Source organism: Mesoplodon mirus (assembly GCF_964341445.2).
Source record: "Mesoplodon mirus genome assembly, chromosome: 20".
Lineage (NCBI taxonomy): Eukaryota > Metazoa > Chordata > Mammalia > Artiodactyla > Ziphiidae > Mesoplodon > Mesoplodon mirus.
In genome coordinates this window covers 20134684-20206772 of record NC_138996.1, presented here as the reverse complement: position 1 = coordinate 20206772, position 72089 = coordinate 20134684, and the positions used below count along the sequence as shown (strand labels likewise).

Genomic DNA, 72089 nt, shown 5'->3' with positions numbered 1-72089 from the left:
GGGGCACTATGTTACACCACAGATCTCTAGAACTCATTCCTCTTGTATGACTAACTTCTTACCTGTTGAACAACAACCCACCATTTCCCCCTCCCTCCCTCCCGAAGAAGCCACATGTGTAAGAGGGCAGGGCCTCTAGGAAGTTGGATCCCTGAATGACTGTGTGGAGCAGACCCGGCCCCACCCCCTCATCACTATCTTCCGACTCAATTTAGACTATTGTGTGAGGAAAGAAAAAACTTCCATTACGTTAACTGAAATGTTAGGGTTTATTTGCTTCAGCAGTTAATATCCTTGAACCAATATACACTTTCCTCCTTCTACACCCTTGCTTCTCAATTATTTCTGGATATATTTTCTGGATATAGTTGCTGGGTCCGGATAGACATAGAGTGACACAGAGCAGAGGATGAGGACGGCAAGCCATGGAAAAGTGGGTGGGAATTCTGCAGGTAGGAGGATGGTGCTTAGATGACCTCTCAAATCACCACCCTGAGGGTAGGGACACAAAGTCCCATTTTCTAGTTTGAGCAGCCCATGAAGGTTTTGAGTAATGCAGTAGGCACAGTTATGAAGTATCTTCTTTAAGTATCAAAAATACATAAATATATATACACACACATATATATAAAACTCTTGGAGTAATAAGAAAATAATGGCCTCCATTTACTGAGCACTTACTACGTGCCAGGTACTTTAGAGGGCTTCTGCTTCATGAAGTGAAGACTGAGGATGCGATGTGGTCAGGAATGCCTTGGTACATTTTATCAATGTGACTTTATCTTCACTGTTGGTAATGGGAACTCTGCCCTCATTCCGTGTGTGTTTCCTGCCAATCCTTGGTTTTTGGTGATTCAAGAGTTCTAATTTTTTAGTGTTGAAACAAGACATCTCTTGAAGTATGTGGCCCACTCCAGAGATGTGCTCCTTCCCCAGGACCCTCCTCTTTGGACTCCAGGGTCCATCAGCCGGGGAAGAACTAGATGGTTCAAATAAGATGGATCAAATAGGATGCCCCTCGAAAGACAATATCAACCTCTGAGGGTAAGACAGCAATCAATAATTTAGGAATGGGCTTCCCTGGTGGCGCAGTGGTTGAGAGTCCGCCTGCCGATGCAGGGGACACGGGTTCGTGCCCCAGTCCGGGAAGATCCCACATGCCGCAGAGCGGCTGGGCCCGTGAGCCATGGCCGCTGGGCCTGCGCGTCTGGAGCCTGTGCTCCGCAACGGGAGAGGCCACAACAGTGAGAGGCCCGCGTACCGCACAAAAAAAAATAATAATAATAATAATAATAATTTAGGAATATCTTTTCAGCCAGTGAAATGTTGTTTAGATTATCTTTATCATCTGATATTTAAATAACAGCAATAGTAATACATTACTTATGAATAATGTTGGACAGATTACAAATAGCTTTATTGTAAATTATCTCATTGGTCAAAAATCATTCACTATATATTCAGGAAAAATACAAGGAAAAACAAATTAAAGTGTACTGGCCTAGAAAAAAGTCAAAGAAAAAATTTAGATTCCTATAACAAAAGAAACCAATACTAATAGATGTATTTTGCATTTAGTCCACCTAAAAGGTACCCCTTAAAAATATAATTTCTGTTGTATTTTTAGGTTTAATTACATTTTTAGATGCAGTCGTGGGAAGTGCTCAAAGAGTTTCTTATGTATTCTCTCTCTGCTTCTACTCTTTCCCCTTCAACCCAGCCTCTATACTGCAGTCAGAGCGGTCTGTTTAAAATGTAAATAACACCAGGTCAATCCCCTGCTTAAAACCTCTCAGTGGCTTTCCTTTTACCTGAAGTAAAATCCAAATCTCTTTTATCTGATAATCAGGATGCTGGCTTCTCTCCAACTTCTTGTCATTCCACACTTTTCTCTGCTCCCAAGAATTTTTTTCAGCCACACCAGGCCTTCCTTCCGTTGCTCAAACACACTGAATTATTTCTGACCTCATAACCCTTTGCCCAGGCTGATCCCTCAACACTGAAGCCCTTCTCTGCCGACTTGAAATGGCCAAAGCCATCTCATGTTAACATCACCTCTCGGCGTCAGGCTTTCTGTGAGCTCCTGTAGGTAAATTCGGTGCCCACTGCCAGATTTTCAGTTACGGTGACATATTTTACACAGCACCGTGCCACATGGAAAGCATTACCTGGTCAGTAGACTATACTGTCCCACTAGACCAGGATGTGTGGGCAGTGACAGTATCTGTCTCACTTAGTGCCATGGCCACAGCACTGAGCACAGTGCAGGCCCACAGTAGATGCTCAATAATATACGTTTTTCAATTGTGGTAAAATACACCTAACATAACCTTTACCATCTTCACCACTTTTCAGTGTACAGTCGAGTGGCATTAAGTACATTCACAGTATTGTATTATCATCACCACCATCCATCCACGGAACTCTTTTCATCTTGCACATGTGCTCAGTAATGTTTATACAAAGAAGAGATGAGAGGTCCTTGGTCCCGTTTGTAAAGTGAAGAATCCTTTGCCATGGAAAATAATCTGTCTCCCAATTTAACCATTAGAGAAGTTCAGACTTTAAAATATTTGATTTTTATAAATAAGATAAGTGATGGACACAAAAGAGCTCTAGAAATACTTGAAGACATGGGCTTGGGAAAATGAAGTATTGAATATTACCGATAGATCTAAGTGAAAAGGCTGAAAAAAAGTGAATAAGAAAGGAGGTAAATAACACAGAAACAGGATGTACATTTAAAGTATCTTTAGCCTCTGGATACAGTAAGATCTTTTACAGATAAATGCTCGTGTAGATGGTGCATTTCCTTCTAACATGGGCTCTCAGAGGAGTGTGTGGCCATTTGATTACATAAAAAAGTAATTGGAAGACAAGAAACCACCCAAGAGATGGCTTGTATCTGGGAGGAATCATTTAGGTTTGATTCCTATGAGGTACTTCCAAAGCTACAAGACTTAAAACTCACTAATTGACTTGGAACTCTTGTTGTCAGACAAAATCCTGGTGTGTGTGTGTGTGTGTGTGTGTGTGTGTGTGCGTTCAGAGTATTCTGCTAGGGGTTTTGGGGCTTGTGGAGGAGGAAGACATATATCTATCCTAAAAAGATTTTCAATATAATTAAAAAAAAAGAGTCAAAGCAAATTAGAGGTTGTAGAGTAGATATGTACAGATAATTATATACTTATGGGGTGTACATAATCACTAATTAAAATAAGAGCTGAGGGAGACTGAAGTAATGTGATCTAACCACAGGCAGGTCTAATGGAAGACAGTGTCTCCCAAAACACAGTGATTTAATGTCTATATAAACACTTTTCTGAACTAATACAGTTAGCATGAATGTAACTCAAATCTACATAAGTTACAAGTGAATCCTTCAGAACTGACATTAAGCTCTGTAAATGCCATTATAAATCATTATATCTGAAATACTTCCTAACAAAGAATCCTTACAAGAGACCTTTAGGAAGGTGACCAGGTATTCAGCCAGGTCGGTTTTTTAGCCTTTGAAGGATTTACAGTTCCTTAAATCAAAACCTAACCATAAATGGAAATTAAAGACAAGCTACTCTCAACCCAAAAGAAGCACTAAATGTAAATGAACCTACTATACATCTCTAGGAGTGTTGTTCTCAAGGTGAGCATTTCTCGTGACAAGCTACCTTCAGAAGGCAGCGCTGTCCTGAAGTGCTGAGCTCGGCAGGACTTGTCTGTTCCCATCAGTTAGCACAGCATCATTTGGCTACTGCTCTGCATATTGATGTTGTGTAAACACGGTTACGTAAGGAAAAAAGAAATAAACACACAACCAATGCAGCGCTGGCTATTAGTGCCCTTCAGAGTATGCATGTTTTGGATTGTGCTTTATATACAACACAAAATCCTACTTCAATAAATTTGTACAATAAGTTGCAACCTCTTTGGAGAGCAGCATCAAAATACACAATATGGATATACATTTATTTCATCTTCTTTAACTGGATTGTCACTTCCTATTACAGGGATCCATCTGTGTTCCAACGAGACGCTAATGGTGTATGCTAATGGGACACCTGGTTGATTTTTTTTTTTCCTCTAAAACAAAATTATCTGTGTTTGTATGAAAGCCGTGACTTCTCTTTATTAGCATCACAGTTGGAGTTGATTGTCTGAAGTAGCCCCCTTCTGTAGTCTCTTCTCCCCAGAAATGTCCAGACACATCCTGGTTGCTATTACGAACCTTGGCTCTAGGTTTGAATCTAGGCTGTACCTCTTATTAGCTGTGCAACTTTGAATAAGTTACTTAATAAGTTTTCTCATTGGTAAAATGTGGATAATAGTGCCTCTCAAAAAACTGTTTAGCAAATGAAAGGAGATAGTGCACAAGTGTGTGGCACATAGTAGCTAACAAATGGCAGCTACTATGATAATGGACCACCCAGTTGCATTTGATGATGTGCAAGCAAGGCTGTGTGGTCCACTTAGGGGAGCACTCTGAAGGTACTCGACCACAGGGCTGCCTTCAGGAGGTCAAAGGCCTCCTGTCATGGTCCGAGCTCGGGTTGGAAAAGAATTTCCAGACACAAGGCACAAAGTAAGGGAGATAGAGTTTATTAAAGAGAAGGGTCACTGAAAGAACAGCGGGCCCACTTCCTGGTAGCCAGGGAAAGTCGACAATGAGCATGGGTTGCTTGTCTATTTTTATAGCCAGGGAACCTGTAAGTCATCTGCTGACTGGGCAGAGTATGTATACTTTCAGTGTGCTGAGCAGGAGAAAAACACGGCAAATGTCTTTCCTTATATGGGATGGGAAAGGGACAGGGCATGCTGCTTGGGAGGGCTCTGGGACATTGCAGTGGTCACATTGTAACAGTGATGAGTCCTGTAACTCTTTGTTCTGGCAATATTGACCCTTTGAGTTTACCTGTTCTTTTTCCTTGGAGCATACCACACCTCTCTGCTACTTGCCAGGATTACATTAGTGTGTAACATCATCTTTTTTATTTATTGAGGTATATTGATTTACAATATTATATTAGTTTCAGGTATACAACTTGGTGATTTGGTATTTTTATAGATTATACTGTTTAAAGTTATTATAAAATATTGGCTATATTCCCTGTGCTGTACATTACATTACATCCTTGTATCTTACTTCTTTTATACCTAATAGTTTGTACCTCTTGCCCCTCCCCCATCCCTCTCCCCTCTGAAACCACTGATTTGTTCTCTGTATCTGTGAGTCTGTTTCTGTTTTGTTATATTCATTCATTTGTTTTATTTTTTAGATTCCACATATAAGTGTCTTTCTCTGTCTGACTTATTTTGCTGAGGTCCAGGTCCATCCACTTGGTTGCAAATGGCAAAATTTCATTCTTTTTTGTGGCCGAGTAATAGTCCATTGTATACACATACCACATCATTTTTATCCATTCATCTGTGGACAGACACTTAGGTTGCTTCCATATCTTGGCTATCGTAAATAATGCTGCTATGAACATTGGGGTGCATATATCTTTTCGAGTTAGTGTTTTCATTTTCTTTAGATAAATACCCAGAAATGGAATTACTGGATCACATGGTAGTTCTATTTTTAATTTTTTAATTTTTCTTTATGCAGCCTGCACTGGCCTTCACTGCCTTGGCCCCTGACACTAGGGGAGGAAATCATCCCTGGCTAGAAAGCATGGAGCGTCCCTGTGCCCCTGATTGGCATGTGCACCGTGGGTCAGAACTAACTTGATGATAATACCTCCCCTCTTTCCCCTTCTTTCTCACTCATACCTTTCTCCTAGAGCCCTCTTGTCTGCTGTCCTGCAGGATCCCTGGGAGCTTAGCTCTTATATTTGATCAGGTAAACAATGGGTGTTAATCACAGTCCTAACCCACACATAAATAAATTGGAGGGAGGCCTTGTTTCTTGTATTTGTCTAGTTTGCTTCCTGGGAAACAATGGCTCTCTCCTTTATCCAGCACTAATTTCCAGAGTCACTGCTGTTATGATAATCTGTGCTGTCCATGACACTGTATGGCTGGCCAACCACTTATACTTTTACTGCCAGTCTCTCACAAGGACAGGCTATGATAAAAAGAAAATATCCAGGGAGATCACTTTTTCTAGCTGTCCTGTTATTGGTGAAAAAATACTTGCTTTCCTGTGCTTTCTAAAATCACACACAGCCTTATTTTATTTTAACATACATATTTTTATTTTATTTAAACAAAGATCCTATTTCAGTGGATAAAACATAGTTTAATCGACTCCTGTTCATCCCACTGGAGAGGGAGGGATTTCTGCCCAAGGGTTACTGGGACACTGGACAGGTGAGATCCACAGCAGTGCATCACAGCCCAGGAGAGGACACTGCATGCCATGCAGGGCCACCCTGGAACAAAGCGAACCTGTAGTATTAAGAGAGTGAGGTGACATCTGGTTCCTTTGGAGGATGTGATTGGCTTGTTTGAATAATTCTACTAGCTGGCAGGGAACTGAAACTCACTACTCCAGGTTAAGTAGGATCTGCCTTTGGTTTCCTTGATTTGGAGGCTTATTTGGCTGGGACCTCATCCATGGGAGCAGACTGGGGAGGGGAACTTTCTATTAGGACATTCAGGGCCCTCCCAGTCTCACCACATATCAAGGCAACAGAGAATATTTAATTTTAATAATTAATTATTAAATTAACTTAATTATTAAATTTAACTTAATTTTAAATCTAACACGAGACATGTGAACCTCTCATTCTCTTGGTGTATAAAACCAGGGCAGGTGAAAAGACTTTTTCCCCTACAAACTACCCAAGGCTAGGACAAAGGCAATACTGTGAGAAAGAAGCAATTATTTGGTGTCTTCAGGCAATGAGATATTTTATTTCCTTTCCTGAAATATGTATACCGTTCTACTCCTACCACCTAGCTTCCAGTCATTGATTAAGAGGGGAGGGAGATAAGTTTATCTGTTTCCCAATTTAGATCCCCTCTCGAAACAACAGAATGCTTCATAATTCTCTTATGTACTCTGTAGCCACTGCTTCACAACCTTTCTCCCACCCATTGTTGGAAAACGATTTTCTTTTCTTACATATTTCATGGCACACTCATTTATGTTTATATTATTAATACCTATATTTTGGACAACATTATAAAGCCTTGGAAAGTCAGTGCATGCTCTGTACTTTGCAAAGGTAATTATCAGAAGGATAAGAATAAAGGAGTGGCCTCCACCTGCTCACCTCTGCCACCTTGGATTTGACGTCATTAACGCCGCCGCCCCTTTGTCAGGCACTGCGGGTGTTGTGACTGGGAGGGAGAGTGTGCTTCCATGAACACAGGACGTGCAGGAGGCATATTGGATTCCTTTGCCTTCAGCATAACAGAGGAGGTAGCCCCAAACACCATGGGAAGGCTCCTGATGCTGACCTGGGGGTGATACCCTTCTCCCTGGAGCTCCGTGGCCTCTGGGCTTGGCCTCAAACACAGGTAAGTCCCTTATGTTCCTCAGCTGGGATGGCCTGGGTTCAACCGTAAGCCTCCACTGATGGTCTTGGGGGCTAAACAAGGTTTTTCCAGTGAGCAGAGCCATGTCTTGCAACTGAAGGGGACACAGCTGAAGGTGAAAAGAGTGGACAGTGTCTAGTTTCAGGCGGCGTTGTTGTGTGTCTTGACTGTGGATGGCTATCTTTACAAACTTCAAGGGAAGCTGCCTGGTTAGCTCCAAGGTCTTTGTAGGCCCCGGCCTCTTTCCCGGGTGTCTCACCACACCTGGCGCGCCCCTTGCAGCTGGTCGGGCCAGGAGCATAGCATCTGGTAATGAGAGGCTGGGCCTGGTGGATCCCCGTCACCATTTGCACTTGGAGTGTCCGTGGATCACTTCTCTTTCTGCTGGTCTGGTTGAAGTTGCTCTGAAAGATCACTGCGAACTTGAATTACCACACGCACCCTTGTGCAGGTAGTAAGCACGCTCACTGCACGCTGCTTTGCAGCGTGAAGGCAGCAGAAGGCAATGCAGACGCGCGGATGCGCAGCTCACGGCCGGCCATCATTTATCAAGACAGCTCTGCGTGGCTCCGCATCTCGCGGGCCTCCTGTGTTCCGCAGGCCTGGCTGGCAGGGGGCCGAGCCGCAGTCTGCGCAGGCCCCACTTCTGCTCCAGAGCCCCCGGGTAGGGGGCGCTCAGAAGGTAAGGGGGCGCAGAGTACCCTCCCTTCAGCCCTTTGCAGCCAGCTGGGGACGAGCCTGGGATCTGGATGCAGACTGCGCCCATCCGAGGGCACCGAGCCAGATGCAGTGGCGCACTCGGGTGGGGCCTCCCCCGGCCTCGCGGACAGGCCCGTTCACCTTCGCATCCCTTGACCTGAGCCGAGATGCTCAACTGCTCGCCTTCGTCTGATCCTCCACCTAAACCACCCCATGGGGCCACCTTTAAGCCTCTGCTGCCATTGTGATCTGATGCCGTCACACCACCCTTTACCTTTTGTCCCCACCCCTCCGGGTAGGGACACTGCCCTCTGCCCCCAAACCCTGCAACCGCGCTGACACCCTGGGTGGAAGCGCGGTGTGCTTGTGTCGACTCCGCCTCCATAGGGAACGGCCCACCCCTCTGAGGGCAGACCCAAGGGGGGTTTCTTAATTACAAAATGAAAAATTTCACATGTGGGCCCAAACTGCTTGGTTTTATGCTGGAAAAGTATGAAAAGGCAGGGGTCTGTTTGTTCAGAAATGACAGCCTCCCTGAGCTGGAAGGGACTTCAGAAATTATATGTCACAACCCCCTCATCATACATGGAACTGGAGAAACTTTGACCATGGGTGTACAGAATCCAGGTGGTTTACCCTCTGGGTAAAAGGGGTTTTGGCCTTATGGCACACAACAGTGTCTTTTAACTCACACTGTCTCGGCCGTTGCAAACTTTTCTTACGTGTTGAAGTGGCTCTATTTTTTTCCCCAGATAAGCACGAAACAACTTTGATTTATCATATAAACAATTCCAAGACATTCTTGAAGCAAGTTGTTTATGTAAACAGATATAGATGAAAGCTTCATAAACTCAGCTCTTGCTGGCTGCATTTGAGTTATTTAGTTATATTTGGAGCCAGATAACTTGGCCACATCAAATTTAAGGGAAACAAAAATGAGCTGTTTTGTTACTCAAAATACCCCTTCTGGTCAGAAAGGTTTGATCCAAATCTAGAGAAGCCTGCCTATGGGACAGGCCTTAATTTTTTTAGACCAGAGTTGATGTAATAGGGGACAGTGATATCTTGATAACTGGATTAATAAATCTTCTAAGGCCAAAGGCAGTTGTTTAAAAATTATCCTGGTAATAAATGTGCATGTGGGAAGCTTTGGTTCCCTCCATGCTAGATGAGAAGTATTGTCACCTTAGACATGAGTCAGAGATTTCAGGTCCTGAATTTTCACAGACATAAACCAGAGTCAGGATCAGGTTAAATTAGTGGCCAGAATTCTGGGGGCTCATATGAGTTAATCAGCTAGCAGTGGGAAGGGTCATCAAAACTGACACTTGTATACTGAAACATATTCCTATACTTCACATTTTACTTAGAGCTCCGGTCAAGGCATTTCTGATTACAAGGCATTTTATTCAAATTTATCACGTGTTTTTGATTTGGTTTCATATGGGAGTTGATGTGATTAAGTAGAGACATAAGAATATGGGAACTATCCTACTGGGTTAGATCCCTGGACCATTCAGCCCAGTATTCTCTTATCGACAGAAATACCAAAGGATGGATCATAGGAAAGCATTGTCTTCCTTGACTAAATTAAATTTCGGTAGAGTCTGACTTCCTTTAGTAGTATTTTAATGTACCAATTCTTAAACTTGTTCAAAACCCTTTAATAATGCATTTTGGTTTTTTTGTTTTTGTTTTTGTTTTTGCGGTACGCGGGCCTCTCACTGCTGTGGCCTCTCCCATTGCGGAGCACAGGCTCCGGACGCGCAGGCTCAGCGGCCATGGCTCACGGGCCCAGCCGCTCCACGGCATGTGGGATCCTCCCGGACCAGGGCACGAACCCGTGTCCCCTGCATCGGCAGGCGGACTCTCAACCACTGCACCACCAGGGAAGCCCATTTTGTTTATTTATTTTTTATTTTATTTTATTTTTTTGCGGTACGCGGGCCTCTCACCGTTGTGGCCTCTCCCGTTGCGGAGCACAGGCTCCGGACGCGCAGGCTCAGTGGCCATGGCTCACGGGCCCAGCCGCTCCGCGGCATGTGGAATCTTCCCAGACCGGGGCACGAACCCGCGTCCCCTGCATCGGCAGGCGGACTCTCAACCACTGCGCCACCAGGGAAGCCCATTTTGTTTATTTTTATGATAACTAGTGTTCCATGCTGGATGAAAGAGTTCTTCATGTTGTTTATTTGTTTCACTTAAGTTTGAAAGACTGTCCCTTCATCCAGCTATGTCATAGTTGGAAAAGAAATGGAAAAGAGATCCTTCTCTCTGGTGCAAGGCCCTAAACCAGCCTGGCTTACAGCATGCACTGGACGCTGAATAAAGATGACCTATAATGCATATCAGTCTGTGTTCCATATCTTCCTCCTCTGCTTTTTTCTCTTAACTTTCTCAACGACTAACCTGGTTTCTTATTCTACCATTATGTCCTTGTTTTGACTCTCTGAGCTATACGTGTTCACCTCCTAGTTATGAACTCTTCCATCATCTCTCCTTTTTTGGACACTGACCTTGTAGACCTAGACCGTCTTGGGACACAGATCACTGACCTAACCTAGTCACTGGTGTTTTTCTACCTAACATGCATGATTTCCTTCTCCAGTTCCAACACCCTCCCCATACAGCCAACATACTTCAGTCTTTCAGATGAAATTCTACAAATACTCACTTTATCCAAGTCACTCATTATTTTATGAATTGCAAACTTGAATTCTTATGATTTATCTAGTAACTCAGATTCTAAAAATGTCACATAGGAGCTGAAAATGAGCCAAGCAGAGGTACACTGCATGCCTTTATCCTCTAAACCAGGTGACAGCCCAGTCAAGCTGTACAATCCTGGGAATGTACAAATGGAACAAAACCATGTGGGTGGGGGATAGGAGCAGGGGCTCCTCTGTATTTGATGGGCATGGTGAGTTGACTGGGGATTTACCAGTTTGCCAGATTCCCAGCACATACATGAACTTTCAAGGAGTCAATTCACTTGTTGTTTTTCCTTTTCAAGTAAGGTGATATTACAACTTCTCTTTCTCAAATGTAATTATTATTTTGTGCAGTCCTTTGCTAGGAAATCATGTTATAGGTCCATTCCACATCATTAAATCCATAGACTTCACTCTCCCCTGTAGCTGTGGCACAAATGGCCAAAGCCATCACAAGCAGAAGCTGAGCATCAAAGCACACGTGTGTATCCTCTGTGTACCGTCTGTATGGAGCACCAGAGTCCCTTCCTTATTCTTTCATTCAATAGTTTTTTTAATTGAGGACCTATTAAGTATTCTAGACACTGAAAACCCAACAGAGAATAAAGCAGTTAATTATATAAAGTTTTCCCTGTACAATTTATATTCTTGGGGGAGACAATAAATAAGAAAAAGAAAACATGCAGTATATTAGGGATAAATGCTAAAGATAAAAAACAGGAAAAAGAGATAGGGAGACCAGGCAAGACATCACAGGTGCCATTTGCTCAGAAGTCTAAAGGAAGAGAGAAAGGCAGCCTGGAGGATCTCAAGCAGAAGAGCATCCCTGGCCAGGAGAACAGAAAGGACCAAGGTCCTGCGAGGCCGTTGTGTCTGGAGAAGTGTGAGAAAAGAGAGAGCAAAAGAACTGGAGGGTAGGATAGACCAAGTACTGACTTCTGGGTCACGGCTGGGACTTTGGATTTTCTTCTGAGCTAAAATGAGAAATAGATGCTGTGTTTCGAGGAGCATGCTGTTTATGTTTTAAGGAGATTACTCTGGCTGCTGTGCTGATAACAGAATGAAAGGGTGTCATGACAAAAGCAGAGGCCAGTGGTGGCAATCTAGGTGAGAGATGCTGCGAGTGGCTGGGACCGGGGTGGTGGCAGGGGAGGGGTGAGTTGGAGTCCGAGTCTGGATACACTCTGAAGGTGAGCCAAAAGGATTTTCTGGCCCACCAGGTGTAAAGTGTGAGAGAAAGAGCGGAGTTGAGGATGACTCCAAGATTGTTTTGACCCATGTAGGCATCCTACCAGGTCTTCTCAAACGTTCAAAGACTTTCTGATTTTCCCAGGAGTTTAGTAAGCATTTCTAAATAATAATAGTAATAATCACGTTAGATCTTATCCAAACGAATAGTGCTTTATAATTTTCAAATTATCAAAGCTTGATTTGCTATGTCAGGCTGTTTATTTCTTTGTTTTCTTGATTTATTTATACATGGGCACATATATATATTTGCTGATTATAATTTTTCTCTATATCTGTTTCCACTTGCAAAATTTTTTCTCTTACGTAAAGAATACCAAGACCCATTGTGTTATTTTAGGAGAGATGCTGATAGCTTGAGCCAAGGTGATGGTGGGGCTGGCAGGGGTTTGGGGAGCAGAGGGAACAGTGAGAAGGGGTCAGAGTCTGTATATATCCTGAAAGCAGAACTAAAAGGATTCTCTGGCAGGCCCGATGGGACATATGAGAGAAAGGAGAAATGAAGAATATAAATTGTCCTAGTGTGTTAATGGTAAATGTCTTTTTATCACTGATGAGAATGAAGAATATTAGGTGATGTCATTACTTTGTGTGTGACTCATTCAACAATGATTATCTAGTGCCCTCAGTGCTAGAGACACCTCAGTGAACAAGATGGGCAGAAATCCCAGTTCTCAAGGAGCTTACACTTTAGAGGACAGAGACACTTTATATATTTACATATATGATGTCAGGTGACAGTAAGTGCTAAGGTCAGGGGTCGGGGGACAAGGAAGGAGGATAGACAATCCAGGAGAGTTTATATGTAGTTAATTCTTAGAACTTCTTAAATAATGTATGGGATTTTTTTCCTATGTCTATTTCTATTTAACAGCTTGATACTGGGAAATGCATTCATTTTATCAATTTGACTACCAATAAAATAGAATATGGGTTACATAGTATTTCTAGGTTCTTCAGAGTATTAGAAAAGAATTAAGAATGGTGCCCTTGAGCACTTCGACAGTGTTCCCCAAGGGGATAACAGAATACTTTAATACTGGGTAGTATACTTGGTCAAACAGTAGTCATTGCAGGCAACTGGGTTTAGACATCTACTTACCGTCACCTCTATTTAACCTACTCGGTTTGTCCTCATGAGGGCTCTTCACTTAGAACACCATTATAGCAAACATATACTGTATTTTTAGCATCTTATATAAATTTCCCCACAAATGCCCGTTATATAACCAGCTCCCCTCCCCCCGCCAGGCTTTCCTCCAGCCTCTCACAGATTTATATAAGGGGCGAGTATGGGGGGATCCCTGTCCAGTGGCTGCAAATGTTCATGTCCCAGAGATGGTTCTCCCTCCTCTGGACAGGGCTGGGCGTGCACCAACCAAGTGTGCTTCTGATTCCTCTTCTCAGCCTTCACCTTCTGCTGTTATATTTTCATCAGGTGTCACATTGCTGTGTTCCTGTGTCTGGGAGACTCTCTGCCTCCTCTCACTGTGTTCAAACCAACCCCTAGGACTCAGCTCCAGAGGCAGAAGGCACCTGAAAGAGAGTTCCAGTTCTAACATTTTTCAGATGGCAAACGAGGCTCAGCAAGGCCAGGGGATTTCCTCCCGGATATAGAGGCATAGATGTGGTCAAGACCAGGTCTCTGGATTCCCTTTCTAGTATGACTTCTATTAAAGCAGCAGCTTCTCAGGTCTAAGAGTCCCCGTGTATGTAAAACGAGGGGTATGCAAGGTGGCTGTAAAGTCCCTTCCATCTGTGCATTATGTACTGATACGCTATTGGGTATGTACTGATGGTTTCATTTTAGAATTCACTGTTCTCAATGCATTGACTAGAATGTTACCAACTGAAATGAATCAGGAAGAGGACATAATTTTGCTTGGCTCTTTAAAGCTTAAATTCAGTTTCTGTTTTTTTAATGGTTAAGAATGTGAGGAAACAAGTGGTAAATTCACCCACAGTAAAAAAAAAAAAAAAAAAAAAGAAAGAAAAAGGGGTTCAAATACACACCTTCAGCTGACTTGTGCACAGGAAAAGCACTATGTTACGTGATTCTTAAATAGTTTATCTAACTATACCAGGAAAAGTCTCCTTCTGGTGCAGTGGGGCGGGGGAGGGCAGGGATACGCAGGGAATGATGGTGATAAGCATTTTCCAAATTAGGAAATAGATATGCTTTTCTTCTTACTCTCTTACATAACTGATCTATTTTAGAAGACAACACAAAAAAACTGAAATGAAATACAAATCTCATGATTTTACTACTTTGTTAGCAAAGACAGAAGTAACGCTGGAAGGGAAAGAGAGGAGAGTTTCACCCCATCCTATTCCTCTTGGCCCGGAGGATTTTTTTTGGTTTTTTTTTCCACAGGATTCCCTCTCCTCCATGGCAGCCTGCTGGGTGAGTCAGAGACCAAAGTCCAAATTTTAGAAAATGAATGAAGAAAGATACTAATTTTCTCTCCTCTGAATTTAAAAAGCAGTCGCATCAAAGTACATATCCTCTTTTGGTGGCATAGCATGACAGACAAGTGACCGGTCTTAGAGCCAGTGATCATTTTGCCCCAGACTTCCTGATTCAGAGGGAAATTGTGCTGCACACAAAGGCCACAGAGGCAGTACAACCTCTTACATAAATAAGTTACATAAATGAGAACCAGTTACGTAAATGTATAAACGAGCAAACAGGAATTATAACCATTCACAAATGCCAAGGAGAACACAGCAAGATCGTCCCATTTTTCCCCCCTCACATTATCATAATTGTACTATTTTATTTCACACCAGAATCAGATGTGGCTATTTGTCACATTTATTGGGGAAAGAAATTCCAAAGGACAGATGATGCTTCATATTATTTTCTGAACCATATATTTTACTTTTGGGGGAAATTCCCTAATAAAACCTGATTTGAACTATACTTGATAAGAAACATAAGCATGTTTATCAACTTATACTTTTTTTGTGTAATCATGAACACGTGTATTACTATTGTACATTTTGCAAGCGGCTCTTAAGGATAGGAATACATCACAAAAGTAAATGTCCATGGGCATATGGATATTTGTTTTACTACTTATGGTTTCAAGTTTCAGATGAGTATGTGGGCATCTAATGTCATTCTTCTGTTTATGGAGGGAGGGCAGTAATTCAGGGGTCTAGAATTAGATTCAAGGTTGTGCTTGTGAATCAATCCCAATACACCACACTTCAGATGATTAGGAGTTGCTCCTTGGGTCTCAGCTGGCAATCTGTTTCAGGTTCAATGTGGATGTTGTCTTGGGGGCAGTGTATCTACGTCTCTGAAGTCGTGAGATTTGCTAATTGTGTAGTAGAAACACATGTAACTCAAAGCAGTTTTGAGCCTAACTGCCTGTTCTCTGTAAAGAGGGATGTTGATTAAACGTTAGCCAGTTTCAGACATAGCATGCTCAGGTTAAGAGTCCGTTTAGCTCCGTTTTGAAGATCTCATGTGAAATATTTTTATCTAAGATCTAATAATAGTGGAATGCGAGTAAAGTGATCTTAAAACGTTTGTATATTATTAGCTGTGTGATTTTGGGCAAATAACTTTCCCTCTCTGGGCCATTGTTTCTAACCATTTGAAAAAGGACAGCATTAATAATCTAGTACCTTATAATCAAATCTGTATTTTCAACGAAGAGCTTTAAACCCGCTACCACCAAGTTTAGAGGAAATATAACCCATTATATAAAACCCAGATCATTTTCCTTCTCTTCTGTGGGCAAAACTGCAGACCTTGCTTGGGTTGCAGTGATATGACTTTCCTGTGAAAAACATTCACCTGGTGTTTTCTCTTTAAAAATGCCAAATATAGGCCTTAGCCAACTGTGGGGCAGTAAATGAGATGTGGAGAGGAACCTGTGGGCCTCCTCCCTCGAGATGGGGGGCGGGGTTAAACCAGAAAAGCATCAGTAATTTGGCACCAGGGAAAATTGTCTTACACTCTGGAGGGAGTCGCGTCAGGTAGGTGAGTGGAGTTATTTTGTTCCTAAAGTTGACCTGCTCTAGACCTGGGGAGTCACAAAGTCATCAGACTGACTTTGCGCGTTCCTAAACCCTCTGCCTCTACGTGTCCATCTGTAACTTGGGCATAAACTAGAGAAAACGCAGATGAGCACGTACACTACACTGGGACGCTCCCAGGGGCCAGGAAGAGGGGGCGGGTCCCCACTCAGGTGGGCGTTTATGTCAGGGAAGGGTGGGCAGTTTGGGCCTCAGTCCCGCGAAGCCGGCCGCCCGGCAGGAGAGCACCCACGAAGCAGGGACTAGGGGAAGTCCGCGGCAGGTGCGGGGTCGTCCGGCGGAGAAACCAGTGGGGCGAGGGAGGTCTGAGCTCCTTCGGGCTTTGTTCGGTTACAAGCCAGGCCCTTCTTCCGGAGAAGCCAATTAGATCCCCGCTGGGGGATCATCTGACCTCGCGTCTCCCGCCAGGAGGGGCTTCGGGAGGGGCTGGACAAGCGGTAGGCTTCTCGGGGACCCGGTCGCGGGGCGGGGGTTGGGGGGGGAGAGTGCGGGGGAGTCCCGGGCGCCTCCGCGCAGCCCGGTCCCGCCCCGCCCGCGCCCGCCAGGCCCCGCCCCCGGGGCTTCCCGGGCGCGCGCCGCCCCGCTGTGTCCGCGCGCCACGCCCCCCTGCTCGCGGGCCGCGTGCGGAGCCGCGCGCCCCGGAGGCTCCGGGACCGTGGCGGCGGGCGGCGGAGCAACCCTTTGCGGGCCATGTCTTCTCCGGTCGTAGCGAGGAGCTCCCAGGGAGAGAGCCAGGAGGCGGACCACCGGCCGCGGAGCCGGGGCCGGTTCTGGGAAGTGGGCGGCGGCGGCGACCGGCTGGAGCGCGCGGCCGCGGAGTCGGAGCGCTGGGAGCTGCTGCTCCGCCGGGGCGAGCTGCTGGCGCTGGGCGGCCACCTGAAGGGAGCGCTGGAGACGTACGCGGCGGCGCTGCGCCGCGGGGCCCCGGTCAGGCCCGAGTGCCTCGGTACCCTGGTGGACTGCCTGGTGTTCAACTACCGGCTCCGCCACGGGCTGGGCTGGAGCGCGACCCCGGCGGAGGGCGCCCACCCCGGCGCCGGCGGGCTGCTCAGCTGCCTGGGCTGCCGGGGCTTCCTGAGCGAGCCGGTGACCGTGGCCTGTGGCCACAGCTACTGCCGCCGCTGCCTGCGGAGAGAGCTCCGCGCCCGCTGCCGCCTCTGCCGGGACCGGTTGCCGCCCGCCGCGGCCGCTGATGCTGAGGGGACCTCCCCGCGGCCGCCGCCTCTGGCCGCCGCCATCGCTGCCTCGGGCTTCAGGACCAGCGTCGTTCTCAACCACTTGGCCGAAAAGTGGTTCCCGGGCGAGCGGGAGAGAGCCCGGGCGGCCGGGCGTCTCGGGGAGCTGCTGCACCAGGGGCGCTACCGGGAGGCCCTGGCCGCCGCCTGCGAGGAGCTGCGAACAGGTGACCGCGCGGGCCCTGCGACCCCACCCTCCTTTCCCCGACGGGCGGGCGGGCGGCCACAAACTCGTCTACGCCCCCGGGAGGCTTCCCGAGGCCGGCTGCCGCTCGCGGGTCGGGTCTCGGGGTCCCGGAGGGTGTGGGAGGGGGCGGCGCCCCAGGGTGCTTCGGTCACAGTGGGGATCGCCCTCGAGCCGACTGTGACGCGGCGCGGGGTTCCCTCCGCTGCGGCCTGGCGCTGTGGCGGGCGCGCCCGGAGCGGCGCGGCGCGGGTGGCCGGGTGAGGCCGCCCGAGCGCGGGATGGGGAGGGAGTTGGGCGAGCCTGAGCGGCTGTTCTCTTCCTGCCGCGCTCTTTCCGGTAATTGGCCGCTCGGGCCGGGCCGGGTCCGCCACGGGGAGACGCCAGCCGGGGCGGGGAGAGGATCCACAGATGAGGCTGGGTGTGCAACATATACCTTGGTCTCCCACAAAAGTCACCGGGGCAATTGGAAACCGCTGGAGGCAGAATTGCATAAGCGGGGGGCGGGGGGGCGTTGTGTAACGGGTGACGTCCGGTGGGCGTGGCAGGAGCTCGGCGCCCGCACCCCGCACCCGGAGGCCCCGTGGGCCGCCGGGCTGCGGAGGTGCTCCGGGTTGTTCCAGTCTTAGCTGAAAACGCCTGCCGACCTGGTTCCTCTTGATGATTTCCCCCTGTGTGTGTCAGGGAGTGCTTATTTCAGAAGCACACGTGTGCTTACTTTCGAAAACACCTAGTTCACGGTAAAGATAAAGAGGCAGTCTCAGATCGAGTTCGTTGCCACGCTTGTTTCCCTTTCCACTCTTGATCAAGCTGTGGGGAAAAGGCCTTGAAGATCTTTTGTCTGTTTCTTCGCCTCCAAGAAGCGGTTTCGGCCTCCTAACTTAGGCTAGCACTTTTCTTTTTGGGCTGTGGAAGGGGACATTGCCGGAGTTAGTTCGCTGTGTAAAATTAATAGTTGTTCTTTAATTCGGTGTTTTTCTACCAGGGGGATTTTACTGCCCCCCTCCCCACCCCCAGGGGACATTATCTGGGGCAATATCTGGAGAGATTTTTGGCTGCCCCCCCATGTGGGAGTGGTGCTGGTACATCTAGTGGGTAGAGGCCAGGGATGCTGCTCACCATCCAGTGATGCACGGGACAATCTCCCACGCAAAGATCAGGCCCCAAATGTCAATTTTGTCACTGTTAAGCCTTGTATTAAGTAAGCATATTTCAAGACTAAGGTCTATACAGGCATGGAATAACACTTGGGGAAATAATCCCCAAGAAAACAGACTTCCAGAATATAAACTGAAGCGAAGTATGAGGTGCATTTATAAACTGTAACTGAGAGTATCTTGTTGTAGGTCTTTTACACTAAGTGCCCGGTCACTTTGAGCTAGTTAACTGTGTTGAGCTGTTTAATACCTTTAGAGTTCAAAGCACAAACTTGCCATATTTTCAGTATCTTTATGGGGAGTAGCAGTTATAAAATAGAATGATAGATCCAAAACAAAAGAGAACTATTTGGAATGCAAAATTCCAATACAACTCAGCCTCTCTGGGTGAATAGAGTATGAATGGTGAAGTACAGACCATCTAGGACATGGTCCTCTTTTTTTTTTTTTTAATTTATTTATTTTTGGCTGCACTGGGTGTTTGTTGCTGCGCGCGGGCTTTCTCTAGTTGCGGCGAAAGGGGGCCACTCCTCGCGGCGGTGCGCGGGCTTCTCGCTGCGGTGGCTTCTCTTGTTGCGGAGCACCGGCTCTAGGCGCGCGGGCTTCAGTAGTTGTGGCACGTGGGCTCAGTAGTTGTGGCTCGCGGGCTCTCGAGCGCAGGCTCAGTAGTTGTGGCGCACGGGTTTAGTTGCTCCGCGGCATGTGGGATCTGCCCGGACCAGGGCTCGAACCCGTGTCCCCTGCATTGGCAGGTGGATTCTTAACCACTGCGCCACCAAGGAAGCCCGGTCCTTATTTTTTAAATGAAGCAGAAGCTGCAGCAGTGAAATGACTTGTCCACAGTCACACACAGGCAGCAACACCATGTCCTCCATTTCTCCTAAATGTTGGACCAGGGTTCATCCTACCGGTATAACTCATCTAATGAAAATGTTTAACATAAATTTCCAAGGAATTTTTTTGTCACTAGTGTAAAGTAAAGGATGAAACTTCCTGACAGCCCTATTCAGTATTAACGCCCAATGATTTAGTGGTTTGACCTCTTAAATTAGGCATTTTGTAAGAATTCAGGTCCTAATCCATGGAAGAACACGGAGTACATTTACTAATTAAGATTTAGTTTAATGTTCTATGACCAGTAATCTTTTAATTAAAGAATATTTGGGGCCTGGGGTTGAGGATATTATTTTTAACAGAAAAAGACTGAAAGATCTATTCTTTCTCCTTTTTTCAGTTTGCATAGACTGCATGTGGGAATTCTGTCCACTCAGCTGCTTAATTTTACTTTTGCAGAACTAGAACCCATGTCTCCTGACTTTCACCTCATCAGTCTGTTTTCCCCTCATTTTTAGGTCTTTCAAAAATCATTAATTCCATACTCAAAAATGTGTCTGAATGGTACTAATGAGGATAACTTTTTTCATCCTTTGAATTTTTAGTGCAAAGTAGGAGGGAAAAAATCTTAGAGCTAACAAATTATAGTTGGTAAAGTACAGATATTATGTGTTTAACAGTTTATGGGCATAAATAAAAAAGGTTTAGTAGAGTTATAAATGTATTTGTACCGTTAAGCTTTAAATTTTTGAGAGCCAGGCATTTGAAATGTATTTATGTAATTATACAGCTGTAGTTACTTAAGATACTTTCATTATTGTTAACAATGGAAAAAGACCTTCACTATAATTTTTTGTATAATTCTTACAATGAAACAAGTAAATACTATTAACTAGAGAAAATAATCTAGTCTACAGTTAGCCCACACACATCCAAATTTAATCCCTGTCAACAAGAAAGGAAAGTTAGAAAACCTTTGCCAAAATCAGAACGTTCCCATTGAGATTACATAAGTGTCTGTTGAACTGAAATATATTTAGATAACATTTAATCCATTGATCTTTTGGTATTAACTCTCAGATGTTTCATAACTTTGTCTTTTTGGTATTCAAGGATATTATGTAAAAGTCTTCTGCATTGAACCTTTATACTTGAGTCTTTTGAAATAATGCAACTTTGCTGTGCTCTCTTTTATTTTTTTTCAATAAAGATTTTTTTCCCTTTTTGTTTTTAATTATTTTATTTTTGGCTGCGTTGGGTCTTCGTTGCTGCGCGCAGGCTTTCTCTAGTTGCGGCGAACAGAGGCTAACTCTTCGTCGCGGTGCGCCGGCTTCTCATGGCAGTGGCTTCTCTTGCGAAGCATTGGCTCTAGGCGTGCGGGCTTCAGTAGTTGTGGGCTTCAGTGGTTGTGTCACACGGGCTTAGTTGCTCCGCGGCATGTGGGGTCTTCCCGGACCGGGGATCAAACCCGTGTCCCCTGCATTGGCAGGTGGATTCTTAACCACTGTGCCACCAGGGAAGTCCCTCTTCCTTTTATTTTTAATGAATTTTTACACTGACTTGCCACTCTCCCCCCCAAAAGAACACCAACAGAACAGTATAATTTACAGTTTGAACTGGTTAAAATAAAATAAAGGTTGTAAGGAGGAGAATATTTTATTTGAAATACTTGGAGAAGGAAAGTTTTGTTTTGAATATTAATTATGTAGTCCTTGACTATTACCAAGTATTTTAAAATTCTTTGTCATTTCATTGTCATAAAGAATCCTGTGGAGTACCATTATCCTCAGAGGGAAATTGAGGCACCTAGGGTTAGAGAATGCAGTACAGCCTACTAGATAGAGCTGTGCATGCTGGTGTCTGATGACCTGAGTTTGAATCCCAGTGCGGCCTCCACCTGCTCTCTGGCCTTGGGCCTGTGTCTGACCTCCCTGTTTTGCTTTCCTTATCTGAAAAGTGAGAATAGTGTCTACCTCATAGAAAGATAGCAACCATAACAACAGCCTAGGGCTGTTGTGAGAATTAAGAGTCAAAACATGTGAAGTGCTTTGAATGGTGCCTGATGGTTAAATACTCAGTAAATATTTAAAATATTTTTAAAATGTAAAATTTGTGCTCCAGCAAGAAGGTGATTTAGCTAAAATTGAAATCTAAATCTTATAATGTCAAGTCCTGCTCTTTTCTCTCTACCACATTAATATTACCAGAGTGAGGGTTAAATCCTGATTCTCGCCTGCATGTGTTAATTAGTAGTAACATTTTAGCATACATCAATAAAATATAGACATTGCAAGGCTTATAAAAGGCTTTATATAAGGCTTTATATATAAGGCTTTACCTTATAAAAAGGTAAGTCAAATTATAGGTAGATACTGAATACATTTAAAGAAAATGTAAAGGGTTTTTAATATCTTAGTCAACTAGGTTAACATGAAGAGATTGGAATTTAATTCATCAGTAAACTTATATATGCCCTAACTTATTTTGCAAAGTACCTGAAACAGTAAACATTGACATTTATATGGTGCTTTAGACTTCACTGAGTATTTTCACTTCCATTATCTTAACTGATTCTTACAAAAGATCATGTGAGATAGGAGAGCATGTATTAGTACCCCTAATTCACAGATTAAAGAGCTCCAAGAATTTTAAGTGACTTTTTTAAAGGCAAATAAGTAACCAAATTAGAACTGAAGAAAAGAGCTCCAAGAATTTTAAGTGACTTTTTAAAGGCAAGCAAGCAACTGAGTTGCAACTGAAAGCAGAAATTGGGCATGTGAATACTGCTTCTAAGACTGAAGTTGATTTTAAAAATTAGCATATAAAACATAAATCTTAGGTGTTCTTGCTATTAATTTAACAAGTATTTATTCAGTGCTTACTGTATACTAGGCATTGTTTTAGATGCTGGCAATACAGAGGTGAGCAAAACCAAGTCCCTGTCCTTATAAAGTTTGTATTTCTTGTTTCTTTTAAAATTGCAGCAAATTGGTATTTACAGTATTGAAAATCACCAGAAAAGGGGCTTATTGCTTAACTGATTTCTAACAAACTGAGCCTATATCCAGTATATCTGTGATTCATCTTTCCTTTAATTCAGAAGTCACTTGAAGGATTTTTGCAGTGCCTCAGGGTTACTATAAAGATCAGTTATAACAGCTTATTCTTTTTTTTTTTTTTTTTTTTTTTTTTTGCGGTACGTGGGCCTCTCACTGTTGCGGCCTCTCCCGTTGCGGAGCACAGGCTCCGGACGCGCAGGCTCAGCGGCCACGGCTCACGGCCCAGCCGCTCCGCGGCATGTGGGATCTTCCCGGACTGGGGCACGAGCCCGTGTCCCCTGCGTCGGCAGGCGGACTCTCAACCACTGCGCCACCAGAGAAGCCCATATAACAGCTTATTCTTATTGTCACAGATGAAAAGGGGGGTATATAAATAACTCTTAAGCTCTGTCTTTTAAATAATTTCCATGTTTTGACTTTTTTAATTCATCAAATGATGAAAGATTTATCAAAACTCAGTTATCATAGATTTCTCATTATTTTTATATTAACCTTTGGTTTATTCAGAATTGTTTTTCTATTTAGTGGAATATTTCTAAGAGGCTTAGATATATTCAAGTGTAATTTTTAACAAATTTGTATAGTATTCTGCCTCTTACATTGTAAAGATACTTTTCAAAATTGTTATGTTTTACTGTAGAAGGTGAATAACTTAAGAGAACTCTAAAATGCAAGGCAGAAGTTTCTGTTAAGTTTTTTTCTTTTTCTTTGATAGGATAAGATCATTCTTTTCTTTTTTCTTTTTTTTTTTTCTTTTTTGCTTCCCCTCCTTTTGTCCAACCTGCGTTACTGATCCCTAAAGATATTTCTCATCCAGCTAAGGTTTATTTGGGTAAAAGAGGTAGAAAATACTCTTCTAATACCTTGTGTCAAGAGCTAATCTCATTTCTTTATCAACTTGTTTTGAAATATTTTGTAATATTAACAGTAACTGTTATTTATTGAACACTCTTGTGCCAGGCACTATGTTAACCGTTAACATGCACTATCTTATTTAGTCCACAAAACAGTCTTAACAGGTATCGCCAGCATTTTATAGGTGAGGAGACTGAAGTTCAGAGAGTTAGGTAAACTGTCCAAAGTGGATCTGGAGCCAGATCTTCTGAATCCAATGGTTATGATTTTAATTAGTATGCCAGACTACTATTCCTGGACTTTATTAATCAATCACTAACAACTTGTCAATTGGCAGCTCTCAGTTTAACTGTGATAACCAAGTTCTACCGTACTGAACATGACAAAGAAATAGAAGCAAAGAAATCTAGTATTTCAGTTAGCCATTGGAATTCCTCAAACAGCTCAACATATAAATATCAAAGAAAAAAGACACTCAAGAGGAATACTTACACATGAACAATCTAAATAGCCAATAAATAGTTTTAAAGGTCAAACTCACTGAAAAAATGCACATTAAAATAATGATGCTGAGTGGCATGGACATGTATACACTACCAAACGTAAAATAGCTAGCTAGTGGGAAGCAGCCGCATAGCACAGGGAGATCAGCTCGGTGCTTTGTGACCACCTAGAGGGGTGGGATAGGGAGGGTGGGAGGGAGGGAGATGCAAGAGGGAAGAGATACGGGAACATATGTATATGTATAACTGATTCACTTTGTTATAAAGCAGAAACTAACACACCATTGTAAAGCAATTATACTCCAATAAAGATGTTAAAAAAATAATAATGATGCTATTTTCATTTGTGTTTTCCTAGGAAACAAATACACAGCTTCTGGGAGTGTAAAAGTTTTATAAAAGAAGGGTGAGCAGAATGTATTGAGGACTATATATCTATATAACTTTCTACACAGTCACTCAACTTTATAGAAAATAACCAAGGAAATAAACTGATATGTAAAAGCTTATAGATATATGTTCATTGCAGTATAGCAAGGAGCTATATAGTAATGAATTTTTATATTAGCAAAAATTAGAAGTAATAGGGAATTTTTAAGTAGATGGTATACATAGTGGAATAGTTTGCAACCATTAAAAATCTTGTGGATATAATTACATTGACAGAAAAAGCAGATTATACACAGTATATATGGTATATTTTATAAAACTGTACATTAAAAATGTAATCTACACAAACATAAAAAGTACAGGTTATATGCCAATACTGGTTATTTCTCAATTCATGAGAGCACGAATTGAGGAACTTCAGGGGACAGATTTTAATGAATTTCTTTGTGGTGCGAAAAGGATTTTTAATTCTTAATTTTCTGTATTTTTCAAAGTTTAAATATTTTATAACTTTTGTTATTCAAAACAAGTTTCTTGAAGATGAAATAAATGATGTGTACACTCCTATTACTACCCATCACTTACTGGAAAACAGATGAGGAATCACCACTCTGGAGAACTCTCCCTCCACAGCCCATGTGGGGCCTTGGACAACTTAAAACTAGTTTCCTCATTGTAGCAGAATTTTATTTGTCTTTTTATTTGACTAATGACTCACAATATTACTGGGTTGAAGAGAAGAGAAAATGAGGGCATGAATTGAGGAGCCTAAGGGGACAGATTTTAATGAATTTCCCCTGGTTCAGCAAACATTTATCAAAGCCAGGATTTGAGGATACAGAGACAGTAAATAATGGAGGGAGCTCAAAAACAGATTTTTAAAATTAAATAAATGCTGCTCGCATACAGTAAGGGAACACAATCATAATAGCAAACACTTAAAATAGTGCTTAAAATATACCAAGCCCTGTTCTAAGTACTTTGCACACATTCTATCTCTCTCTCTCCCCCTCCCTCCCCTCCCTCTCCCTCCCTCCCTCTCTCCCTCCTCTCTCCCTCTCCCCTCCTCCCTCTCCCTCCCTCCCCCTCTCCCCTCCCTCTCCCTCTCCCTCCCCCCTCCCTCTCCCTCTCCCCCCCCCCCGTTATTAGCATAGAGGTGAACAGCAAGAACTCTGGATCCAGGCAGCTGGAGGTAGCATCTAGAATCCACCACTTGCGAGCTGTTTGATCTTGGGCAAATTACTTAAACTCTCTGTACCCAGTTTCTTTATCTATAAAAATGTGGACAATGTTATACCCACAGGATTGTTCTGAAGGTTGTAAATTATTTAGAACAGTACATAGTTTGTTGTTGTTATCAAATAACTGTATTAGCTGAAAAAAATCATCTCACGTAACTTAAATTCTTGCCCTTTGCTTCTTTGTGTATATTTTTGCTTTAAAGAAGTCTGCTTAGTGCATCGCAACGGGAGATCAGCTCGGGCACTTTGTGTCCACCTAGAGGGATGGGATGGGGAGGGTGGGAGGGAGACGCGAGAGGGAGGGGATACGGGGATATACGTATACGTATAGCTGATTCACTTTGTTATACAGCAGAAACTAATACAACATTGTAAAGCAATCATACTCCAATAAAGATGTTTAAAAAAAAAAACAGTCTGCCTAAAACCTAAAATTAGTTCAGTTCTTCCCTTTGGGGTAGTTTTGTTTGTTTGTTTGTTTTTGCGGTACGCGGGCCTCTCACTGTTGTGGCCTCTCCCGCCGCGGAGCACAGGCTCCGGACGCGCGGGCTCAGCGGCCATGGCTCACGGGCCTAGCCACTCAGCAGCATGTGGGATCTTCCCGGACCGGGACACGAACCCGTGTCCCCTGCATCGGCAGGCGGACTCAACCACTGTGCCACCAGGGAAGCCCTAAATTTTTTATTTTATATTGGAGTACAGTTGATTAACAATGTGTTAGTTTCAGGTGTATAGCAAATTGATTCAGTTATACATATATCTATTCTTCTTCAAATTCTTTTCCCATTTAGGGTATTACAGAATATTGAGTAGAGTTCCCTGTGCTATACAGTAGGTCCTTGTTGGTAATCTATTTTAAATATAGTAGTGTGTATATGTCAATCCCAAACTCCCAATTTATCCCTCCCCCCGCCTTTCCCCTTTGGTAACCATAAGTTTGCTTTCTAAGTCTGTGATTTCTAAGTTTCTGTTTTGTAAATAAGTTCATTTGTATCATTTTTTTTAGATTCCACATCTAAGCGATATCATATGGTATTTGTCTTTCTCTGACTTTCTTCACTTAGTATGATAATCTCTAGGTCAATCCATGTTGCTGCAAACGGCACTGTTTCATTCTTTTTTATAGCTGAGTAGTATTCCATTGTATGTATGTACCACATCTTCTTTACTCATTCATCTGTCAGTGGACATTTAGGTTGTATTCCCTGTCCCGGCTGTTGTAAACAGTGCTGCAGTGAACATTGGGGTGTATGTATCTTTTCGAATTACCGTTTTCTCTGAATATATGCCCAGGAGTGGGATTGCTGGATGGTATGGTAATTCTATTTTTAGTTTTCTGAGGAACGTCCATACTGTTCTCCATAATGGTTGTACCAATTTACATTCCCACCAACAGTGTAGGAGGGTTCCCTTTTCTCCACATCCTCTCCAGCATTTATTGTTTGTAGACTTTTTGATGATGGCCATTCTGATTGGTGTGAGGTGATACCTCATTGTAGTTTTCATCTGCATTTCTCTAATAATTAGCCTTGTTGAACATCTTTTCATGTGCCTCTGGGCATCTGTATGTCTTCTCTAGAGAACCATCTATTGAGATCTTCTGCCCATTTTTTGATAGGGTTGCTTGTTTTTTTGATATTGAGCTGTATGAGCTGTTCCTAGATTTTGGAGATTAATCCCTTGTCAGTTGTTCATTTGCAAATATTTTCCTCCATTCTGTGGGTTGTCTTTTCATTTTATGGTTTCCCTTGCTGTGCAAAAGTTTGAGTTTAATTAGGTCCCATTTGCTTATTTTTGTTTTTATTTCCATTACTCTAGGAGGCGGATCTAAAAAGATATTGCTGCAATTTATGTCAGAGTGTTATGCCTATGTTTTCTTCTAAGAGTTTTATAGTATCAGGTCTTACATTTAGGTCTTTCATCCATTTTGAGGTCATTTTTGTGTATGGTGTTAGAGAATGTTCTAATTTCATTCTTCTACCTTTAGCTGTCCAGTTTTCCCAGCACCATTTATTGAAGAGACTGTCTTTTCTCCATTGTATAGTCTTGCCTCCTTTGTCGTCGATTAATTGACCATAGGTGGACAAAAACTCAAGTTTACAGCTGAGGAAACTGAGGTACAGAGGGGTTTGCCAACTTGCCCCGGTTCACAGCGAGTGAGTGGAGGAGGCAGAAGTTGAACCCAGGCAGTCTGGCTTCCAGGCTCATGCTCTGAATTCTTATGGGATGCTGAGTGGCATCAGACGCAAAGGAAAGCATCCTGGAGAAGAGACTGGTGCGCTGAGTCTCACTGGATTAGAAAAAGTTATCCAGACCGAGGGGGTTGGGTTGAGGTGGTCTCACAAAGAATGATAAGGAGGAAGCTCTGTGAAGAAAGGAGGAGATGTGAAGTCGAATGGCATGCATGGAGCTGAGTGAGTAGCTAGGTCTTGTTGGAGTCAAGTGGGAGGCTCACAACGATGGGATATAAGGCTGGAGAGATGGGCAGGACCCAAGCAGGGAGAAACTTGGATGTTGTGCTCAATGCCTAGTCATCTGTGGATGGTGAGGATATAGGTAAAACTGGAGGCAGGGGGTGCAGTCGATATTCTGGAAGCCAAAACTAAGGCAATTAGCAGTAGGATTGGAAGAGACCAGGGATGGATTTGGGAGATATTAGAGGAGGTAAAATTGACCACGGTTAAGAGTTTGATTTGGGACGTCAGTGTTACTAACAGAATATAGTGACCAGACACCTTTTTTTGGGGGGGTGGGGTGTGAGACGTGTACTGAACTTGAGGAAGAACACAGCAGGCTGTTGGAAATCTGATGCACCTGGAGGTGGAATGAGACAATTAGGTGTGGGATTTAAATCACGCTCAGTACACTTAGCCCCAACCCCATCTTTATACTTCTTCATTTTTCCAACAAACTTGAGTCTGTAATGTGCCAGGCACTGCATACCTGCAGCTGTGGACTGAGAGGCAGGCCCTCCTGGTGGCCTGTGCAGTGAGGTGACTAGTTCATTCCAGCGTCCGCAGGGCCAGGTAGGGAGCAGACAGTAAATGTTTGTCGCCTGTTTCACACCTGAGTTAATCCCACACACGCCAGGCTGATGGCGTTTTTTTTTTTCGCAAAAGTGGACACGGAGGGCAGACGTTCTGTATCCTTAGGCTATTCGAAGGGCCTCAGTTAGCGCATTTGGCTCTTTTTCTGAATTAAGAAGGATCTGCAGGAAATAAGTGGGGTGGCCCTCATCTCTTTTAAAACATTGGAGAGTGTGAACTCAATTGATGAGGTGGGTTTTCCCCCCCAAACAGAGTCATTCAAATGTAGTCCATTGACATTTGAAGTTCTCAATAAAAACATGACCTATGAGGATTTGGGGAGCAAGAGTTTTAAAATATGATCCTCTTCTCATCTCTTCATGGGGTCCACCTCTTTTCTAATCCCAGTAGACACTAGCTTTCCAGGGAGTCTGGATAGCCTGAGTGCTTCTGTGTTGAGATGAGAGGGGCACAGTCCTTTCTTGCTTCCCTCAGAGGGGAGAAGCGTTGTAGATTGACTGGGTGCTTTAAAGGCGGAGGTCTCCTCCGCCCCTTCCCTCAGTGCTGCCCTAGAGAAGCTGCGTAAAGGGCACCACTGAGCAGCGAGGCCTTGATCAGAGGGTGCGTTACTCACGAGGTCCGAATGTGTACTACGTCAAGTGTCATGCCATGGGGACTTGCTGTAAAAAACATGTGAGAAGATAAAAAGCCCAGTGAGGGATCCGTGTGTGGAGTGGGCTGCTTGTTGTGACCGTGAACCCCCTGTCTCTGGAGGTGCTGGAGCACAGGCGGGGCCCCAAGGATGCTGTTGGGAGCACCCAGCTGTGCACGTCCTGGTCACCGTCCTCTCCAGCTCAAGGGTTTGGATGCTGCTGTAGTGACTGCTTACTCCTTGGACTGGTCTGGCACACGTTGCTCTGTTTCCCCAACTCCAGTTGTGCTTGTGAAATCAGGATCATATGGTGCCATTTCACAAGAAAATAGAATTTTCTAATGAGACTGTAAGCTCCTCGAAGACATGGATAAAGTAAAATCTTTTAAACCCCCTCAGGGTCTAGCTTGGTGCTAGAACTCTTCATTCTTGATTGATTAATCACATGGAGCTTTCAGTTTCTATGTGTTTTTGTTCAAAGATAATGATTTACAATTATATTGCTTTAAGAAACAAAAGATGGAATATGCCAGATGTGTCTTTTTCTACTGAGGAAGTAAGAAATATTTTCATGAAATATTAATTTTATTCTTGAAAATTTTTCATTGGTAAAAATCTGAGGGAACAATATAATTTGGGTTCTCAAGTACCAGCAACTGAAAAAGGCCTGTCTCTAATTTAATTGTTAAATCTAGATTTATCTGTAGAAAAGCAATGATTTAAAAACTAGAGTAGGGACTTCCCTAGTGGTGCAGTGGTTAAGAATCCGCCTGCCACAGGTTCGAGCCCTGGTCCGGGAAGATCCCACATGCTGCAGAGCAACTAAGCCTGTGCGCCACAACTACTGAGCCTGCGCTCTAGAGCCCGCAATCCACAGCTACTGAAGCCCACATGCCTAGAGCCCGTGCTCCACAACAAGAGAAGCCACCACAATGAGAAGCCCACACATCACAAGGAAGAGTAGCCCCCGCTCACTGCAACTAGAGAAAGCCCGCGCGCAGCAACAAAGACCCAGTGCAGCCAAAAATAAATAAATTTATTTTTTAAAAAAAAGTAAATCAGGGAGCTATTAATGAGTTTTGTTTTATTATAGGTTTTTTTTTGGATGAGGCATTATGGGTCTTTACACCCTTCCCACAATGAAAGGTTTGTTTTATAAGCATACATTTTGGAAGCCTCCAAAGATGAATAGCTTTCAAAGAAGAGTCAAGTTATGTCATCTGTAGATGTACGATGTACTGTAAATTAGTTTCTGGCCTAGACTTCAGTTTTACAATCTTATGTACCTGCAGTAATTGATTGTAGTATCATAAATGAACCAACTAAGTGTCTGAAATTTTGAGTGCAATTGGATACTAGTTTAGTTTCTCAAGTAGTGATGGACAACATAGTGAAATTATCAACAAAGCTTTTTTCCCTCAAATATTTGAAATTAAATCTGTCTGGAGACTGTCCAATACTACTTTTGCTAATGGCAGGAATTAAAATTTTTTCCCTCTTAAAAAAGCTGACTCTTATCAACCCATTTCCTCCAGAAGCAGGATCACTGTGTACTCTCCTTAGACCGTGCCTTGGTCAGTCTTTGTAACTGTGGGATCCCATGTGCAGTGGTTTCACATATGGTCATTTATAAATAGGATTTCAGAATTGTTATGAAAAAGTAAGATTTACCACAAAAAGGCAAATCTTCTAAACATCTAAGACATAAGTCTTTTAAATTTTAACAGAATGACCTATTTTAAGAAAACATTTTCTTAGGGATGATTATTCATATTATAAAAATATTTTCAGTTTTTTTGAAAAGCATAATTTCCTCCACTAATCTACTCATAAGGATTTGATATAAGTTATAAACTGTAACATACTAGTGGGTTGCACCTGTACAGTGTTGGGTTCACTGCCTTTGCTTTGGTGGTTACTGACTAGAATCACTGAGTCAGTTCTTAGTCTAGTATGATGTATTTTGTGGGTCATACAGTAATCTTTTAAAAATAATCAAACCTTCATAGTATATTTATTTCAGAGCCCAGCGACTTGACTCTGAAAATTTACAGAGCTGAATCATATGCTGGTCTGCGAGAGTTTAAAGCAGCCATAGAAGATTTAAATGCAGTTCTCTTTCAACTGCCAAATTGGCCTGAGGTAAAATTACTGTCTTACATTTGCACACATTTACAAATTTCAACTGCAGGGAATATGCATTCAGTTATGGTTATAAGTTATAATGGAATGGATTGGGTGATTCTTTAAATAAAATATAGAGTTCTAGAAATCTAAGGTCACTATTTTGAGTGGATGAATATCATGACAGTTTTTTAAACTATAAGAAACCTTTGTCTCCTAACCAAAGAACAACCTGAATTCAAGGCACAGAAAAAAAGACTTTAATATACAGCATTTCCTCAAAGAGACACAACTGGCCCTATTGCAGAGCTGGATCCAAACTGGTTATCAATGGAGGAGGTTTTATCAACGGAAAGAGAAGAGGTCCTTGTGGCTGAACAGTTGACTGAGGCATTGTGATGGGAACTGGATGGTTAGGCTGTGGTTTACTGTGGTAGATGGGGTCAGAGGAGGTTGCCTTGCCCATGCTGTTTTAAAAAAAGACTTGTGGCATGTATATAATATATAATCAGTTTACTATTTCTCCTTTTCATCAAACTGCCAAGGCAAATTAGTCCATCTCCCATATATATTCTTTAAGCTAGAAGTCATTTTTTAATGTGACTTTTTCCTCCATTCAAAGCTGTGCCTTTGAGGACAGTATAGTAAGGATGCTCTAAAAGTTATAAACTAATAAGGAAAATGATTCAAAATCCCATGATGGCATGTCTGGTTAGTACAAGTCCAATGAATGTTAAGAGGGAAAATGATTGTACGGACAGCTTTACAACTGTTAAAAAGAAAGAACCCTCTGGACTTATCACTGAAGGGATATAATGAGAAATGTGGTTTTGAAGTCATTTTCTGGGCCTCAGCTCCCCCGTAGGTGCCTCTCCAGGGCAGGGTGTAAATATGCCTTTAGAATGCTTGGGCCTCCTCAGTCAGTCAGAGTTTTAAAATGAGTATTTCCAAGCAGACTTTTTTTTGTTTTCCCCTTGATACTGATTTTTTTAAAAAACAATTCCATCCATAAAAGTCGTGTTTATATGCTTTTATTGAAGGTCTACTTCAGGAAAGGAAAAGTCCTCCACGATGCTGGTTTTTTAGGTGATGCCTTACAACTGTTTCTTCAGTGCTTAGCGCTTGATGAAGATTTCGCACCTGCAAAGCTAGAAGTAGAAAAGGTAATCAGTTTACCAACTATAATACTTCAAGGTAGGGCTACAACACAGGTCTTTTTACAAATGCCAATTAGAATCTTGGGTAAGAACATAAGGAGTGTCCATAAGTCAAATTCAGTAGCAATTTGACAAGTAGTTTTCAGGCTTATATACTTATTAGCATACTGAATTCTTACCGAAATCAAAACATTTCATTCAGAGATAGTTAAATGCATTATTTTTGCCTAGTTAAATTTAGATGTTCTCTAATAGTTTGTTCCATGGGAGCCAGACTAATCATCCTTAATTAAACATTGTTGTCATGATGTTCCTGCTCAGGAATTTTTATTGGCTTCCTTTGCCTTTCATTTCAGGTCTCAACTTTGCTCGCTTTCCACGGTTGCCAGTAGTGTTGCCCCACTCAATTTGTTTTGCCTTAATATTCTCAGTACTGCATACATCCCTTACCAAAGTTTGTTCAGTGATGTGTCAGTAGGTGTTAATTAAAAGGAAAAAGGGAAGGGGGTTCTCCGATCAAATGACTTTGGAAAACATTGGGTTGAACCAAACAGATTTCTTCGGATTTTGTCAAGAGTTTTTGCTTTGCTAGCATGACAACAGCATTCAGCTTTTGCCAGATTTACCCACAGAGCATCTGGGATGACTAGAGTCTTTGAAAAATGTTTTGGGAAAATCTACCCTAATATAATTTCAGTGCCCTGTCATGATGCTCCCCTCGATGTCCCCCAAAGATGCCACATTATTTATTACCTTCATAGTGTTTCTCAGAGTGTGGCTTTTTTCCAGAATCATCTCGGGTGCATGGTAAACACAGAGATTCCTGGGCCCTACCGCAGACCTTTGGAATTAGGATCTCCGGAATTGGAGCATAGTTTAACAAGCACCTTGGGAGATTCTTATGTACCTTGAAGTATGAGAATTTTGAAATTTTTCTCAGATTCCAAATGCCTTATGAATACAACTAACATTGCTATATCCTCTATAAGGTTTTTTTGCATACATGTTCTAGCCCACTGATTTAACAAAAAATGGTTTACTGTTATGTGTTTTCTGACTGTTCTCTCTTTGCTAGAGTGATCACCCTGGTGAGACTGCAGACTTTTTAAGGGTTTATGATTTTGCATTTTCCATGCTGCTGGATATCCTTATACTTCTGTAAATATTTGTTTGTTCATTAATAAGGTCAGGTGAATACAAAATACCTACTGCCTTGAAATATTTATTTTTCCTCAGTATTTTTTTTTGTAAATTGTGGTATAATTTACCTACAATAAAATGCATAGATTTTTTTTTTTTTTTTTTTTTTTGCGGTATGCGGGCCTCTCACTGTTGTGGCCTCTCCCGTTGCGGAGCACAGGCTCCGGATGCGCAGGCCCAGCGGCCATGGCTCACGGGCCCAGCCGCTCCGCGGCATATGGGATCCTCCCAGACCGGGGCACGAACCCGTATCCCCTGCATCGGCAGGCGGACTCTCAACCACTGCGCCACCAGGGAGGCCCAAAATGCATAGATTTTACAGTTCAGTGAGTTTTGAGAAATTATACAGTCATGTAACAGCACCCCAATCAAGATATAGAATATTTCCATCATCCTAGAAAGTTCCCTCATCTCCTTTCTAGCAAATCCCCGATCTCCCTGCTTCCAGAGGCAACTACCATTCAGATTTCTATCACCATAGAATAGTTTTGCTATTCTAGAACTTCGTATACATGGAATCATACAGCATATACTCTTTTGTGTCTGGCTTTTTTTGCTCAACATAATGTTTTTGAGATACATCCAGTAATTTTTTTCTTTTTTATTGTTTACCAAGTATCCCATTGTATGAACACACCACGGTTTGTGATATTCACAGTTACTGGCAATTTTCATTTGGATTGTTTCCAGTTGATGCTATGGACATTCTTATACAAGTCATTTTGTGGACATACGTTTTTATATCTCTTCAGTAAATACCTAGGAGTGGAGTTGCTGTGTTCTAGGATGGATGTGTGTTTAATACCTTTTTTTAAAATCGGGAAATGTAAAACCATACCCAAATTTTAAAATGTTTGTTCATTAGATTGGGTATTGCTTGAGCACATACAGATACACACACTTTTGTTTACATTGTATATATTTCCTTTTTAATTACATTGTAAAGACTCATGAAAAATTCTGATTTTTGTGTATTGAGAGACAGTACAGCTGAAAAGCCAAACCTCCAAATTGAGGCTTTAAGAAATCGTCTGCTGTACATATACACGCAGCTTATTTGACAAGCAAACAAATTTGAATCCCTCTCATTTCCCTGTAGCCAAGTTCTTCCTCCGTCTTCACCACCCTGTTTCTTTGAGAGTTTTAGACATATTCCTGAGAGAAACACCCGAGATTCTGATACTGCAGCTGCCTCTCATATCGGACAGCTGCCATTTGGTGCCACAATTAATGCTGGGCAGTGGTGACTGACTGTGCAGGTCACTTGTTCAGGGAGAAACTAAATTCAGTGTAAACACATGGAATTTTAGAGTTTTGTAGTTAAAGGTCCAAGTTCACAAAAACACTCTTACGTCCACCTTAAAATATACATTGGGATGAACCATGAACTATTCTGACAGGACAGGACTCACTGATGTTCAAAGGTAATATTTTCCGCTTCTCTTAAGATCTCTTCTTTCTACAAACCTCGTATTAACACGTCAACCTTGGACTTCCCTGCCGGTCCAGTGGTTAAGACTCCGTGCTTCCAATGCAAGGGGCACAGGTTTGATTCCTGGTCGGGGAACTAACAAGATCCCACATGCCTTGGGGTGTGGCTAAAATAAATAAATAAATAAAACGTCAACCTTTACCTTGGGTACCTTCTCAGGCTACCAAACTCAACACCCCGTGCCTTCCTTTTGAATCATTTATTTGAGGTGATTTGACCCCATTGAGGCACACCTTGGTTTTGTAAGACTTTTTAATCAATATGGAAATTCTGCTTTTTACTTAACCTGTTCCTTCCCTGCTCATTAAAAATAAAGTTGGCTACAAGTTTTCTTTCTTTTTCTTTTAAACTGATGGATAGCTGACTCGGAATATTATATTAGTTCTAGGTGTATGATATAGTAATTTGATATTTTTGTAGATTATACTCCATATGAGGTTATTTGCTACAAATTTCCCCCAAATTCTTAAATATTAGGTAACTTTATATTAAATTATCCTCAACGAAATATTTTGTATTTTTCATTACTTTTTATAATATTTCTCTTACAGATTTTATGTGATTTATTATCACCTGAAAACTTAAAAGAAGGCCTGAAGGACTCTTCCTGGAGTTCATTACCATGTATTAAAAACAAACCTTTTGGTTTTCCTTCAGTAATAGAAGAGTCTCACTGTGCCAGTGAGCTTAGCCCAGAGCAGGTAAGGGGGTGAGTAAAGACAATCATGGGCCTAGTGTATCCATTTCTTTACAAGTTAAGATCTTCTCTTTCTAGTTTCAAGTACTAAAATCTGTTTAGGTACTTTCAACCTAGTAAGTGTTGTCTTAATAGAATTTCATCTCTGGCCTTTTATTTTATACTGAAAACTTTTATGTAAAGTATATGCTCATTAATCACAAATTTAGGTCATTCAATGTCAGAAAACTTTCAGTCTCTTGGAAAATATAGAACATTGTATTTATTTCAGTTTCCTTGGAGTAGGAACTATATTAGCATAACTGCTTTAACCTTATTATGATGTAAGCCAGCTTGATGTCCAGGGCTATCTAAGTACTGGCAAAAATCACTTACTTGCCAGGGTTTTAGAATTAAAAGTTGGTGCTGTTTAAATGAACAATAAAATGAACATTTTAAAACATCAAAATTTCAGTTTGGTTCTGGCGAGAATAAGGATAGTAAAGAAATACAGTTAGTTACCCTTATTTGTTGTATTTTTTTGTAGAATGAAGAAATAGCAGAGGTCACTTCAGAGCCTGTCAAAGGAAGCCTAAACCATGCTCGGTCAGCACAGGCTATAAATTCGACAGACATGCCTGCCAGAGAGGATTGTTTAAAAAGAGTGTCCTCAGAACCTTCACTCTCTGTTCAAGAGAAAGGTGTTCTGTTGAAAAGAAAGCTGTCTCTCTTAGACCAGGATGTGATTGTAAATGAAGATGGAAGAAATAAGCTGAAAAGACAGGGAGGTAAAAATTTCACCACACTCATATAAAACACATTGATTTATTTAGAATGGCCTTCAAACTTCTTCCTAAAGAAGATAATCCCATCTCTTTGTTTTAATAGAAACTCCCAATGAAGTCTGTGCGTTTTCATTAACTTACGGTGACATCCCAGAAGAATTAATAGATGTCTCAGATTTTGAGTGTTCTCTCTGCATGAGGTAAGTATGTACAATTTTATAAAAGATGAATATTTTATATTAATGTAAATAAAGTACAGAGTAGATAAAGGTAATCTACTCTGTAATAATAGGCAATGTGAAGTAACAGAACAGTGGATTAAAAATCAAAAGATACGAATTTTAGTCCTAGGTTTCCCTTTCACATCTTAGGCAAATAATGTAATCTCTGAACCTTATTTAGCTTTTCCTTACTTAGAAAGTGGGGTCAGGGTTTGCATAGCCCATATTGAAGTCTTGTAAGAATCAGAGGACTAAAACATAAAAAGTATCTGGGGAATTGTAAAGTACTAAAAAAGCTCTACATGTTATTATTGAGACTCCATGGTTTTAGATTTGGGTAAGAATACAATGATGTATTGTGTGTATGTGATTCTATCTTGTTTATATATCTTAACATTGGATAAGGATTTCCATTATGTAGAATGCTTGTAATTCTAAGACTGATAGTTTAAAAAGAACATTTTCCAGGTACATAAACTGTGCTGGAGGCAAGGGAACAGCGTAAAGCACCCAGCACTGTCCACACCAGGCCAGAAACGGTGTAAAGCACCCGGCACTATCCACACCAGGCCAGGGGTGATGAGAGGTATTTCTGAGCAAGTCCCTTAATTCTGAGTCTTGGCTTCTTCATCTGTGAGGTGAGGGGATTAGACCCAGATGATTTCTGAAGTACCTATACATCTAACAGTACTTCTAGGAACTTCCAAAGTATCATGTTTCAGGAAATAATTATAATGTAAGAAAAATTAGTTTTTCCATATTGTTTGAATATTAAGCCTCCTATTTCTTTAGGAGTCAATGGTAATAATTTAGTGGATTATTTTTGTAAGGCTTTTATAAGCTTGTTAAGAAAACCAATTTTAAAGTGATGATAAAATAAGAATCTGTACAAAAACGAATGAGTAATTATTAATGACATAGTTTACATCATTAATTTTGCACTAAGTCTTTGAAATCTGGTGTGTATTTTAGATGCACTGCACATCTCAGTTTGGACCAGCCCCATTTCAAGGGCGCCATAGCCACGTGTGAGTGGCGGTTATGTTCGTACAGCTCCAGGCCCCCAGCGCAGGGTACCTCTGTGGATGGTGAACTCTTAAACGCTTCAGGAGGATATACTCATATTTACCACTGCCGCTTCTCTCCTCTCCTGCCCACCAGACCCTCCTCCTTCCTCCTCTAGAGAGAGATCAGTGTTATGGTTCCATTATTCGTTCGTTCACTTTTTCCAATGGATAGTTTATTGTGAAAACTAACATGTATTTTGGTTGATTTCAGGTTGTTTTTTGAGCCAGTAACAACCCCTTGTGGACATTCATTCTGTAAGAATTGTCTTGAGCGTTGTTTAGATCACACACCATACTGTCCCCTTTGTAAGGAAAGCTTAAAAGAGGTAAACATTTTTATGCTTATCTGTTTATTGGTCTTAAGTGTAGCAACATGGTTTGATTTTATTCAGCCATAGCAATGATTAATAGGGTCAGAATAAATTACATTGTATATGCTGAGTGACCAAAAGGGATTCTGTTTTGTTACCCATATGCTAGTGTTAGAGAAAAGTGAGTTTGGAGAGGGGAGGAGAAACCAGAGAGGGTCTGAAGGCCAAGACCCCTGACTTAATTTTTTAAACAAAGGAGGTGTGGTCAAGTACCTGGTCAGGGATCTATTGAATTTTAATGATGACAGTATTGGGGAAGCCCAACTGCCCTGCCTCCCACCACCATGTTTAGGCTAGATTTCAGGTCTAGTCCAATCCCCTTAACATCTGGAGCAACTGTGTCCAGTAGAACTGTCTGCATTGATGGAAATGCTCTGTATCTGTGCTGTCCAACATGGTAGCTACCAGCCACATGTGTAGAAGGAACTGTATTTTAAATTTTGTTTAATCTTAATTAATGTACATCGTAGAAGGCACATGTGAGTAGTGGCTACCACATTGGACAGCACAGCTCTAGAAGGTGGTGGCCTGGCGAGAAGAGAGGGAGGCACAGCTTCCCACATCCCTCCTTGTCTAGTAAGTGAAAAGCACTAATCACCTGCATTAGGAAAATAGCTGCATCTCAGGTGGGTATCTTCCATAAGCAGTGGGAGAGCAACACTCTCTCAGTCGTGCTTGAGTGACTTGAAGTCCCCAAAGGTGAGGCCAAAGCCTTCGAATTCTGAGTTCCAGTTGCAGTGGGAGCATTGATCAGGGAGAGTGATTCTGTCCTGGATTGTTTGAAGAAAAGAAGTGTCTTCCAAATACGAATTAAAAAATTGATAAAACCATTTTGCTATTGAAAATACAGTTATTTCCTATACAGAAAACATAGCTCTGTACAGATATCATATGGCATGTATGTATTGTTATAGCATAGCAAGCCTATATGTAGTAAAACAGAAAACCACATAAAGAATGTTCAAGTCAGGAAACATAAGATAAAAAAACTTCCTTCTTAAAAGAGTTTGTTATTTCAACTAGTATACTCAATGTTTTCAGGTGAAGTACTCTAAACATGCTCTTTCCTGGTTTTCCAGAGTTTTTAGATACACTCACATATTTATTATGCTTTTTTCAGATTAACATTTAGATACATTGCTTTAGATTTAGAGTTCTCTCACCTGAAAAAATGTCTGAAGTTTTAAGGAAGATAAAATAAGGATATTATTTAAAAACATAACATACTGTTTAAAAATAACTTTATCCTTTGTCCTGACCTGAAGACACCCTGTATAATATAATTGGTAAAGTCTAAATATATATTTACAAGGATAAAATTGACATGCTCTACAGTTTTCTACTTCTCCTACTTGTCATTTCATTTTGCTCATTTTTTCATTTGAATACATTTTAAAGACATGATTTTTGTAGCAGTATACTAGTCCAGTGGTGTAACATTTTCCTATTGTTGGGTATGTAAGTTGTTTTGTTTCAGTATACTGTGGTTTGTGTCTTTTGACACTGTGGTTTGTGTCTTTGACTCTTTCCTTAGGGTAAATTCCTGGGAGGAGAATTACTGGATCAAAGGCCGTATATTTATAAGACTTATTAAAACCAGTTGCCAAATTGCCTAGGTCCCGAGTAATGTACAAAAATAGATTCTTACCAGTACTGTAAGAGAGGCTGTATTTCCCAAATTTAATACGAGTCTTAAATTTTAAAACATCTTAATTTAATAGAAAACGGTAATGAAACTGCTTTTACAGTATGTCATTTGATTAATTTTATAATAAACTCTTCAGTTATGTGTGTACATGTTATCTGCTCAAGAGTATGTCTCTCCAGTCTACAGCCCAATGGTTCTCAAAGTATGTTCCCCTGACCAGCAGCATCTGTATCCCCTGGGAACTTGTTAGAAATACAGATTCTCAGACCCTACCCCAGAGCCACTAAATCAGAAACCCTGGGGTGGGGCTCAGCAATCTGCATTTTAACAAGCCCTGTTCATGCTAAACCTTAAAAACCACTACTATAACCCACTTCCCCACCATTCATATTTCCTACTCTGTACTTCACTGGATAATGACAAAACTTTTTGCTGGATCTACAGAGAAAAAGGTGGCTTCTCTTTATCTTGTGATTGTCTCCCAAGAGTTTTACCTCATTACTTTTATTAAATAAATTGGTATTGGGTTTTTTTTTTTTTTTTTGGTCCAAAATCCTGCACACACACTGACCTGGTCCCTGGCCCTATGCAGTTCTTAGTTTAGTTACAGAGATATAATGTATCCCTGTCCATGTAATATAGTGCAGGGTATGGTAACTGCCTTTTATATGGTAAAGGGTTAAGTAAGGGATTCTTGGGAGACAAAAAAATAATTAAGGAACACTTTATGCAAAAGGTAAAATTGGAGCCAGACCCTGAAGGATAGTCAGATCGCTTTTGGCAGTTGGAAGAGAGAATAACACGAAAATGCATGAGGGTGGCAGTGTTCAGAGTATTAAGGGAGTGGCACAAATGGACCATTTTATACAGAGGGTGGCTCACATAGGAAGAGCAGCCTCTTGATAAGGGGATCATTAGTCATAGTGGGATGACAATGGAAGGAAAATCTGAAAGAAAAATTACCTGGTAACTCTGCCACTGAAATGGGGGACAAAAAAGGAGTAGTTTTGCTTTTCTTAAATAAGGCAAGTAAATGCATCATTCATTCCTTATCTTATTTTTGTTTCTCAATTCAAATGCTAGTTTCAGATACTCATGCACTGTGAGATGGAACTTGGCCTTTGGTGTGGGAGATGGCAGGGCAGCGCTGACTGCTGCTAATAAAGATGTATGATCGTAGCAAGACAAGGGTCTTATATACAGAACTTGGTTCAGGTTGCAAGTATGTGTCTTTAATGCTCTTGAGGTAAGCCTCAGGCAGGTTTACCTGTTTAGCACCATCCATTGTAATGGTCCCCCTCACTAAATTAATTCAGAACTGACTGTATAAATATGTAATAGAGGCTTTACTATGTCAAGTTAAACTGTTTTGCCTGTTTTATACTGTAGGAAAAAAAGCACTGGAATGTAAAATAATATTGTTTTTCAGTATCTAGCAGATAGGAGGTACTGTGTCACACAGCTGTTGGAAGATTTAATAGTGAAGTACCTGCCTGATGAACTGTCTGAGAGAAAAAAAATATATGATGAAGAAACTGCTGAACTCTCACAGTAAGTTTCTTCTCAGAAAAATTAACAATCAAATTACGAACTACTACCCTTTGAAATAGTAAGGAGAGCTTCACAGCAAGCTGGGTTCTGTCTTTAGTTCAACCCAGTGTAGTCAGAGGCATATTTTAAACAAATAGTGGCCAGCTTCCCCTGTCCTTGACAGAAGTTTTTAAAAGTTCATTTGGTAACTTCTAGATGTTCTGTTGGGAGTGACTGACTCAGCTCTCTGCACTGAAGCAGTGTTTTAGGTGGGGGAGGGGTTTCCTCCAGTGACATCAGGCCCTGGAATCAATCGGGAATGGAGAGGGGTGAGGTGGTTGCTGGGAACTGCATCCCTCAGGCATCAATCATGGTGGTGCAGGAGGAAGGTGGAGGATAGATGGCCTGGATTGGCAGGAGGGTTAGCCAATCAGAGGTTTGAAGCGGGTGGGACCTTAAGGCCTGAGACTGAAATTGGAAGGGGTGACTTAGGGGCTAAATTCTCAATTAATGAAGCTATTGACTGTTAGCAGAAATGACTTAGTATCAGCAAGGTGAAAAACCTGGTGGTAACTTTGGGATTCAGTGGTACCACTAGTAAGAGCACATAAAAGCTAATTGGGGCTGGGTAGGTTGGACATGGTTTTGTTGCTCTGTATAGCTTGCTTTCTTCTACCTTTCTTTTTCCTTTCTCTTCCCCTCATGTCTTTTCTCCAGTCTCTTCTTGAGTGTCCAAGTTTCTTTCATGGGTTTCTAATTTCTTAACTCTTTTTTTTTCCCACTTACTTTTAACTGGACACTAAAGAGCAAAATTGTAATTTTTATATGCTGTTTGTTTTTAAAAAATACAGATTAAACATTTTATATCTCTAACTTTCTAAGAAAAAAATAATTGTGCTTGCAGATTTTCTTTTTCAATATCTGTCTACCAAATGTCTTCGTTGGGCTAGTGGCCTTCAACAGAAGAAAGGTTTCTAATCTTTTATTTATAGAAGTTGATATTGATTTGTCTCCTCATGGAACTGATATTTTATTGTGTGATTTTATGATAGAAAATATTCTGATGTGAGGATCATAAGCCTTTTTGACCAACACTGCAAAAAGCTTGGATATAAGAATGCTTCAGATGTATTTTTGAAATACTAAAACATAGTGACAGGACCAGACCCCTCACAGAAGAGTGAAATCCATGGATGACAGAAAGAGTAGTGATGTGAGGGAAGCTGAGTGTGATGGAGAAGCCTCAGGGAATCTTGCTGTGTACTAACAGGGCTATCATTTTAAGGCGTAGCTCATCCCCTGGTACTTACAAGTTTTGCTAATTAAGAGGTATACTGGCTCCCCCCCCCCCCAGTTTTTATGTTCATAAGAGTGCTCAATGATGGTAGAATATAGAGTTTTAAAAGTAGAGGAACTAGGACTGGTATGTTAAATGTGTGTATTAGATATTGCCTTTACTTAAGTAATTTGTGGTCTTTTTGAAGAAAGACTAGAAAATATTAGTGGTGGGGGGGGACCATACTCTGTAACCCAAACGTAATCATCATTGGCATTTTGGCATATATCCATCCCAGTCCCTCCCAATGTATATAAATACATTTTAAACAAAGATGGGATCATTTTAATCCTATCATTTCTGTAACTTCCTTTTCTCATTAATCTGAACATGTAAACATAGTATCATTTTATGGTTACGTCATAATTGATTTTACTGGCCTCTTTTTGCTTCTAAGTTTTGGTTACTATACACAGTACTATGTTGAACATTCTTACAGTACTTGCAGGGAAAAAGTGAGCCTTTTGGTTCAAAGGATATGAACCTTTTTGAAAGCATTTGATGCACACGGCTAGATTCTTCTTCAGCATGGTTGTGCGATTCATGCTGCCAGTTTTCCCACACCCTTGCCAAAGCTGCGCACTGCCTTTATCCTTCACATTTCTTGCCAATCTGGCAATAAGTGTTGTCATTTTAATTATCTGGAAGAAATGTTATCTCATTGAATTACCTGTTTTTGTTAGTATGAAAATATTTTAATGCCTAAAAATTTTGAATGATTTGCTTTTTGTCTTTTGTGGGACCTCACGTTTTCTTATTATCTAAGAGTAAGAATTTACTAACTCTGTCATGTTAGAAATATTTTAAACAGATTTTAATATAAAATAGTAATTATAATCAATTGCTTTGTGATTCATAGATACTTAGCTCTATATGATAACTTTGTATATCAAATTCAAATTTACTTGTAAGAGGATCACCAACAGATTTTTAGGATTAATATTGTATCAATATGAGCTTAAATGAAAAGGATGCTGATTTCTTTTCTTACCAAGAATAAAAATCACCTGATTTTAGAGTGAATTTGCCTATTATTTATTACTGTTGCAAGCTTCACTCATTTTTGTTGTATGTCCTGATATATAATAATGAAACTTTTTTCTTCAGCTTGACCAAGAATGTTCCAATATTTGTTTGCACTATGGCCTACCCCACTGTGCCTTGCCCTCTTCATGTGTTTGAGCCAAGATACAGATTGATGATTCGAAGAAGTATACAGACTGGAACTAAACAGTTTGGGATGTGTGTCAGCGATACACAAAATGGGTATGCTTTTTATGTAAATATTTTTATTGATTCTGGAATTTTCTTTGAATATTGCTGAGAACTTGCATGCTTGTTGCTTGAACTTTGATATTAATTGGAGTTTTTCCTTTAGTTTTGCAGATTATGGTTGTATGTTACAAATTAGAAATGTACATTTCTTGCCTGATGGGAGGTCTGTGGTTGACACAGTTGGAGGAAAGCGGTTTAGGGTTTTAAAAAGAGGGATGAAAGATGGATACTGCACTGCAGACATTGAATATCTGGAAGATGTTAAGGTATTAAAAACTATTCTTTTTCAGCATGCTCTGGTATACTGTGTCCTAGGCATTGTACACGCATAAAGGCTGATAGGATCATTAACCAGTTCTTCCTGTCAGAGACCCTCATCAATACTTACACAGATTAGCTCCAAGTTACCTTTTGCTCATCTTGTTCTTAACCATCCTGAGTTCCAAGAGAACTTGGGAGACCAGCACCTAGATATATTGTTCATTTCTACTGGCTTGACAGCCAGCACAGTGCCTAGAATGTATGTGTGTATTCGCATGGTAATTGCTTAACAATAGCAGTGGATTCAGTTGAACTTCCAATCCATGTAAGTTATGAAACCTGCTAATGCCTACCCTTTTAAACTGAATTTATTAGTAGTCAAAGCTGATGTAATCATCAGTAGATTGAACTTTGACGTAAAGGTAAACACATAAAATCCTTGAAGAATTGTTCTATATTAAGATATGCCTAAGATAACCTAAAACTGAACACAGAACCCAACTGTGTCTAACTTTAGGGCAACACAGATAAAGCACTGTCCGTATAATTGTTGGCGATATCTTACCTGTGGAGGGTTAGTGTGAAAATTTTCTTGGATAGGGTTAATGCTGCCCTTTTGGTATTTCCAGTACCTACTCTACCATCTGCAATTAGTTTAGGTACCAGAAAAATGATTTGTGGTACTGTAAATATCAAATGAAAGGCAACTTTCTTTGGAAGGGCATTAGAAAAACATAGATCTTACACTCTCACTTGTTCATTGATCTGTTTGAGCCCTTCATCTCAGTCAGCACTTATTCAGTGTTGGCATTAGGCATTTCTACAAACAGTGGCTCATTAAATTTTCAAAACGCTATGAGATAGCTAGCAGATGAGGAAAGAATTCAGGAGTATTAGAAAGAATTCAGGAGTATTAATTTGCCAAAGATCCTATAGGTAGTGTAAAAAAATAATTCAAAACCAGCTCTCTGGCTCCAAGGGCTATGTTTTATCATTATATCGTATTGCTTCTCTACTGATAAACTTGATTAATCTGATATTACCTGTCCTATCTTATTATAAAGATGTTATGGGGAAAGTTTGCTTTGTGCAATGAGCCAAAAGTATGAGTTGGAATTTTGAGTTGACTGATAGTCTGTGCCTTACGAATATTTGGTTAATGGAATCATTTGCTAAAAGGTGATGTTCTTTGTAAAATAACCTTATTTTAGTTTTATGTAAATTTACATCTTCATATATTGGATTTGCTGATAAAATTCCTTGAGTATGTGGCTAAACTTATGACTATATATAAATATATGACAGTAAATTAGCATATTGAGAGTATTATCGATTTGATGTTTAGAAAACTGAATTCTCTATGTCATTGTGGTCTTGTCTAATAATTTTTCTTCATCTATATAATGATTTCTTGTTCATTCTGGAAAAGCTTCTCAAATTTTTTATATCAAAGTTGTTTTTTCCCTTGGTGTAGTAATTCTAATTTCTGTGACCTCTGATGACATTTTAAATTCAGTTATCACAATGAAATTCCTTAACTTTAAAAGCCTGCCTTTAAAACTTCTGCCTACTTCTTAGCTCCTTTTTCTAACTCAGACTTTTATTTTTATCATTCCCTGTTTACTAGAGTTCATGGTTTGGTCCCTTGAATTTTGTAAAGGTAGAAAGCAGATACATTTTTTTGGTAATAGTTCTTAACAATTCACAAGTTTATTTTCTGGGATCAAATTTTTTTTATTGAAGTATAGTTGATTTACAGTGTTATTAATTTCTGTTGTACAGCAAAGTGATTCAGTTATACATATGTAGACATTGTTTTTTAATATTCTTTTCCATTATGGGTTTATCATAGGATATTGAGTACAGTTCTGTGCTATACAGTAGGGCCTTGTTGTTTATCCATTCTATATATAAAAGCTTACATCTGCTAACCCCAACTTCCCACTCTATCCCTCTCCCAGCCCCTTCCCCCTTGGCAACCCAACCACCAGTCTGTTATGTCTGTGATTGTGTTTGTTTTGTAGATAGGTTCATTTGTGTCATATTTTAGATTCCACATAAGTGATATCATATGGTCTTTTTCTTTCTGACTCACTTAGTATGATAATCTCTAGTTGCATCTAAGTTGTGGTTATTTCATTCTTTTTTATGGCTGAGTATTATTCCATTGTGTATATGTACCACATCTTCTTTATCCATATTCCTGTCCACGGACATTTGTTTCCATGTCTTGGCTACTGTGAATAGTGTTGCTAAGAACATAGGGGTTGCGTGTATCTTTTCAAATTATGGTGTTCTCTGGATATACGCCCAGGGGTGGGATTGCTGGGTCATATGGTCCTTCTATTTTTAGTTTTCTGAGGAGCCTCCATACTGTTCTCCATATGGCTGCACCAACTTACACTCCCTCCAGCAGTACAGGAGGGCTCCCTTTTCTCCGCATCCTGCCCAGCATTTGTTATCTGTAGACTTTTTAATGGTCTACACGGGCCATTCTGACCTGTGTGAGGTGGCACCTCATTGTAGTTTTGATTTGCATTTCTCTAATAATTAGTGATGCTGAGCAACTTTTCACGTGCCTCTTAGCCATCTGTATTTCTTCTTTGGAGAAATGTCTAATTAGGTCTTCTCCCATTTTGCAGTGGGGTTACTTGTTTTCTTGTTGTTGAGTTGTATGAGCTACTTATATGTTTTGGAAATTAAGCCTGTGTTGGTCACATTGTTTGCAAATATTTTCTCCCATTCTGTAGGTTGTCTTTTTGTTTTGTTTATGGTTTCCTTTGCTGTGCAAAGCCTTACAAGTTTAATTAGGTCCCATCTGTTTATTTTTGCTTTTATTTCTATTGCCTTGGTAAGAAAACATTGGTACAACTTGCGTCAGAGAATGTTTTGCCTATGTTCTCTTCTAGGAGTTTTACAGTGTCATGTCTTATGTTTAAGTCTTTAAGCCATTTTGAGTTTATTTTTGTGCATGGTGTGAGGGTGTGTTCTAACTTCACTTATTTACATGCAGCTCTCCAACTTTCTCAACACCCCTTGCTGAAGAGACTGTTTTTTCCCATTGTGTGTTCTTCCTTTATTGAAGATTAATTGACTGTAGGTGTGTGGGTTTATTTCTGGGCTCTACTCTGTTCCAGTGCCAGTACCACACTGTCTTTATATTATCCCACAGGTCTCTTATATTGCTTTCTTTTTTTTTTTTTCATTTGGCTTCCTGTCTGCTGTTCTGATTGGATAATTTCCATTATTCTATCTTGCAAATCACTTATTCTTTCTTCATTATTCACTCTGCTGTTCATTGCCTTTAGCTCAGCTTTTGTCTCTGCAAATGAGTTTTCTAATTTTTCTTTGTTTCTCTCTTATAGCTTCTAGCTCCTTTTTACAGTAATCTGCATTTCTGTCAATAGCCTTTCTTAATTCCTTCCATATTTTCATTACCTCCTTTCTGAACTCCGTGTCTGTTAGACTGAAGAGGTCAACGTCATTGTACTTTCAGGGGAATTTCTCTTGGTCTTTTAACTGGGAGTGTGGTTCCTCTGCTTCTTAATTATATTTCTCTTACTTTGTGAGTTTAGGAGAAACAATTATCTACTGTGGTCTGGGAGGGCTATATATATGTGGGGCATCCCTGTGTAGCATGTGTGGGTTTAATATACTTGGTGTGAGAGTTGTTATACGCCTGTCACCTCTTTTCTCAGTGTGTGCCAGCTGTTATCCCCTTGATAGGGGTTGTGCAGATGCAGTCACTGGTGCCTGGCCCTGGGAGGGGAGGCGGGAGGTGGCTTGCACCCACTCCTGGAGTCTGGGAGGGAGGCAGTGGCAGTTTACGACAGAGTCTCAAGCACATGCAGGCAGTATCCTGCCCTCTGCGAGCGCACACACAGGAAAAAGGCTACAATGGCAGGTCCCACCCCTCCCCTTGAGCACCCCCCAAACAATGGCACCTGGCCTCTAAGGCGGCCCACGTTTCCTCCTCATACAGTCTCAGTTGCGGTTGCACCAGATTCTAGCTACCACCCCCAGGCTGTTTCCACACAGCCAACCCCAGTCCTCTCGCTGGGTCTGATCTCTGAAGCCCGAGTACCAGCACCCATCCCCGGCTGACGCACATCTCAGGCTGGGGAGCCCACAGTGGCAGCACTGACCATCTGTCCTCTCTCCACTCTGGCTGCCACAAACCAGCTGCTGTGTTCTCCAAGGTTCTGAAGCTTCCTACTGTCCTGGCCAATCTCCCTGCCGGTGAAGGGGCTTCCCAGGGTCTAGGAACCTTTCCTCTTTCCCAGCTCCCTTCCAGGGACATGGGTCCCATCCTGATTCCTTTCTCCTTTTCTTTTTTTTCTGTCTTCTTTTTTTCCTACCTGATGACATGGTGATTTTCTTGCCCTTTCAGCAGTCTCAGGTCTTCTGCCAGTGTTCAGTAGATATTCTGGGAGAATCATTCCACGTGTACTCATTCCACATGTAGATTTTTGATGTATTTGAGGGAGAAGGTGGGCTTCACATCCTACTACTTCACCGTCTTGATCCCAGCCCCACAAGTTTATTTCTTGCTCATATCAAGACCAAGTCCAGAACCAAGTCAAGTCTGGTCAAGTCCAAGACCAGAATTCTGGAATCTATGGCTCTTCTACCTTTCTGTTAAAATTTTTCATGTGGTAAAATAGACATGACATAAAATTTACCATTTTAACCATTTTTACATATGCAGTTCAGTGGCATTAAGCACATTCACATTGTTGTGAAAAAGCAGATGCTTTTTCAACTTTGTTTTTTTCATTTCAAATCCTTTAAAAATAAAAAGTATGTTGTTTTGTCTCTTGTGTGCCATAGTCTTTTTTTATTTTTTATTTTTATTTTTGGCTGCGTTGGGTCTTTGTTGCTGCGCACGGGCTTTCTCTCGTTGCGGCAAGCGGGGGCCACTCTTCACTGTGGTGCACAGGCTTCTCATTGCATTGGCTCCTCTTGCTGCAGAGCACAGGCACACAGGCTTCATTCGTTGCAGCACGCAGGCTCAGTAGTTGTGGCGCACGGGCCTAGTTGCTCTGCAGCATGTGGGATCCTCCCGGAGCAGGGCTCGAACCCATGTCCCCTGCACTGGCAGGCAGACTCCCAACCACTGCACCACAGGGGAAGCCCCTGTGCTATAGTCTTACCTTTTTATACATCAAGATATTTTCAGAGTCCACTGTTGTTTCTTATTGAGTCATTCTTTAAGTAGGAAAGGCTGACTCAGGCCTGGTATTTGTTCAGATGCATTAATGTATGTGAAATATAGTGCTCCCTGGCATGGTGAGTGGGATATGAGTGTTAAAGAAATCAACATGAGATGGATGAGTTAATGTTCCATCTTCCCACCTGTGTTTTATGAGACTAGTCTTCTGGATCTTAAGCTGGAAGGCTGATGCATTTAATTTTATATTTGCAGTTTGATGAACCAGTAGTCCAAAGGGCATACACAGGGGACGGCGGTAGCCACGGCCTTGGGCCTTTACAGCAGCAGCAGTTCATCATTGTATAATGAGTGTATAATGTATTGTCTCTCAAAAGTTCTGGCTTTATATGCTATTTGTTGCAGGGTTTTTTTTGACCCAGTTCCCTGGCAAAAGGTGTAATTATGCTTTTCCTCTGTCCTATTACTGCTTTTGCTACGGCACCTTAAATCTCCCCCAAACTTTCCTTTCACTGTAGCAACCGTATTCCTGTTTTTTTGTTCTACTGCTCTCAAAGGCTTTTGATCCGTACAGACGAACTCCCAGTCCCTGTAGACCTTTATCTGAGAACGAACTCTCCACCGTACCCCTCCCAGTTAGGGGCTGTTAGTTGGGCTCTGCAGTGTTGCACTGCTAACTCAGCGAGGCGAGGTCAGCTATGCTGGGAGGTCAAGGCTTGCTGCCTTCTTAGTCTGGCCCATTGGCACTCTGTGAGGCAGAAATGTATGGTGTTTACTGCATGAGAAGAATACTCTGATCCAGCACTGAAATAGGTATTCCCTATTTTTTTATGGGGTTTTTTTTCCATTTCTATAGGGATGGATGGGAAGATTAGACACAGACACCTTACTGACTGTTGTATTTCTAGGTTGAGAATGAAGATGAGATAGAGAACCTCCGACAGCTTCACGATTTGGTCTACTCTCAAGCCTGCAGCTGGTTTCAGAATTTAAGAGACAGATTTCGAAGCCAAATTCTTCAGCACTTTGGATCAATGCCCGGGAGGGAGGAAAACCTCCAGGTATGATGGCTTTGATATTGTTTCCGAAAGTCTCACTTTTTGTGTAAACCCAAATTGGTAGATTATTTTTTCTGTTATAAATGTATTTATTTATTTATTTTTGGCTGAGTTGGGTCTTTGTTGCTGCACGCGGGCTTTCTCTAGTTGCCAGGAGCAGGGGCTACTCTTTGTTGCGGTGCACGGGCTTCTCATTGCGGTGGCTTCTCATGTTGCGGACACGGGCTCTAGGCGTGCAGGCTTCAGTAGTTGTGGCACGTGGGCTTCAATAGTTGTGGTCACAGGTTCGGTAGTTGTGGTGCACGGGCTTAGTTGCTCTGCAGCCTGTGGGATCTTCCCGGACCAGGGCTTGAACCTGTGTCCCCTGCATTGGCAGGCAGATTCTTAACCACTGCACCACCAGGGAAGTCCCGAAATTGGTAGGTTTTTAAGTTTCTTCATCTTTAGTTCTGCACATCTCCTTTGTCCCATCTTTAGATTCATGACCATATTCTCTAGCACAGGGGTATGCACTGCATCTTATATAGGAAGAGGATGGAAATAGTGTCAGCTGAGATGCGTATAGGAGCAAGTGCACAAGGAGAAAGCCCCCAGCTGAGGATTTTCCAGAAGGGAGGGATAAGGAGTTAAAAATGGGACATGGGAGATAGGATCAAGATGGCAGAGGAGTAGGACATGGAGCTTACCTTCTCCCACAAACACATCACAATTACATCTACATGTGGAACGATTATCACAGAACATCTACTGAATGCTGGCAGAAGACCTCAGACTTCCAAAAGGGCAAGAAAATCTACACCTAACTGGGTAGGACAAAAGAAAAAAAGAGAAAGGAATTGGGATGGGACCTGCGCCCCTGGGAGGGAACTCTGAAAGAGGAAAGGCTTCTGGACACTGGGAAGTCCCCTCACTGGTGGGGAGATCAGCTGGGACAGAGGGAGAGCTTCAGAGACACGGAGAAGAGCACAACAACCAGTTTGCGGAGGGCAAAGCAGAGACAGACCTGCACAGATGGTCGGTGCCACCAAGCACTCACCAACCTGAGACACTTGTCCGCTGGGGCAGGAGGGGGCTGGGTGCTGAGGCTCAAGCTTAGAGGTCAGACCCTGGGGAGAGGGCTGTGGTTGGCTGTGTGGAGACAGCCTGAGGGGGCTAGGGTGTAGGGCCCCACGACTGAGGGAATATGGGAAGAAACCTCAGACTGCCAGAGAGGCAAGGTGCCATTGTTGGGGGGGGGTACAAGGAGAGGTTCAGGACTGCCGTAGGAGCTTCCTTCTCTGAGCACGCACTCTCAGGCAACAGGGCACTGCCTACCTGAGCTCCAGGGGCGGGTGCAGACCACTGCTGCTGCTGAGGGTCCCACAGCCACGTGCCAACTGCTGCCCCCTCCTCCCTGGCAGTGTGCATAAGCCACGCACCTGCACACCCCGATCCAGGGGACAACGGCCAGCACACGCTGAGGAAAGGGGCAACAGGCATCCAAACCAAGAACAGCCCTCATGCCAAAAAATTATTAAACCCACACAAGCTACGTAGGGATGCTCCCGCATATAAATAGCCCTCCAAGACTACAGTACATAATTGTTTCTCCTAAACTGACAGAATAAGAGAAATACAAGTAAAATGAAGACACAGACCACTCCCAGTTAAAAGACCAAGAGAATTCCCCTGAAGGAACAATGAAACAGACCTCTTCAGCCTAATAATAGATACCGAGTTCAAAAAGGGAGGTAATGAAAATACTGAAGGAATTAAGAAAGGCTATCGACAGAAATGCAGATTACTGTTAAAAGAAGCTAGAAGGAAGAGCCAAGAAAAATTAGAAAATTCATTTGCAGAGATGAAAGCTGAGCTAAAGGCAGTGATAGCAGAATGAATAATGAAGAAAGAATAAGTGATCTGCAATATAGACTAATGGAAATTACCCAATCAAAACAGCAGACAGGAAGCCAAATGAAAAAAACAAAAAAGGAAGCAATGTAAGAGACCTGTGGGATAATATAAAGCTGGCCAATCTATGCATAGTAGGGATTCCAGAGGGGGAAGAAAGAGAAAAAGGGATTGAAAATGTATTTGAAGAAATTATGGCTGAAAACTTCCCAAACCTAAAGAAGGAAACATATCCAGCTACAGGAAGCACAGAGGGGGCGTCCCAAACAAGAGGAACCCAAACAGACCCACACCAAGACATACTATAATTAAAATGGCATAAGTTAAAGAGAGGCTTCTAAAGGCAGCAAGAGAAAAACAGAGTTAATTACAAGGCAACTCCTATAATTCTATCAGCTGATTTCTCTACAGAAACATTGCAGGCCAGAAGGGAGTGGCAAGATATATTCAGAGTCCTGAAAGGGGAAAACCTGCAACCTGGGGTTCTCTACCCAGCAAGATTATCAGTTAGGATAGAAGGAGAGATAAAGAATTTCTCAGACGAGCAAAAACTAAAAGAATACAGCAATACTAAACTTATCTTAAAAAAGTATTGAAAGGTCTTCTCTAAATAAAAAAGCAGCAAGAAGATATAGGAAGGAGGAAATCACAATTGGAAAGTAAATGAACTAGCCAGTATACACATCAAAAAGAAAATAAAAAACCCCTATTTGTGAAAGCAACAATAAACACAAGGAATAGCAAAAGGATAAACATTAAGATGTAAAAAAGGACATCAAAACCATAAAATGTAGAGAAGGAAAGTAAGAAAATGTAGATTCTTTAAGAATGTGTTTGAGCCTACATGACTATCAGTCTAAAGCAAGCACATATAGGAAGGGGTTAACATACTTGAAAAACAGGGCAACCACAAATCAAAAGCATACAATAGATTCACAAAACCCAAAAAGAGAACACAAGCATAAAATAAAAGGAAATCATCAAGCCACAAAAAGAAAAAAAAAAGGATAAAAGAAACAAAGAACCAACTGGAAAGCAAGGTTTAAAATGGCAATAAATACACATGTATCAATAATTACCTTAAATGTCAATAGACTGAATGTTCCGATCAAAAGATAGTTTCAGATTGGATTAAAAAACAAGAGTCTATAATATGCTGCCTACAAGAGAGCCACCTTAGGGCAAAGGACACACATAGACTGAAAGTGAGGGGATGGAAAAAAAGGTATTTCATACAAACGGAAATGACAAGAAAGCAGCAGTTGCAATACTCATATCAGACAAAATAGACTTGGACACTATATAATGATAAAAGGATCAATATACGAGGAGGATTATGCGCTCATCAACATATATGCACCTAAGTACATAAAGCAAATACTAACAGATAAAGGGAGAAATTGATGGGAATACAATAATAGTAGGAGACTTTTAACACCCCACTCACAATAAATGGACACATCTTCTAGACAGAAAAGAAGGCAGAGAGATCCTAAATGATACAACAGTGAGACTTAATTGATATTTCAGGACATTATATCCAAAAAAAACCCAGAATACACATTCTTTTCAAGTGCACATACTAGAGCACAAAACTAACCTCAAAAAATTTAAGAGTATAGAAATTATTTCAAGCATTTTCTCTGACCACAACAGCATGAAACTAGAAATCAACCACAGGAAAAGAAATGAGAAACAATTACATGGAGACTACTAAAAAAACCATTGGGTCAACGAGGAAATCAAAAATTAAATTAAAAAATACCTTGAGACAAACAACAATGAAAACACAGCCATACAAAATCTATGGGATGCAGCAAAAGCAGTTCTTAGAACAAAGTTCATAGCAATACAGGCCTTCCTCAAAAAACAAGAAAAATCTCAAATAAACAACCTAACCTATCACCTAAAAGAATTAGAAGAACAAAACCTAAAGCCAGCAGAAGGAAGGAAATAATAAAGATCAAGGAGGAAACAGAGGTTAAAAAATATAGAAAAAAATCAATAAAACCAATAGCTGGTTCTTTGAAAGGATAAACAAGATTTTCAAACCTCTGGCCAGGCTCACCGAGAAAAGAGAACCCAAATAAAATAAGAAATGAAAAAGAAATCTCAACCAATATGCCAACAACTTTGACAAATTTGACAACCTAGATGAAATGGACAAGTTTCTACATACAACCCACCAAAACTGAATCAAGAAGAAATAGATAATTTGAACAGACTGATCACCAGAAGTGAAATAGAATCTGTAATTTTAAAAAAAAAGAAAAAGAAACTCCATACAAAGAAAAGTCCAGGGCCAGATGGCTTCACAGGTGAATTCTACCAAACATCCAAAGAAGAACTTATACCAATTCTCAAACTCTTCCAAAGACTGAGGAGCGGGGAACATTCCCAAGGACATTCTGTGAAGCCACTGTCACCCTGGTACCAAACCAGATAAAGACACCACCAAAAAAAAAAAAAAAATTACAGGCCAATATCTTTGATGAATATAGATGCAAAAATTCTCAACAAAATATTAGCGAACTGAATCCAGCAACACATAAAAAAGATCATACACCACAACCAAGGGGGAGTCATCCCAAGTTCACAAGGATGGTTCAACATATGCAAATCAATCAATGTGATACACCACATCAAGAAAAAACAAAAACCACATGATCATCTCAATAGATGCAGAAAAGCATTTGACAGTATTCACCATCCATTCATGATAAAAACTCTTACCAAAGTGGGTATAGAGGGAATATATCTCCATATAATAAAAGCTATTTATGACAAACTCACAGCCAGTATAATACTAAATGGTGAAAAGCTGAAAGCCTTCCTGCTAAAATCTGGAACAAGGATGCCTGCTCTCACCTCTTCTATTCAACATAGTATTGGAAGTCCTAACCACAGCAATCAGACAAGAAATAAAAGGTATCCAAATTGGAAAGGAAGAGGTAAAATAGTCAGTATATGCAGATGGCATGATACTCTATATAAAAAACCCTAAAGGCTCCACACAAAAGTTACCATATCTAATAAATGATTTCAGCACAGTAGCAGGATACAAGATTAACATACAGAACGCGGTTACATTTCTTTACACTAACAATGAAATATCAGAAAGAGAATGTAAAAATCAATACCTTTTAAAATTGCACCAAAAAATAAAATAAAGGACTAAAGAGAATTTAAAGAAATGGAAAGATATCCCATACTCTTGGATTGGAAGGATTAATATTGTTAAAATGGCAATGTTACCTAAAGCAATCTACAGATTTAATGTGATCCCTATCAAATCACCCATGAAATTTTTCACAGAACTAGAACAAATAATCCAAAAATTTATATAGAACCATAAAAGACTCAGAATTGCCAGAGCAATCCTGAAGAAAAAAAACAAAGCAGGAGGCATAACTCTCCCAGACTTTAGACAATACAACAAAGCTACAGTCATCAAAACAGTGTGGTATTGGTACAGAAATAGACATACAGATCAATGGAACAGAATAAAGAAATAAACCCATACATCTACAGTCAATTCATCTGCAATAAAGGAGGCAAAAATATAAAATGGGAAAAAAATGGTCTCTTCAGCAAGGGGTGCTGGGAAAGTTGTACAGCTGTGTGTAAATCAGTGAAGTTACAACACACCCTCACAGCATGCACAAAAGTAAACTGAAAATGGCTTAAAGACTTAAGACGACACCATAAAACTAGAAGAGCATAGGCAAAACATTCCCTAACACAATTTGTACCAGTGTTTTCTTAGGTCAGCCTCCCAAGGCAATAGAAACAAAAGCAAAAATAAACAGATGGGACCTAATCAAACTTACAAACCTTTGCACAGCAAAGGAAACCATAAACAAAACGAAAAGACAAACTACAGAATTAGAGAAAATATTTGCAAGTGACGTGACTGACACAGGCTAATTTCCAAAATATGTAAGCAGCTCATACAACTCAACAACAAAAAAACAAACAACCCAATCAAAAAATGGGCAGAAGACCTAAATAGACATTTCTCCAAAGAAGAAATACAAATGACCAATAGGCACATGAAAAGATGTTCAACATAGCTAACAGAAAAATGCAAATCAAAACTACAATGGGGTACTACCTCACACAGGTCAGAATGGCCACTATTATAAAGGCCACAGGGCTCTGCTCTGCCAGTGGTTAAGAATCTGCCTTCTAATGCAGGGGACACAGGTTCGATCCCTTGTAGGGATCCCACATGCCACGGGGCAACTAAGCCCATGTGCTCTAGAGCCCGCGCCCCACAACTAGAGAGCCTGCGTGCTGCAACTGCTGAGCCTGTGCACCACAAGTACTGAACCCGCACACCATAACTAGAGAGAAGCCCACGCGCCACAATGAAAGATCCCACATGCCTCAACTAAGACCCCATGCAGCCAAATAAATAATGTTGTTTTTTTTTAAAAAAGGCCCCAAATAACAAATGCTAGAGAGGGTGTGGAGAAAAGGGAACTCTCCTATACTGAAGGTGGGAATGTAAGTTGGTGCAGCCACTATGGAAAACAGTATGGAGGTTCCTCAAAAAGCTAAAAGTAGAGTTGCCGTGTGATCCAGCAATCCCACTCCTGGGCACATATCCAGACAAAACTTTAATTCAAAAAGATACATACATCCCTATGTCCATAGCAGCACTGTTCACAATAGCACATGTCACAAGAATGGAAACAACCTAAATGTCCATCGATAGAAGAATGGATAAAGAAGGTGTGGTACATATATATACAATGGAATACTACTCAGCCAGGACAAAATAATGCTATTTGCAGCAACATGAATGCAACTAGAGATTATCATACTAAATGAAGTAAATCAGAAAGAGTAAGATAAATACTATATGATATCACTTATATGTGGAATCTAAAATACGGCACAAATGAACCTATCATGAACCTGAACCTATCTACAAAACAGAAATGGACTAGCAGACATAGAGAACAGACTCATTGTTGCCAAGGGGGAGGTGGGGAGGGAGAGGGATGGACTGGGAGTTTGGGGTTGGTATATGCAAACTGTTACATTTAGAATTGATAAACAACAAGGTCCTAATATATAGCACAGGGAACTATATCCAATCTCCTGAGATTAACCATAATGGAAAAGAATATAAAAAAAGAATGTATATATGTGTGTAATTGAGTCACTTTGCTTTACAGCAGAAATTAACACATTGTAAATCAACTATACTTCAATTAAAAAATAAAAATGAAAAATAAAAGGGGACATGGTACCGTCTAGTAAATTATGCCTATGAGACAGCTACGTCTTTGAGCCTCTTAGCTTTGCTGTTATCCTTTGAGAGTTGAGAGATGTATCATTTTCTATACTTTTAAAAAATCTTGTCACCTCTTCTGTTATCCCCAGCTTTTTACCCTGCCACTTTAATTCATTTTTATCTCTTCACGTTTTATACTTCACTCCTCCTGAAACTATCGTTCTTATGGTCTTGATCTGGAATTTAGGGTTCACATTTAAGTTGAATCTAATTAGCATACAGCAGGTGCCTTCTGGTCAGGCAGAGCACCGCAAGAGGCTAAAGAAACGTTCCTGTCCTGGAGACCCACCAAAGCATTAGGCATAAGCATTGTCGAATTGAGTTGGATACAATGTTCGTGATCAGATGGGAATAGATTACATAAAGGAATGGCTGTAAATGAATATCAGATGGACAGAGAATTGATCCCCCTGTGATGGACACTGTCTCTCATTCCAGTTTTCAAAGGTCAGCCTACATCTGTCTGAATCTCAACTGAATCCTTCACCTGAACTCAAAATTTCAACATCACATCATCTCCAAATTGCGTTCTCATTCTGTGTCCAGCATAATATCAGTTGCCACATGTTTGTTTTATCCTGGCTACCTGCATCTGATTGAACTTGATAGAAACAGCTTTTGATGAGCACGGAATTGAATAAGTACATTTTAAATGTTAACAAACCAACTTGTAGAAAATTTCAACATTACTTTCCAGTCACCTCCACCGCCCTCACTTTTATTACACAGTCCTCTTCCACTGCTTTCAGCTAGTCATATTGTATGAGTCAGGATTCAGTCAGGAAAACAAAAGCAGCCACTCTATATATCCCAGGAGTGAAGGGTTTATTGTCGGAATTAAAGTTGACACCCCCATCGGGAGAGCTGGAGGAGGGAGGATCAGATCAGGCCATCGTCAGCAGAGCTCAGGGACTCTCTTCCTGACACAGTGGAGCACGGGCTCAGGACTGGAGGGGAAGCTATTGTCATCCTTAGGAATCCCAGGGCAGTCCCCACCAGTGTCTCAGTTTGCAGTAGTGGAGCAGCTGGTTTTCAAGAATGCTCTGGAAAGCTTCTGCAAATCTCACATCTGCCCACACTTGGCAACAGCCTCCAGAGAACAATGGCTTCCTCTCCCAACTTCCAAATCTTGAAAGAGTGCCTCTCATTGGTCATGTTTAACCTGGAACCACCTCCCCACATGGGGGGGCGGATCCTGGGAAATGTAGTTTCTGATGTACGGAAGGTGGCAGTGATGCTGAGTTGACAACAGGCAGGACACAGATAAGTCCAGTTTGATTCTAGGAGGAGCTTATTGATGTCACCTCATGTCACAGCTCCTTTTGTCATTCTGAAACTTCATGTTTTAGGTTCAGTAAAAAGCAATTCAGTGTGTAGTAAAGGTGGCTTAAACATTCTTGTATATAAATTCCTAATTCGTTCCATAGCCAGTAGTCAGCCCTTGCAACATCAGATGAAGTTCTTTGCTGGAGATATGTTTATTTCTCAAATGAAACTGGAAGCTGAGACTTTTCTTATATCCTTCCTAGGATTCCACAATTCTTTGAAGACATTTAAAGATATCAATTAACTTGTCTTAATATTTTATTTATTTATTTATTTTTGGCCATGCTGCGTGGCATGCAGGATCTTAGTTACCCGACCAGGGATCGAACCCATGGCCCCTGCATTGGAAGTGCAGAGCCTTAACCACTGGACCACCAGGGAAGTCCCTTAGTGTTTTAAATATATATTTTAAGAAAGCAGTTCTCAACTGGGGACAGTTTTGCCCCTGTGGGACATTTGGCAATATCTGAGGACGACTTTGACCATCAGAACTGGGGGAGGAGCTACTGGCAGCTAGTAGACAGGGGTCAGAGATGTGCTAAACATGCTACAGTGCACAGGACAGTCCCCGTAACACAGAATGTCCAGCCCCAGAAGCCAGTAGCCTGAGATTCAGATACCCTGTTTTGGTCGGTGAAGAGGAAGGAATGCTGGCTGGGAGGCAGGTCTGGATTATGAGAATCTTGGCTCTGCCACGTATGAGCTGAGATATCTTGGACAATTTGCATTATATTTAAGCTTCAGGTTCCCCATTTTATATGGGCATAATAGTGACTGAAAAAGGATTTGAGATAGCCATTCTGACAGGTGTGAGATGATAGCTCACTGTGGTTTTGATTTGCATTTCCCTGATGATTAGTGATGTTGCCATATCACCTCATACCTGTAAAAATGGATACTGTCAAGAGGACAAGAATAACAAGTATTAGTGAGGATGTGGAGAGAAAAGGAAATACTCGTGCGCTGTTGGTGGGAATGTAAATTGGTGCAGCCACTGTGGAAAACAGTATGGAGGTTCCTCAAAAAAATTAAAAATTGTACTATCATGAGATCCAGAAACGCCACTCCTTAGTATATATCCAAGGAAAATGAAAACACTAATTTGAAAAGATACGTGCACCCCAGTGTTCATAGCAGCATTATTTACAATTGCTAAGATATGGAAACAACCTAAGCCCATCAACAGAAGAATGAATAAAGATGTGGTGTGTGTGTGTGTGTGTGTGTATCTACAATGGAATGCTACTCAGCCATAAAAAAGAATGAAATTTTGCCATTTGTGACAACATGGATGGACCTGGAGATTATCCTACTAAGTGAAATAAGTCAGAAAGACAAATACTGTATGTTTTCACTTCTATGTGGAGTATAAAAAATAAAACAAATGAACAAACATAACAAAACTGAAACAGACTCACAGATACAGAAAACAAATTGTGGTTACCAGAGGGAAGTGGAGGAGGAGGAGGGGTAAAGGAGATTAAGAGGTACAAACTACTAGGTATAAAATAGGTAAGTTACAAGGATGGAAAGTGCAGCACAGGGAGCATAGTCAACATTTTATAATAACTTTATATGGAGGATAATCTATAAAAATACTAAATCACTATGTTGCCCACCTGAAACTAACAGTATTGTAAGTCAACGATACTTCAATTAAACATTTTTTAAGTTAGAAAAAGAATCTGACACCATAAAATGCTCAATACAGATTAGCTTGCTGGTGGCTTTTTACTGCTGTAATTATATAAATATTTGTTTTATTAACAGTATACAATGTGGATTCTTTCTAGGCCGTCCCTAATGGACCCGCCTGGTGTTGGTGGCTTCTTGCCGTCCTTCCCGTCGACCCCCGCTATCAGCTGTCGGTTTTATCAATGAAGTCTTTGAAAGAACGGCTGACAAAGATACAGCATATACTGACTTATTTTTCTAGAGACCAATCGAAGTAACCAACTGCTTGGACCTTCCTCTGAACTTACCCTAATCTGGCTGTGGTGACGGCCGGGTTGTCCGCTGCCTTTGCCCACCCAGTGCTGCTTTGAGAAATGTCATGAAACTGTTTCTTGTTTTCTTTTCCTTCAACCTCCTGAATCCTGTGGTTCTGCAAACAAATACCTTCAACTAGGATTCAGACCACTAAGAACTTGCACAGAAGAACACACACTAACTGTGTGTTAAACCTCTGCATTGTGATGAAGTTGCACTATGTACCATACTCTAAATGAGACTGTGCGTGTGGGTGCGTGTGTGCGTGTGCGTGTGTGTGTGCGCGTGCGTGTGTGTGTGTGTGCGTGTGCGCGCGTGCGTGCGCGCCCGTGTGGGTAGTATGGGTGCATTTTCTCTGGCTTTAAAATTTTAAAAGAAAAAAAAAAGCCATAGAGAGCAGAACTTGCCGAGGGTCATTTATTGCCCAAGTTTACAACGTAGCGATACAAGTTTTTGCAAATTGAATTTGCCTCAGATTTCTCTGTCCTGATGCTTAATTTGCACAAGTATGTAAGCTATGGTATTGAGTTTCACTCTTTGTCGGAAATACCGCTCTTGCTGAGCTGTCTTGACCATTGACTAGGACACAGTTTCTTATCTATGTAAATACTTGCATCCCAATAGCCAACAGGCATCGGATGCAGAACCTAGAGCCAGTTTTCAGGAACAATTGCAAACCTGACTTGGTACTGTGCATCTATTCATAAAACACTTAAAACTGTGAAAATATGGTTTACACTTAACTGTACATAAAGGTAAATGGAGAACTCAGTTCAGTACCAGTTAGTTTGTACATTTTAGGGGGGCTTTTCACATTAACTGCCCATCTATGTAATTTATAGTTTGACATGATATGTTTGTTTAAAAAAATTACATAGTATAAACCCATTAAGGATCTAAGGGAAGAGAAGAAGCTTAATGTAGAACTAAGCTTTTAAAGTATGTTGGGTTTTTTTTTTTAATTCTCGTCTTGGTGCAAATGTTAGTTATGCCTTATTCATATCACAGTTAGATCACCATGCTGTGACATGGTCTGTATTCATGCTGCCCTAGATACTTTTGTAATTATTTGTTGCAGACTTGTGACTGTCCCTCTTAACTTTCTTTTATGTAAGTAATTTGTAAAAGTTTCTTAAAAATTTTGCTTTTGCTTATTTAATTTTGAATAAAAGCTAAATTCATAATATTTTTTCTTCTTAATGATTAGGTTAATGTCAAAAAAAGATCAGCGGAGGAATCAAACTACATAGAGAACAGATGAGTTTTGCCTACTGTTTTGTGCTGTAAGATGTAAGCTATAGCTTTCAAAAAAAATTTTTTTTTTTTGGTCATCTTTTGACCGAACAATCAAGTGTCTTAAGGAAAGTTTAGGCCTAGAACCATCCTCTAAAGCAGGGGTCCCCCAACCCCCAGACTGGTACCAGTCTGTGGCCTGTTAGGGACAGGGCGGCACAGCAGGAGGTGAGCTGCAGGCGAGCAAAGCTGCATCTGCCCCTCCCCGTCACTCGCGTTACCGCCTGAACTACCCCCCACCCCACCCCGGTCCGTGGAAAAAGTGTCATCCACGAAACTGGTCCCTGGAGCCCAAAAGTTTGGGACCGCTGCTCTAAGGCACATTTTTCAACCTCTGAAAAATCCATGTCCCTTTTAGGATAAAGATAAGGCTCTTAGTTACCCCCACTGGGGACACCTCTTGGCTAAACAGCCTTGATTCTTTCAGTCCCTGATTTCCCAGCTAGGATTTTTCAAATATAAATAAATCATCTTTTAATATTGAATGTTTTAATTAAAAAGGCAGAAATGACTGCCTAGATAGAGAGCCACCCTTTGCCCGCACAATTATGCTAGTCATGAATCGTGAATAGTTCTACAGAAAATGTCTAAAGAATGGGCCATTCCCCAAAAGTACCTTATCAATAGTTCCTGCAGTGTTAGATTGAACGTTCTTGTAATAAAAAACTATCAAATGCCTGTTAAATATCTTAAATAGTGTCTGGGTGGTATAAATGAAGAGTTTACGTATACAGTTCTGTATAGTTCTCAAAGTATGTATCAGACCGCAGTAGGAGTTACCTGGTGCTGAATCTACATCCGTGGTATGTACTTGCGTGTGTCCACACATACACACGCACAAAGCAGCATTAAATGGTCTCTCTATATATACACACACATACTAATGGAAATTCATGGGTTTTATTTATCATTTGACCCTAGTTTTGTGGTAAATGATCTCTGATAGTTACTCTGTCTATAGATTTTTTTTTTTAATCTCTGGAAATCTTTTTCCTACTCCACTTTCCATTCAGATTATCAGAAAAAGAAGGGGGGGGGATCTGACTTTTTTTTTCCCTTATCACTTTAAGTGACTAAGTTCTGTCATGAATTCCGTATTGCAAGCCAAGGTAGCTGGTTGTTGAGTTGATCTTCTTTTCTTATACACCTGTCTCTATATGTCCAGTTCTTCCTGTTCCTCGAGGTCAACTTGAATGCCTTCACTCAGCTAAAACCCTGAATCCATAGCACTTTCCTTGTACTTTGCTTACAGCACTTATGGGGGATATTTGAATTAAATACATAAACCCTCTCCTGAGTATCAAGACCAGTGTCTAGCAGTTTAGACAGATTTAATCTCCAAGACACAGGCTGACCACTGAACAGAGTTGAAATAAATGCCAGTTAAGAAGGGAAGTTGAATAAAGATGGTTAGACTGAGCAAATACCTCGTCTTAGCTTCCTCCCCAAGTTCAAAACAATGAAAGTAAAGAAAATGAAATCTAATGGCATTGCAAAACCAAAGTCAATGCTTTTTGAGGAATTTTGATATGGAAACGGAATCTAATATAGAAGACCAGAGGAGAGCATAGCTTTACAGAAATGGAGGACTGCAGCGGAGCCCCAGACTGGTAGAGGGTCTTGGAAAACTTGGGTAGATTCCTTGGGGAGGCTGTATTTGACACAGCTGGATCGTTTGGCCTCTCCCCACTTGGCCAGGGCAGCAGGCAGCGACAGCAGCTGTTCTCAGGCCAAAGCACCAAATGAGGGCGTTGGGCCAGAGAAGACCATGAAACCTTTATTAGCCACATGGGATGGAGGGCCCTCGTGCACAGACAGCAGGCTGCTGACTTGGCTCGCACGGCGTGCGTTCCAGCGTTCCCCACAGTCAGCAGAGGCAGGCCACCCACAACCACACCAGCACCCACAGGAAGGAACAGAGCTCCCACATGACAAAGATGAGGAGACAGTCAACCCCTACAAATCTGAGGAAGAACATTCGAAACAATACAACAAATCCAGTGCCCTTCGATTCGGGGACGTGCAATTCTAAACATTATCTGGAGATCTAAAAAATGTTCCTCAGACAGTCCCTGGCACCACGGAATCATTCAATAAGTTTTTGGAGTCAATGAATGAATCATAAACATAAACTAAGCAAAAATACATAAATGAATAAACGAAGCAGACGAGTTAAATAGAAGAATGACTTCAGACAGGATGAAGGGACGAGGCGGAGTGCTGAGTTGGGGTCCAGAACACGATGCAGAGACCAGGAGACGCAGAGTAGGAGGGAAACATCGAGACGCGGAGGAGAGAGTCAAAGCTTTGACGTTCATCTGAGAGAAGCTTCTGAAGAGTGGGGAAGGAACAAATAATGCAAGCAATCCGCTCAAGAGTAATAAAATAATATATGTGCTTTCATAGGTACCAAGTCGATCCATTTAAATAGGACAATAAGGCAAACTTAGATGACCGAGGACAGACAAAACAGCAGTAACTCAACTGTCTGGCTCATCGATCCACAGGGAAATGACTGGCTCAATGAGATGAATTTTCTTCCTAAGCCAACACTTAAATGCCAACATTGTTTATAGATAGGACATTGATGACGTGGCTTAATAAATGAGCTCTCTTACAGACCTGCCTCCAAATAGCTTTTGGCTGTTCACCAAAATTTAAAAGTATCCTTAAGGACTTTTTTTTTGGGGGGGGGGTGGGTAGGCAGGTCACAGTAGGATATTGAAAAGCATACAGACTTCGTTTCAAAATGTGGTAAACACGCACATTTAATCCTCAGAAAAGTCCTGTAAAGTAGGTAGTGTCCTTGTTAGGATGAGGAAATGGAAACACTAAGTAGTTGATTTGTCAAAGGATTACACAGCTAATGTGGTGGAACTGACCGAACCCAGGCAGTCTGACTCAACCTTACCACCACCCAAGTTCCAAGGCATCTAAGAAGGTCGATATGTGAAGGGTCTGGAAGTGACTGACGTGACTCCCTGACTTAGGAGGCTTTACACTTGGGGGAGGGGTGCATTTCATAACGATAACATTAGGACTTATTTTTAAGCACCTCACCAAGATGGTGAGATGGCCAAATTGGGCTCAGCCCTATATTTTTGGGAGCAGTGTAAATTGCTAGCAACCTTTTTAGAAAGTAATACTGCAGTTATGTATCAAGGATCATTAAAATGTTCATAATCTTCAACCCAAGCTCATACTGTGACGTCTTCTTATCCCCCATGTTTCAAGCCACAGAGACCCAAATTAAAACAAAAACCCACAACCGAACAATGGTATATAACATTGAAATTGGGAAAATCTCATATGCTTATATACCCCATGCTTATAATACCTTCTGTATTCTTTGAAATGCCTTTGTTGCTGTGTACTCAGTGACTCTCAAATCTTAATCCACTTGATTTAATTGTAAAACCAGTATCACTGGAATTAGTCAAGATAGTCAAAAAACTCTTCCAAAAAAGAAAAGGAGGGAGGAAGGAGTGTATATGAGATTCCTGAAATGAATTTTCTTATCATCAACAAATTGAATATGAAGCTAGAGAAATGACGATGTAGCAACATACAGAACAAATCACTGTTGAACAGCCCAACATGCTAGAACACATCATCTAAGCAAGGACAGCGAAGAAAACAAAATGGCAAGGTGAAAGGCTGTAAGAACTCCTTGTGCAAGCCAGGGAGTGAAAGAAAAACATACCTTTAGTTCCAAGAACATTTCCACATCAGTGGAGTTAGAACAGACTTAGGAATTACCAGACTCAGGAATTACCTCTCGTACTCAAATGTCCAAGCCCAAGACAGGATGTTAAGTGGCAAGTAAAAACAGATGTGCAATAACCAGGTCTCTTGGTGTGGAGCAGTGGCCTTTGACTGAGCTCCTCTTAAGTACCAGACCCCATACTAGGCACATACATACATGTATGTTGCTGCTGAAAGTCTAATGCAAACCTGACTTTTGTTCTTTTGTTAAGTGATCTAGGTTCTTCCCTGGCACCCCAATTTTTAAATAACTTCCCTGTTCTCTCTCAGCATGAAATAATAGTTGAATTTATTCACTGTTTTGGACTTGGTATTTCACTGTAAATGTATTAAACTATGCCATAGATGCACATACATATATACACACATATGTATCTCCAAATATACATTTTTCTTTTTCTCTTCTTCTTTACCATTACATGTATGTTAGCCCATTTGATATTCTTTCATAGCTCTCTGATGCTCTATTTTCCCTTTCTTTGTGCTTTGTGTTTCAGTTTAGATAATTTTTCTTTGATCTATCTTGGAGGGTGGGCATTGGTTTGTGTTGAGGGGTTCACTAAATTACTCCATAACACTGCTGCCTGGGCATCAATTTGTGCGGCCAAGTGCCCAGTGGGGGCCCTGAACTGACACTAGCCCTCCCACGGTGCGTGCCCTCCCTGGCAGCCTCAGTCACAAGTTCCTGATGTGACTTCTCCAACACCCCTGCTGATAAACAGTCTCTCCTGCCTCCTAGCTTTCTCCACTTGTGCATAAGAGCCCCCTGGAGCTTACTTAAACCCTGCTCTTTATGGTTTGAATTAACTGATCCAGCCTTAACCCGGGACCCGCCAAGCACTGCACCTGTCACCCTAATAAAGCCAGGCGCCCCAGGTCCTGCTGCTCCCACCCTGCCTGCACCCTGCCTTTACCTCTCCATGTGGCCCCTCGAGGCTGCCATGGACCTCCGCCAGGACCTCTGGGCAATAATCATCTTCTCTATTTCACTTTCCCTTTCAGTCTTTGTTAAACTGTGGCTCGTCATTTGACTCAGTACCAAGGTTCTACTTAACAAATGTTAATTTAACAAAATCACAACAGTTTGCCTGAGGCTTTTTCTTTATGTTGGTGTTTTATACTCAGTTTTATGCTTTTCCTGCTGCCTGTGCCTCACAGCAGTTTATAATTTTTCAGTGCTTACTTGCCTGGTAAATGAGGGGGTGTCTCCCTTATCATGGACCCCCCTCAGTTGGAGACACTCCACTCCAGCATGAACTTTGAAGATGGCTCTGCCGGTTTTGTATGTAAAGAGTAGGTTCCTACTGTTTAAAGCCACTCGGTTTGTGGTACACCGCAACCTCAGAAACTAATACAGCATTCAATTCAGGCTGACAACAAGGATTATGATGCAAAGGCCATGTGGAAGTGGGTCTGAAACTGGTTGAAAACTTCCTTTTTCAGATATAATTGATTCTAGTAACTGGAGTTGGGAAATTTGTAGGTAAAGTTGACAATAATGAAGAAAGGTAGGGAATGAAAGACAAGTCAACAGATGAGACTCAAAATAATTATGCCTTGACTCCAGAAACATCTATTCACAAACCCATTCAGACTAGCTGTCAAATATGAGACACTGTAGACAAAAAAATCATCCTCCCGATGTGGTGAAAAGGGAACCCTCCTACACCGTTGGTGGGAATGTAAGTTGGTGCAACCACTATGGAGAACAGTATGGAGGTTCCTTAAAAAAACAAAAATAGAACTACCATATGATCCAGCAATCCCACTCCTGGGCGTATATCCAGACAAAACTCTAATCCCGAAAGATACATGCACCCCTATATTCTTAGCAGCACTATTCACAATAGCCAAGACATGGAAACAACCTAAATGTCCATCAACAGATGAATGGATAAAGATGTGGTACATATATACAATGGAATACTACTCAGCCATAAAAAAGAATGAAATAATGCCATTTGCAGCAACATGAATGAAACTAGAAATTATCATACTAAGTGAAGTCAGTCAGAAAGAAAAAGACCATATGATATCACTTATGTGGAATCTAAAATATGACACAAACGAACCTATGAAACAGAATCATGGACACAGAGAACAGACTGGTGGTTGGGTTGCCAAAGGGGAGGGGGTTGGGGGAGGGATGGAGTGGGAAGTTGGGGTTAGCAGATGTAAGCTTTTATATATAGCATGGATAAACAACAAGGTGCTACCATGTGGCACAGAGAACTATACTCAATATCCTATGATAAACCATAATGGAAAAGAATATAAAAAAACAATGTCTATATATGTATAACTGAATCACTTTGCTGTACAGCAGAAATTAACATAACACTGTAAATCAACTATACTTCAATAAAAAAAATTTTTTTAAATCATCCTCCCATCCCAAGTCAACATATCTGAATGATTCTAGCACATATGTATCCTAGTTACTCAATAAATACCTCTAGAATGACTGCCTATCTGGATATAAATATGAACAAGTGATTTCATGTTACTACTAAGTTGGTTTGATTTTCAAAACTGAGAGATCAGTGGGGTCTCTGGGGAAACAGAAATTTCATGAAGTCAAGTTACTTTCATTCTTAATTTTACAGAGTCTTATGCTACTTCTGTACCATACTGTTGACAATATATGAAGGTTAAGAAGGTCAGACGGTTAGAAAATCTAGATCTAAGTGAGACAACACTGTTTTATTGTTGTTGGGCAAGGAATGGCAACTTTATTTGGAAAGCCAGAAGGCCGAGAAGACAGCAGACTAGCATCCCAAAGAACCACCTTCCCGGAGGTAGAACTCAGGCTTCTTTTATACTAAAAGAGGAGGGAGTAAAGTCCTGGGTCCCGTCACACTTCGAAGGAGACGTGTTCATTTCTTCCTTCCTGCACCCCTTCACAGGATGTGTCAGGATGCTTCCCGTGAGCAAGAGCCTACTTTGTGCCAGGTGCTCTCACAGCGACAAGGGACTTTGTGGAATAATGTAAGTAAGGTCTGTGCCCTCAATAAGCTTCAAACACTAGACTAGGGTGGGGAGAGACTAGATTAAATAGTCCAAAGAGTGGCCACAGGGCAGGTCAAAGGGGACTGATCCGGCGCACAGTCCATCACAGCCAGCTCTCAGGCAAGGCTCACGTCCCAGGGTCTGAGGATACTGAGCGGTCTTCTCTGAAAAGCTGGGCTTCCTTTGAAGGAAGGAGATTTGCAGGCTTCCTGGATCCTACTCTAGTCCTTGAAGCCTCTGGCCAGGACAGACATGCCCATGGCTCCCTGAAGGTGGCGCACACGTGGCCCCGTGGGACCGCGCCAGAGGGTGTGCTGCCCCGGGTCCAGGTCCGTGCGGCTCTTGGGTGCCCAGCAGAGACCAACGGGGTTAGGGGACAGACGCCTCCACCTGCTGGCCCAGTACAGACCTACTGGGGCCATCGCACCTTCCACCAAGGCCGCGGGGAAGCTGGATGAGGCTAGGACAAGGAGGCTCACCAGCCCTCCCCACGCCAGGCGTGGTCCCGGTGGGGTCTGCGGCTGAACTCCACTCGTGGCAGTGGTCCAGCGTCCACTGCTAGACGCGCTGGAAGTCCCCCCAGATGGGGAAGAGGCCAGTTCTCTGCACCACCTGCCGGCTGAAGCTAGGGAGGCCTCTAAAGCCAGCAGTCCTTAGCTTCTGTTTCTGAAAGTTGCCTTTGGGTCTACAGTCCTGCCTGCTCTGTCCAGGCTGTGAAAACTACCAGGGCTCATGGTCCAGCAGCTGTGCCATCTCGGCCTCCTTCCCCCTGGTCACGAGGTCCTCTAGCAATGTTGCACTGGGAAGCGGCTGGCTCAGTCTTAAAAGTCAGACTCCTTGGCCCCACGGCCCAGCCAGCATCTGAGCAGTAGATGAGAAGTTGTGCTTCGTGTGGGTAGTGGTGCCAGGGCAGGGCTGCCTCCCTGCTGCTGCTGGACCAGACAGGTCCAGATGCCCTTGCACAGCATTCCTGAAGACCCTTCAGGGCCGCCACCACAGCAGCCAGGATGACACTGTGAGGGGACCACTGCAGACAGAGGAAGGAATAAGTACAAAACCCTAAGGGGAGAATGAGATTGGTGTGTGCAGGTATGAAAAAGGAGGCCAATGAGGCCAGAGTTTAGGGATTAAAGAGAACAGCAGAAGCAAAGAACAGAGAAGTAGGCAGGGACCAGACTACGTAATATTTTATAGACCACGGTAAGGACTTTGGATTTTCTTTGAGTTGGTTTGGGAAGCTGTTGGAGAGTTTAAAGCAAGGGAGGCATATGCTCCCAGTGGCTCCCTGCTGTGTGGAGAATGAGAGAGAGAGTACTATTTTCACAGTTAGATCTTTGGTTCCAACAATACTTATTAGCATCTACCATGTGCCCAGAACCGTTACAGGTATTTGGAATACTTGTATCGACTCCTTTTAAACTTACAGTTTGGTAGGAAAGACAGATACGTCTGCAAATGTGTTATGGGCGTGATCAGTGTTCCAGGGTAGGCTGTGCTGACTGGGGAGTACATGGCCACTGTGAAGTAAACGAAGAATGAAAACTAAATGGAGAATTGATATAGACTAGGATTGGACCAGCGAAAAAAATGGATGTGGGCAGTGGTCCACGAAGAGTGATCAACATGGGATCAGAGAACCACAGGGAATTTTGTATTGCTTATGGTGTGGCCAGAAGGAAAGTGGGTAAGGGAGAAGTAGGTCTAGATGAGGCTGAGGTGGTAGGTGGGTGTCAAATCACAAAGGCACGAGACAGAGCTAGGACTTTACCAATGGAAAACATCCCTTATCAAATACTCATTTCAAACAGATTTTTTCATACATGACAGATCACAAAAAGCTGCCTCACTTTAGACCTAACCAATGTTATTACTGCACTCAAAAGTTTGTAACAAAATATCCATGGCCAGAAAAAAAAATTCATAGTCTGATGTCAAAATAGCTTTAATTAGCAGATGAAATCAACCAATATGCTATTTGTTGAACTTTTACTATGTATATAACATATAAATACTAAAATCTTATGCCTGTTGATTTTAAATCTCTGGGTGGTTCATAGGTATTAGGAAAAAATTATTTATGTATTTTAGACTTTTAAATTCAAAGTATAACGCACATACAGGAAAGTGTACAGGATTCTGGACAAGAAGGTGGAGTAGAAGGACTCGAGCTCACCTCCTCTCACGAAAACCCCAAAATCACAACTAACTGCTGAACAACCATCGATAAAAAAGACTGGAACCTACCGAAAAAGACATTTCACATCCAAAGACAAAGAAGAAGCCACAACAAAATGGTAGGAGCAGCACTTTCACCATATAAACAAATCCCATACCCACCAGGTGGGCGACCCACAAACTGGAAAATAATTATATTGCAGAAGTTCTCCCACAGGAGTGAGAGTTCTGAGCTGAACATCAGGCTCCCCAGACTGAGGGTCTGGCATTGGGAGAAGGAGCCCCCAGAGCGCTTGACTTTGAAGGCCGGTGAGGCTTGAATGCAGGAGCGCCACGGGACTGGGGAACAGATTCCACCCTTGGAGGGCACACAGGGTTTCACATGCACTGGGACCTAGCACAAAGCAGTGACTCCACAGAAGCCTGGGCTAGATCTACATGGGGGTCTTGGAGACTCTCCTGGGGAGGTGAGGGTTCGCTTTGGCTCACTGTGGAGGCAAGGACACTGGTGGTACAGGCCCTAGGGAACACTGATCAGTGTGAGGTCTCCCAGAGGTCACCATTTTGGCACCGAGACCTGGCCTCACCCAACAGCCTGCAGACTCCAGTGCTGGGACACCTAAGGCCAAACAACCAGCAG

General features: G+C 41.7%; 1 protein-coding gene across 2 annotated transcripts; it reads left to right on the top strand.

Annotated features, from left to right (window-relative positions):
• The first annotated feature begins 16804 nt into the window (after positions 1-16804).
• Positions 16805-62378, top strand: LONRF1 (LON peptidase N-terminal domain and ring finger 1). Of its 2 annotated transcripts, XM_082608755.1 has the most exons (12): positions 16805-17592; positions 31350-31468; positions 32491-32613; positions 35851-36000; positions 36523-36763; positions 36864-36960; positions 38260-38374; positions 41497-41618; positions 44041-44199; positions 44312-44474; positions 50548-50700; positions 61012-62378. In XM_082608755.1, the coding sequence occupies exons 1-12, from the start codon at positions 16881-16883 to the stop codon at positions 61168-61170; spliced, it is 2313 nt and encodes a 770-aa protein (XP_082464881.1). In that variant the 5' UTR covers positions 16805-16880; the 3' UTR covers positions 61171-62378. The 2 variants fall into 2 exon arrangements, with proteins under 2 accessions (XP_082464881.1, XP_082464882.1); XM_082608756.1 differs by lacking the exons at positions 44312-44474; positions 61012-62378 and having other exon boundaries at positions 50548-50699.
• Positions 62379-72089: the final 9711 nt, after the last annotated feature.

Bases quoted from the DNA above. Each gene is read 5' to 3' on its own strand.
- LONRF1 (XM_082608755.1), top strand. From the start codon at position 16,881: ATGTCTTCTCCGGTCGTAGCGAGGAGCTCCCAGGGAGAGAGCCAGGAG. The intron at 36,764-36,863 runs GTAAAAATTTCA...TTGTTTTAATAG, and splicing joins TAAGCTGAAAAGACAGGGAG to AAACTCCCAATGAAGTCTGT. The intron at 38,375-41,496 runs GTAAACATTTTT...ATTGTTTTTCAG, and splicing joins GTAAGGAAAGCTTAAAAGAG to TATCTAGCAGATAGGAGGTA.